This window comes from Lactuca serriola, chromosome 1, assembly GCF_051521515.1.
Source record: "Lactuca serriola cultivar US96UC23 chromosome 1, Lser_US96UC23_V15, whole genome shotgun sequence".
In the NCBI taxonomy this organism is placed as follows: domain Eukaryota; kingdom Viridiplantae; phylum Streptophyta; class Magnoliopsida; order Asterales; family Asteraceae; genus Lactuca; species Lactuca serriola.
The window spans coordinates 76,359,320-76,430,971 of record NC_136408.1 but is presented as its reverse complement, the minus strand read 5'-3'; the positions used below and the strand labels follow the sequence as shown (position 1 = coordinate 76,430,971).

The window sequence follows — 71,652 nt, the reverse complement described above, 5'->3', positions numbered from 1 at the left end:
AGCACACGACCTGAGGTTAATAAGCTATCGTGTTGACACATTCTTGTTTCTGTGCACCTTCCAGCTAAGTTGACTTTGCATTTGAGTTCTGTAGTTCGCATTTGACTGCAAAGGGCAAAACATGTTGGTCAGTGATGGTACATTGGTCAATGGAAGTGATCTGATTAAACAACATGGAAGCACCGGTAGGCCCTTGTGCTACCAGAGGGCAAAAAATTAAGAATAAAGAAAGTTCAGTCCATGAAAGGAAAAACTAAATTTGATTTTGTTTTGTCCTCAACCTTATCTTATGATTGTAGGTTGGAATTGATAAATTCACATTGATAGGAACACATACACCATAAAATCTAGGAGGAAAAAGTTTTCGCTCTAATTCATGAAAATGATTATGAGGAAACACTTTCGTTAGTAGATTTTAAATCCGATTGATATCATTATGATTAGCAGTTGTGATAATTGCATTCTCAAATTCGTATATGATTACGACATCCCTTTTCATAGTTCAAATTGTGAGAAATGGCAAAGGACTATTTTTAACATTCAAGACTTATTGTTGTAAGTTCTCAAAGGGGTTAAACACACACATATGCTATCTAATGAAGGTGTATGAGCTTGAGAAGTCTAGATGAAGACTTATCAAAGCATCACGTATCAGAAATCGAAACTTTAGTCAGAAGTCACGAGCATTGATTTCTATAAGTCCAGTTGATTTTTGGTACATGTCAAAGCTAGTGGGAGCATAATTGTTATTCATATAGGAGTATAATTGTTATGCGAGTGGGAGCATGATTGTTATGCTAAGTGTTGCATGTTAGCAATACTATTTGTAGGAAACAAAGGTTACAAATAAGCAAGTTGCAAAGTTTGAAAATTGTTTCTCTATGGAAAGTTATAGGGGAGAAGGCTATTATACTTCATTTCAAATCTAAAATTTTAGATTGAAATTTTAATGGAACTTAGTCTTGGACATATATGAATATCGTGTTGAAATGCTTCAACATAGGAAATTCGATATATATATATATATATATATATATATATATATATATATATATATATATATATTATAGCAAGAGACTGATCAAGTATCACGTCTTTATGTAAGACATTATGTATCGAATCCCATATGCTTCAGATATAGGATTGATTACATATGTTATATGTAATGCCTGGTTCCTGGTACGCATTTAATTATAATTTATTCACTTTTGTGGAGCTACTCGACAAGTTAGGAACACCAAACTCGTCGAGTAGAAAGCAGAATGGACGCAAGATTTTAAGTCACCTACTTGACGAGTTGAGAGCCTCGACTCGACGAGTAGGGCTGCCAAGATGAAAACCTAATTTCGGGGTTTTGCACCCTATTTAAGCATCCTAATCCCCACTTGTTGGCCTCATGTCTAGCCTCCAAGTCCCAAACCCTAGTTTCAGAAACCCTAATGCATTTTTAAGCTTGTGAGCCATTTTTGAGTGATCTTTGTGTGTCTTTGAAGCTTGTGGAAGAAGAAGAAGCTAGAGGATTCAAAGAGAAGATAGTGGATCTAGAGACTTCCTTCCATCCTCATCATTTTCTAGTAATCAAATATCTAACTTGCCTAATAGTTTCCTAGATCTCCTTATTTGATCTTTATTGGGTTTTTGGTCCAAGAAGCTTGATCCTTGGATATGGATGTCCCAAGTGAGGATACCATCAGATCCGGAATCATTAAGGGTTGTTAGGGCATAAAGGTGCAAACTTTATGCCATTGGAGCCCCCATGCAAGCTCTAAGATGTCATCTTGGCTTTTTAAGCCCCAAAAGGCCATGCATGGAGGAAAAAGTCAGAAGCGTTACGTGTTCAAATGATGTCTAAGGCATAGATCTCTGTTTATATGCTTTAGTTTGGAGCTGGGATGACTTGTGGACCAAGATCTAAGTCCCAATTAGATTTAGGGTTTGAGCTTAACTCGTCAAATGGGGGTATTAGTGGGTAAAGTTGGAAACTTTACCCTTAAAAGGACATTTTCAAGGTATATGAGGAGTATGAAGGTTAGATCTGAGGAACTCAGTGAGTCCAGAGAGGGACTCGACAAGTTGAGTCGATTTGTCCCGATTTTGTATAAGGTAAAACTCGACGAGTTTGTGAAGGGACTCGACGATTTGGCTCGTGTTATCATGACTATGAGTAGCAAGAGAACTCGGTGAGTCAGGGGGATGACTCTACAAGTTGAGTTAACTCAGATTGTTGGCTTTGACTTTGACTAAGCATTGACTTTGACTTGGACATTGACTTTGACCAAGGTTGACCCATGAAGGGGTCTTGAAGTAAGGAATGGTATCTAAGGGGTTGTTTTGTATAGGGCATGAGTAGATTCGGTTGCGGGAGCAGAGATGTTAAACTACTTCACTCGACATTTGAGGTGAGTTTTCCTCTAGTGGGAATGGGTCGAAGGCACCAAGGCCGGCCCGTTTATGTATGACAGTATGTTCTGGACTAAGGTCTGATGCTGGGCGTGGCCCGATGTAGGTTTATATGTTTTTCGGGTATCGATCCGATGCCGGGGCAGTACCCAAAGAATGTTAGTATGCTTGATGTCCTTGTGATTCTTGCATGCGTTTGTATCTGTATGTTCCTGGACTACAGTCAGATACCGGGGCGGTTCCCAAGGAATGTTTGTATGCTTTCCGGATTTTGGTCTGATGCCTGAAGAGGCCCAAGGAACATTTATATGTTTATGATTAGGAGGTTATGCTCATGTGATGTGTATTAGTAGATATACTAGTATGTATGCTGAGTTTTGCTCGATGTCGGGCGGGGCTTTATGCCAGGTGGGGCCCAATATCGGACAAGGCCGATGTCGGATAGTGCTCGATGTAGTCGGGCGGGGCCCAATGTATGTTATATGTATTTATGTGTATGGTATGTGGTAGTTTAGGGAGACTCACTAAGCTTCGTGCTTACAGTTTTCAGTTTTGGTTTCAGGTACTTCCGCTAGTAAGGGGAAGAACTCGGGATGACTGCATGACACACACACCATAGATTTTAGCCTGGGAGGATTTACTCTGATGTTTTGACATATGATTTTGATATATTGACAGATGTTATTGTAACACCCAAAATCAGAAAGACTAAGAAAGGAAAGGAAAACCTAAGTCAAAGGGTCAACTCGTCGAGTCCAGGGAGGAACTTGACGAGTCGGAGCGGGATCCGGGGGATTGATTAAGTAACCGACTCGACGAGTCGGCAAAGAGGACTCGGTGAGTCAGTCTGAAGAGGGAAACCCTAAATACGGGACTTTGTGCGCTATTTAAGCATCTCATTCTCTCCCTTAGGGTTCCTTATAGCCTCTCTTATCCAGAATACGAAACCCTAAGCCTCCATTGTTGCACATTCAAGCTTTCTTGCCATTTTGGGTGATTTGAAGGAAGAATGGAACCATTGGGGATTCAAGGATTGGCAGTAGATCCAGAGTTTGTGGGATTTTCCAGAGCATTTGAAGGTAATGAGTCGCTACCTTCACTCCTTTGCATATAGATAAACCTTTAACATGAGATTTGGGGCTTTTAAGGCAAGTTTAAGATCCATTTCGAGTTAGAAGCCCAGATCTGAAGTTGCTACTTCAGATCTAAGTGTATATTGGCCTAGAGAATCATAAAGCATCAGTCTATGGGTTGATTGTAAAGCGTCTTTGTCTTAAACCCTAGTTTATAGTGTTTTGAGCTTAGATCTCCTTAGCTACACGTAAAGTTTGCCACATTACGTGAGGAATAGGCTTTAGAAGAGTAGATCTACAGTTTGGAGTCCATGCAATCCATGCATGACTCAAAAGCCTCTGAATATATGAAGGACTGAATAGACTCGGTGAGTCCTTCGAGTGGACTCGACGAGTAGTATGAAGATGGGGATGAACTGGATGAGTTGGATGAACAACTCAGCGAGTCTGTGGAAGATTTCCTTGGACTTGGCGAGTCGATTCTTGGACTCGGCGAGTCAAGTCGCGAAACCCCAAACCCTTCGAGTTAAGACTCGGATCAGTGAGTTGAGTGGGGACTCAGTGAGTTGGACAGGACAAGACTCGGAAATCGGTAGACTCGGCAAGTCAGGGGTTGACTCGGCGAGTCGAGTCGCGAATGAAAGGATTCTGAGCGTATGAACTCGACGAGTTGGTAGACAGACTCGGCGAATAGGGTTTGACCTGGAAGGTTGACTTTGACCAGGACTTTGGCTTTGACCAGAGTGGACTTAGTTGACTTTCGGAGGACAGTTAGACTAAGTGTTATACTGATATTGGTAGCTTGGGGAGCTAGTGGAGCAGCAGTTTAGAGAAAGTTGTCTGACAGCGACCAGAGGGATTACCAGCAAGTTCAATAGTACCAGGTGAGTTTTCCTTTGTGTGGATGGGTCTAAGGTCACAATGCCAACCCATGTAGTTACGAGTAGGAAGACCCGGGGTTAGCCCTAGGCACTATATGCTAGTACGATATTTGGGACCAAGGTACATTGATAGCAGGTGGGTGCCCAGGAATGGTTTGTATGATAGAGTATACTTGTTGTCTGTGTGATACTTGTATGAGCCTGGTAGGGAGGTGAGTACGGGCGAGGAACCGTATCTCACCAACAGCAGAGTGTGGATGGGATTCCATATCTCATTAGTAGGAGAGGAGGGGCGAGGCCCAAGTTAGGAAAAGAGTGAGTGTGGGCCGGGCCCGTATCTCACTATCAGTAGGAGCGTGGACGGGGTTCCATGACTCAACAGTAGCAGGACAGGGGTGAGGCCCAAGATAGGCGAGGCCTTAGAACAGGATTCAGTAGTATTGTTTAGCTTATGTGTTGTGATATGTTTATGTGTTAGTAAATGTTAGCGGGCGAGGCCCAGTGACAGGCGAGGCCTAAGTGAAACAGATTTGTATCCGAGCGAGGCTCAAATCCAGGCGGGGCCTGGAGTAGGTGGGGCCTGTTGTAGCGGGCGAGGCCCGAGGTAGAGGGTGTGGCCCGAGGTAGCGGCGAGGCCCGAGGTAGAGGGCGTGGCCCAGTACTTGCGGATTGCGATTATGTGTTTGGTATGTGGTAGGTTGGGGAACTCACTAAGCTTCGTGCTTACAGTTTTCAGTTTTGGTTTCAGGTACTTCCGGTAGCGGAGGGAAGAGCTCGGGGTGATCGCATGGCACACACCATAGATTAGACAGCCTGGGAATGTTTTACTCTGGTAATGAAAATATGTTTTGGAATTAATACTCTGATTATGTTATGGATTGATAAATGTGTTCTAAGTAATGTTTTATAAAAGAAATTTCTAGTCTTGAAAATTGGGTCGTTACAGTTATGATATTTTTGAGATACATGATTTTTGCCTTTTATATGATAAATGATATTTATGGGTTTTGTTAATGATTTAAAATGATTTTTTTGGACCGTATTTTTGGGATGTTTCACTATAATATTCACCTGTTCTAATTTTCTCAAATGCCTAGGGCATTAAGAGGGAAAATGGACAAGAACAATATGTGACTAAGAGTTGTTAAACAACTGTTAAAGGATAATCTGAGGTTCGCTAAATATTGGTTGATTATGGAGCATTGAAAGTATAGTATTTGGACGAACCATATTGACATGTTTCTAATTGGGATAATTCTTGATCAGAATTGATAGTTATATGGGAAAATGGAAATGTTTCCATAATGGGAGTTGATTATTTAAGTATACATGTGAATTAGAAACCTTAATGCAAGGAAGGTGTTCAAGGAGTTACCTTGAATTTGATACTTCATCACTATGAAATTGTTTTAAGTAACAAAGCTTCAATGGATCATTTTGTGACTTAGTTGGTGAAAGTCTAGGTGACTTTCAGGCCTCTTCATCACAAAAGGATATTGCATGCAAGGTTCGGCTCTTACACATATTTAGTAGTAACAAGAATTTGGAATTCTTATACTTGTAATAAGGATTTGGAATTGTGAAATGAGCATCATTGGAATTATATTCAATTGATTTGTTCACAAAGGAAGGACCATAGAGAAACATAATATGCATGTTTAAGAACATTGCAGGACTAATGTTTAAATTCAAATGTTTAGTTGATTAATTGAAACAATATATAATTAATAAAGTCTAATTAATATGATGATTAAATAAAAGGAGTTTTATTTATATTCAATAGTTTTGAGACCATATTTAATTAGGTTATTATTGTGTTTCACTTCGCATGTTTTACTTCCCGAATAATTTGATTATTCAAAACATCCACAATCGATCATACTTTGGAAGTAAGTAGTGAATTAAGATTGTCGTGAATTGGATTGTAGATTTTCTAAGGGTTTAGACATAGCAATGGTTTGCTGCAACATTCACGAGTACTTTTGAAATGGGGATTTAAGTATTGGATTAACCCACACTCAAAGAATTACTTCATGGATTTTATCACGAGTAATTTTAAGACTATAATATCTTATATTCTTGAAATAAAGACATATGAGTTGTCGTTTACAAGTCAGATGTTCATTGATAATACGTAAACACATCAATAACTTGATGTTATAAAGCGTATTGTTGTATGCGATTTGATGAGTGAATAGTGAAAGCATATGAGTCGAAGTTTATCTGTTCCTTTTACCATAACGACAAAAGAGATATATGTGGGCCCCTCGATGATTTGATGATGACATCTAAAGTGCTTGGCAAACCTGGACTAAATTGATGTGTAGTCTGATTTCAGTCATCATAAATCGGAAATCAGGAAACAAACCTTGGACAGAGAGAATGATTATAATCCATGTCTCATGTTAATATGATATCTTGTAGAACGGAGGAATATTTGATCACTTATCTAAGGACATGTAACTGACTAGGTCAGAGTACGACAATGGCTTTTGAAAGCTATATTGTGATGGTCAATTTTTTGAAGTTGTACATGCAATTCTAGTTATTAGACTTATCCAAGTGGGATACTGTTGAATTAGGTGTCTAAGCCCATAACTATAAATGGTATATACTTGAATTGATAGAAGCACAAGTCCTTTTGGGTTGCCTTCACTCTTGCAACTTGATAGGAAGACTTTTGGAGAGAAGTTGAATTTATTGTTTGGAATAATAAATTCATATAAATGATTTATTAATATGTTATGAAAATAATATGTTAATTGGAAATCATGTTGCATGATTAATATCTAATCATCAATTACTTTTGGGAGTAAATGAATTAATTAAAAGTACAATGGCTGTTTTGCAAATCATTACTAGTTATGAAACTGGGCTCTTGGACTCCTTGGATAGGAGTGGATGAAAATTATAGGGTGGCCATATACGTTTTCATCCAAATGCCTTCTAATTAGTAGTCCATGGGCTGCTTAGGCCTTAAGCAGGGAATTAGGGTTTCCACCTGCAAACCCTAGCTTTGGGACTAAGCAACCACAAGTATATAAGGAGCCTAACCCTTATGATTTTCACCCTCCCCCCCCCCCCCCCAAATGCTTCTAACCCTAGAAGAGCCGAATTTATAAGAGTATTCCCTCCTCTCTCATTCTCGTCCTCTTGCAAAGAGTGTTTGTAAGCCATTAGAGGTGTCACATTTGAGGCACTTGCTTTCAAGAGCTAAAGATCTACAAGGTTTTCTTGTTATTACTATATAACAAGTAAGGTACACATCTAAACCCTTTTATTTGCAAAATTTCAATTATATAGATGCCATTAGGGTTTTCTATTTGATATTCAAGTTTGCATGTTCAACTAGTGAAAACTTAGATCCTTAATCGTAGGGTTGCATGAACACATAGGATTTGTAGTTATGCTCATAACCCATCATAGACATGTATATGTATGTGTAATCCAAGGCTACTCTGCTCTATTACATAAAAATTTAATAAAATTTAAATTGATTAAAAGTACAATTAAATTGGTAAATTACATGATACATATTGAATTGATCCAAATTAGATACCATTGCAAGGTATTTGTCCTTCACTAACTGTCTATTGAATCTACCACAAAACATTTATTCTAACATATACTACATGGACATTTGTATTTCTTTTTTATCAGATAACTCATAAAGTGAGTTATTGAAGACTAATGGTGAGTCAATAATTTTCATTGTATCTGTATCTAACGCCAAGGCAAATGGAAACACCCAATATTGGAATTATCCATCAAACGAGTAGTGAAATACCCACTGAACCATAAACCCTTTATTAGGCAAAATGATATATTATTAAAACAAAGTTGGTAGTCTCCCAATAAGAATAATAATTTGTCCACATTGAACCATGGATTGGTCACGACCTCCTTGTAGAACAACTAATGACATGGTAAGGGTGGCTTTCTACGCTCATCGGTATCTCATCCTACCCAGGCCGTTCCAAACATATTTTGGGCCCAGCACGAGAGAGGAAAAAAGGCCCTTAAAAAACACAAATTTCATTAACTTTTTTTTTATAATAACTCAATAATTGAAATAAAATTATTTATAGTAGCTTCTAAATATAAAATTTCCCCCTAAAGAAAAATATTTCTTCTATATTTTTGAGATGCAAAATTACTAATGATATCTTCAAGATCGATCTTGTCTAAAATATCTTTAATAAAATCCATAAAAATTTTGGGCCCCTTTAAAAGATGGGCACTGGACAGTCGTCCCTTTTGCCCACCCTCTGGGACGGGCCTAATCCTACCTACCAAAACAAGACACCCTAAAAGGTGTTGCTCGTTTCGAGATAGGATATAGCCTATACATAATCAACTGATCCAAATTCTGATTTCCAAGTTGTAGTTAATAGTTAATATCACATCATATACACGATCATACTGGAAAAGAAATTATCATTCAGGTTTGGACATGATCGTCATGTTCCTAACACGTTAGATTTGTTCCGGACTAGGTTTAAATGTTCCTAATACAAATTTAACCGGTAAGAATGCCTGAATATTGACAACTACTTCAAGGAAATATTTTCATAAAAAATTACTATATTTTATACATACATTACATGTTTCGGAAAAGATCTTCGTATTTCAGACTATTTTAAATTACAAATATGTTCAAAGAAACTTATTATGAAGAAAACTTATCCACAACAGTAACAACACTATCATTTATTCATCGTTTCATCGTCAAAACCCATCGTCTTCAAAAAAAATGAGTCCAAAATGTCACTATTAGTTGCCACGTTTCAGAAATAGGACATAGATATGGGATACCATATAACTTGATCGTGTATTCGGTCACGATCGGCTCCGAAATACTCCATTCCGGACTAGTGTAATACCCATAAAAATCATGAAAATTTTAAAAATTTTATATACAACCCAAAGCCATAAAGTGTTTACAAAAATAGTTTTAAAACATTTCCGACGTCAGAGTTTTCCCAAAATCATAAATCATAACAAGAGGATGTGTACGGTCACGCCTTCGTCTTCCCGTGGTCATCTGAAGTACCTGAAACATGACCCAAAACTGTAATTCAATGCTTAGTGAGTTCCCCCAAAGTACCAACACATAACCAAATAACATATACAATAACAACATGTAATGGGTCCACAACAAAAAGATTGGATTACCCCTGAGATCACAACATAAGTCTGGCATGACCTCAGGCCCACAACTTATCTCTGGCTTGCTCCGTGACCAGATCAGTCATCAGACTGAAATACTATCAAGCCCTCAATATGAGTCTGGCATATTGCCGGATCCTCAACTCGTAACTAGAATGCTCATGAGTCCTCAGTATGAGTCTGGCATGCCCTGTCCGACCCTCAGCTCATATTTGGAATACTCCATGGTTTGTTGGCTACAGCACGGAGCAGTTCAATCTCAACCCAACACAACATATCGAAATGTAATAGATAATAACATATACAGATAATCATGCAATCTGAATCACAGGTAGTCCTATAGATCTACCCGAATATCATATCAAGAACTAGTATAAACACGCATAGTTATTCCAAATTCAACATATCAGTGAATATCAGGATATCAAACCAATGGGCCGGCCTTGGTGCCTTTAACCCGCAAGTATAGTAAGGAAAACTCACCCCACAGGCTAAACAGTACTTGATGAGGTCTCGACTCTAAATCTCAGCTCAAATTGTCACCTATCCACCCAAATGACCATTTATAATCAAAATCCCAAAATACCCTTAAGGTCAAACATGGTCAAAGTCAAACTCAACTGGTCAAACCAACTAAGTCAACTGAGTCAACCCAGCCGAGCCAATTCAACCAAATTGACCCAATGCAAGTATGTGAGGCGTACTTCTTCCTTGTAACATCCCAAAAATCAAGGATAAAAATTTGTAATGCCCCGACTCTCAGGTATTAATTTTACAACTTTAATTTTCATATTGAAAGTCTACTCGATGAGTTGGATGCCATGACTCATCGAGTAGGAACGTTTTTGGTCACGTGTTTAAGTGACCAACTCGGCGAGTTTAAGGGCACGACTCGATAAATTGGAGTTGAAGGATGAAACCCTAAATTCCGGGATTTTGCACCCTATTTAAAGGATCATTAGCCTCCCTTACAGCCCCTTGTGAGTCTAGAAACCCTAAATCGCCATTTTTCCCCTCTCTTTGTGTGATATTAAGCTTTGTGGTCGATTGTGGAAGGAAGATCTTGAAGCACTCAAGCTTGGAACAAGAGGAAGGTTGTAGATTCGTGTTCTTCTTCATCTTAGCATCATTTTTGAGGTAACAAGTTGTTACCTTGACCTTCTTCTAATAAGATCTATACATGTATGAGATTAGGGCCACTTTTTATCTTGGCCATTATCACCTTGCATGTACGTAAAGTTTGCAACTTTACGTAAGAAGTATGCCTTAGGAGCTTAGATCTGCATTATGGAGCTTTAAAGTGGCTTAAAAATCATTTGGATGGAGAAAGGAATGAAGGGACTCGACGAGTTGCATGGCCAACTCGGTGAGTCCAATGAAGATTGTCGTGCAAGACTTCTGCATGGACTCGGCTGACGGGGAAGGGGGTGGATTTCCGGTGGAGCCCGAGCAGCAAAGGGCGTTTGAGACCCTCCGACAGCGACTGTGCGAGGCTCCAGTCTTGACTCTCCCGGAGGGAGTTGAGGATTTTGTAGTGTTCCATGATGCATCCATCACGAGACTGGGGGCAGTCCTTATGCAGAGAGGATGGGTGATAGCCTATGTATCATGGCAGCTGAAGCCACATGAGATGAGATACCCTACTCATGATCTGGAGTTGGGAGCAGTGGTATTTGCTCTCAAGATTTGGAGACATTACCTCTATGGGGTCCACTGTACCATATACGCAGAGCCTGAGACACATCATGGATTAGTCGAACTTGAACATGAGACAGTGCAGGTGGCTAGATGTATACGACTATGAGATCCTTTACCACCTAGGTAAAGTGAACGTGGTGGCGGACGCTCTGAGCCGCAAGTCAGCTGGATATTCCATACCAGCGACATGTATGAGGATATCGGTGGATTCTCCACTCATGAGTTTGATTAGAGATGCTCAAGTTGAGGGTATGCGACCAGAGAACTGGAAACTGGAGAGGATTAGGGGTGAGAACACCCGATTTGTGCAGTATAGTCGGGGATTGTTGACCCGATGTGGTCGAGTATGGGTTCTGATGTCTGGTGGAGTCAGGTAGACGATTATGGAGGAGGCTCACAAGTCTCACTTCTCTATTCACACGGGAGCCACCAAGATGTATCAAGATCTGATTTTGAGCTACTGGTGGTTGTGCATGAAGCGATAAATCGCTTGGTAGGTCGAGAGGTGCTTGACATGTAGGATGGTAAAGGTTGAGCATCAGAGGCCGCATGGCATGCTGCAGCTTCTAGAGATTCCCATGTGGAAATGGGAACAAATTACGATGGACTTCATTACCAAGCCGCCGAGGACGGCGAATGGATATGACGCTATATGGGTCATCGTGGATCGATTGAACAAGATTGCCCATTTCCTGGCCATACGGGAGAGTTCGTCGGCTGAGAAGAAGGCCGACGTGTATGTCTGCGAGATCGTTGCTCGCAACGGAGTTCCGATCTCTATTGTTTCCGACCAAGATGTTAGATTCAACTCCCGCTTCTGGCAGAATTTCCATGAGGAGCTGGGCGCGTGGCTGCATTTTAGCACAACATATCATCCACAGACCAACGGCAAGAGCGAGCAGACTATACAGACCCTCGAGGACATGTTGAGGGCTTGTGTCATTGATTTCGGTAGGAGCTGGGATTCCCACCTACCCCTTGCAGAGTTCTCCTACAACAACAGCTATCATTCCAGTATTGGTGCCCGGCCATTTGAGCTGTTGTACGGGTGGAGATGTCACACCCCGGTCTGATGGGGTGAGCTTGGTCACAGAGTGATGTGGCGGCAGAGTTAGTTTTACAAACTATTGAGAAGATTTAGCAGATTAGACAACAATTGCAGACTGCACATAGTAGACAAAAGAGCTACACTGACCGATGATGGTCAGAGTTAGAGTTCAGGTCGGTGACATGGTACTCTTGAAGGTCTCGTCCGCTTCAGGAAGAAGATGAAATTAGGTGCCTGATACATCGGGTCGTTCAGGGTCATTGCTAGGGTTGGCAAGTTAGCTTACAGATTAGATCTTACTGAGGAGCTCAGTCATATCCACAACACTTTTCACATTTCGCAATTGCGAAAGTGCATACTAGACGAAGAGATCGTAGTATCATTGGATGACATTCAGGTCGATCAGCGTCTGAATTATGTGGAGAGACCTGTCGCCATTTTGGAAAGGAAGGTGAAGTTTTTGTGGAACAACGAGATACCTTTGGTAAAGGTATAGTGGGAGCACCGAAGAGGGTCCGAGTTGGCGTGGGAGCCAGAGGATGAGATGCGGGAGCACTATCCGGAGATGTTTACCACAGCGGACTTCGAGGATGAAGTCTAGTTCAAGCAGGGGAGAATTGTAACTCCCCGACTCTCAGTTAATAATTTTACAGATTTAATTTTCATATTGAAAGTCTACTTGACGAGTTGCATGCCATGACTTGTCGAGTAGGAACATTTTTAGCCATGTGTTTAAGTGACCAACTCAGCGAGTCGAAGGACACGACTCGACGAGTTAGAGCTGAAGGATGAAACCCTAATTTCCAGGATTTTGCACCCTATTTAAAGGGTCATTAGCCTCCCTTACAGCCCCTTGTGAGTCCAGAAACCCTAAATCGCTATTTTTTCCCTCTCTTTGTGTGATATTAAGCTTTGTAGTGGATTGTGGAAGGAAGATCTTGAAGCACTCAAGCTTGGAACAAGAGGAAGGTTGTAGATCCGAGTTCTTCTTCATCTTAGCATCGTTTTTTAGGTAACAAGTTGTTACCTTGACCTTATTCTATCAAGATCTATGCATGTATGAGATTAGGGCCACTTTGGCCATGTTAACATGTTATTGTGGGTATTAGCCACGATCTGAAGTTGCAACTTCAGATCTAGGCTTATCTTGGCCTGTAAGATCATAAAGTTTCAGCCTTTAGTGAAGTAATACCCTTTTCATCCCTTAGAACCTTTCTTTAGCTTGATTTGGGCCATTATCACCTTGCATGTACATATAGTTTGCAACTTTACGTAAGAAGTATGCCTTAGGAGCTTAGATCTGCATTATGGAGCTTTAAAGTGGCTTAAAAATCGTCTGGGTGGAGAAAGGACTTAAGGGACTCGACGAGTTGCATGGCCAACTCAGCGAGTCCAATGAAGATTGTCGTGCAAGGAATTTTGTATGGACTCGGCAAGTCAGTAGGGTGACTTGGAAAGTCCGCTAGGGTTTTCCCACCATTTGGACATGCATGGACTCGGCGAGTTTCAGGGAAACTTGACGAGTCAACTGGGGATTTCACGAATTCTCGAGTTCGGGAAGGACTCGACGAGTCGGTGAACTGCACTCGGCAAGTCGGGTCAACATGGACTGTTGACCTTGACCATTGACTTGGACTTTGACCAAGGGTTGACTAGTTGACTTCTAGGGTATTTTGGTAAATTGGAAATTTATGGAAATGGTCTTATGGTAAATATAGGTGGTGGAGTTTGTGGTCGTGGTTTGATAGTTTGAGTTATCACTTCGATTCGACAGTTGAGAGGTGAGTTGTCCTCACTATACTAATAGGGTCGAAGGCACCAATGCTGGCCCTTTCGGATTTGTATCCGGGTTATTTACATGATATTTTATTGATTTACATCCTAGAAATTAGGATGGTAATATGCTTAGTGTCCTGGTTAGGTCGGTATCCTGGTATATAGGATGATGTTATGTTAGTGAGCGGTTAGGTTTGTATCCTGGTTATAGGATGTTGCTATGATTAGTGATATGTTGGATCAGTTTAACTATTATATGATATGAGCTAGCGGGTGATATTTATGTGCACATTTTTGTTTGATTGGGGGTTGGGTTGAGGCGGTCCTGCTTTGTGCTAAACACCAACATACCCAGGGCGGTCTGGATAAACTGAAGGTCCTGCAAGGGGATTCAGTCAGGCCGAAGGCCCAGCAAGCGGTCCGGATAGGAAGAAGGACCTGAGAGGCGGTCCAGACGTTCTGAAGGCTCGGAGAGCAGTCCAAATAAACTGAAGGCCTACGAGGCAGTCCAGTCAGGCTGAAGGCTCATTGTGCATGTTGTTCTGTATTTGTTATATGATATGGTTATGTGGGTATGGCGTTGGTATTTTAGGGGAACTCACTAAGCTTTGGGCTTACAGTTTCAGTTTTGTTCCAGGTACATTAGATGATCACGGGAAGGAAAAGGCGTGATCGTCCAGCTCCTCATGTTTATGACTTTTTTCTGGGATACTATGATACTATACTATTTTGCAAACAAGTTTTGTAATAATTAATGGTTTTGAAATGTTTTGAAAAGTTTAAATTTGGCATGATTTTTTATGGATGTTACAAAATTTCATTTTTATTATAATCAAAACATAGATGTAACTTGATCCAAACATTTAAAACCATTTCTAAGTAAAACAATTATCAGAGTTAAATCCCAAAATCACATATTGCAGAAAACACGGGTGTATGCGTTGCAATCAAGTCGGGCCCTTGCTTTCGAACCAGAAGTGCCTGAAACCAAAACCACAAACTGTAAGCACAAAGCTTAGAGAGTTCCCCAAATACCACATACCATACCTATCAAACGAACCATACATGTCATACATAATCATGAGCCATACATATCATACATATACCACAATCAATAGGAGTGCTATGTGCCAACCATAGTCTTGCCATTATGCGATGAGCCGCCTCGTAGTCTTCCTTTCTAGGCCGGGGGCCAAAACTCTGGGTCTTACAGACAAGTGCCAGGAGCCACCTCCTGATCTTCCATGCAAGCATCGCAAAGGTAACTAACATACAATCTACCATTACTAACTAATTAACTTCCAGAGTTGAAACTATGGTCTTGCATACAAATTGCCAGGAGCCGCCTCTTGCAAAGGGTCACCCCATGTCTTCCTACAATACATAAACCAAATGGTTCGGCATTGGTGCTTTCGACCAGTGAGGAGACTCGCCTCGAATGTAGAAGCTCACCGAAAGAAATCCTTAGTTGTTGCCCTAAAGACTTCCCGAGCTATCAATTCCAAAATAACACCCAATTAGCAATTGGGTTCCAAACTATGCTTCATAATCCATACTTTGTGTAACATGACCATTTTACCCCTTGTCCAACTAGACTCGCAACTAAGGCCCAAGCCCAAAACTACAAGATTCACAAAAGCCCACTAATGGCCCAATTTTCCAAATTAGGCCCAACCCCCATATAGGCCTTATCCTAAATCCCAATAATTCCTTGTCAATTAATAAATCTCAGATGGCCCAAAGGCCTAAACAACATGTCCAATAAAGTAGCCCAAAGGAAAGCAAAGTGTCACACCCCAAAACCGAGAACGGCGGAATACGTTCTGGGGTGGAGGACGTCATGTACAGTATCATCACAATTGCATAATAGTAAAAACAAGCGACAACAACCATTGCATTAATATAGTAATTACGATACAAGCATGTTCTGAACAGTTTGTTAGACACCAAAATATATAATAAAAAATAAAGAGGAGTCTTGTATTCGCTCCGTCTTCTCAAAACTGCATCTGTACCTATCTAATTCCGACCAGAGAATACAAGTTATTTTGAAAACGAGTATCAGCATAAAGCTGGTAAGTTCATAAGAATTTAGTGTTGTTGCTTGTATAAAATTGTTTACAATCATGTAATGTAAAGTTGTGATTAATGTTTGAAAATAGTAAAATCCCTTGAAAATCCTATATTTTCCAGATGTGCATATTTGTAAGTTTGATCCTTTGAGTGTGTAAAAGTTTTCCCATTGAGACTGTTAATCATGAAAATAAGATTATAGACTTCATTCATGTAAAGTAAATGAGCAAAGATAATATCTTATTTCAGCAGTTTTACAGTCGGCTGGATATAGTAGTGTTACAAACTTCAATTTAGTAATATATGTATATATATTCACTTCGGGAAGTTAGTTTATCCTTTAATTCTTAGTGTGTTAATTTGGGTACGAATGTAATTTCTCATGTAACCAATCTTAGTGATAGTAGAGTATCTGATGACCTTCCCGGTCATACGTAGTGTAGTGATGTTTCGTCACCCCTGGGCCTAGTCGGCTCAGACTGTAGTTAGCAGTCGGGATGTAATAGTGTCTGTCATGTATAGATTTATACATGTAGTGGTTGCTTTCCCTTCGGGAAGCTCTGGTTACACGGTGTTTGCACTGTAGAGTGTCGTATAGAGGGATAGTGTGTCACATTCTGGATTATTGTATTCTCTTGTATCATAGTATAATGAACTTTTTAGTATAGTATATAGAGTGTTCTCTTTAAAATGCATTACCCGTAATAGTAGTAATTATAGTGAGTATCATAGTGATAGAGGAAATGAGCAGTAGTCTTAATTATACCTATTATAGTTAAATAGAGTGTGGGATTGCATGCCTTTGATTTACAAAGGTAATGAATAAGATGAAGACTTTCATATCTAACACAAATATATATGATATATAACTAAAAATTCAACGACAGTCGGACGGATAACAATATACCCTAAGACCCCAATTAAACAAGAACAGGAAGTAAGGCGAGCTATCGGTCCTAAGTCCTTCAAGTCTTACTTATATAAATATATTGGTGTAGATATAGTTAAAAAGAAAAGTAGTTTAAAAACAGTTTGAAAATAGTTTAACATCAATTTAACATAGAAAATGCGTTGATAATTATTTAAAACAATTTTGTTGACAAGTAGCTAAAAGTATAGAAAATCCTTTTTGATTTCAAGTTATAAATCACATATGATTTGATACTATAACTTGTTGTATTTAACTTGTATTCCCCCCCCCCCCCTAAAACATTAAAAAGAAACATTAGAAAGGTTAATTAAGGGGTATGAACTCACCTGCAGCGAGTGGAGTGGATGGAATGTCGGGTAGGATGCTAGGTGTCAAGGGAAGACTTGAACACACACTAGGACCCTAGAAACATATGAAGAAATATGTTTACATATAATTAGTGACTAAACACTAATTAAACAAGTATATACATCCTAATGCGAAGAAAAACGCTTTGGTCAAGTGTTAGGAGGCCATTAGGTTGCAAGGAAGGAGTGTAAGGCCTCACTATGGAGTTTACTCCTCAAATACTCACCCTAGGTGAGTTTACGGTTGAGGGACCAATTCCCCCATGAGTTTATGGCCGTAAACTCATGGGAGGAGTGTATTTGAGTGCTTAAGGGTTTCTTACATCACAAGGAAGAGTTCTAGGGTTTAATCCATGGCTTGAGGGGTGTTTAGGGTTAAAAGGGGGCACTCCCTTGGAGTTTGCGGTACTAGGACCACTCCTTGGGAGTTTACGGTCATGAACCCCATGGTTTACGGCCATAAACTCTTGGACACCCCTTGTACTTCGATTTTGAGGTCCTTAGCTCACTCCTACTAGTTTCTAAGTGAAGGTCCAAGGCTAAATAGGAGGTTTAAGGCTCAATTTGCATAATTAGAGGGAGTTTACGGCCTAAGAGTGTTCATGGGCCGTAAACCCTCTTTCAAGCCTCTAAACATAATGTTTAATGTCTAAAACACTTCAAGGGCAAGTTCTAAGTTAGCCTCTAAGCCTAAGGAAGGAATTTGGGGCATTTTGGCACCCTTTTAGGGGTTTACGGCCTAAGAGGGTTCTTGGGTCGTAAACTCCTTGTTCTTGGCCTCCATGGATGATTTTCAAGCTATATTGACATGTAATGAGTTTTAGAACAATCTAGGGTAAGAGAACTTATAGTTTGGGAGCGGAAACTTGCGGATTTTTGGAAGAATCGGGCTTTGAAGAGAGAGAGTAGAGAGAGAGAGAGTGACTAGAGTGGTAAAAAGTCTAAGTTGGTGACCACTCAACCCTTATATAGAGCTTGAGTTGGTGGCCAGGTGGGGATCCACCCCATACCGACGTTAAATGGAATTTAAATTTTTGCCCGATTAAATGGTCGTAACCCGGCTTAGTTGTAAACTATAATTTTTTCCCAAATAACTTTGAGGATATTACTCGTGTTTTTATTTATTTCATTTCAACACTAAAATAAAATAAATCATTAGTTGATTTGTCTAACCCAAATGTTAACGGAAATCTTAATAATAATAATAATAAAAATAAAGTATTCTATTAACGGAAATGGGATACCGCAACGGAATAAATTTCGAGTTGTCACACAAAGCCCAAAACGCAACAACCCAAAATCCATCAGATCGACGAATGGGGGGCGTACGCTCAGCTACGATGGGCGTACTCGAGGAGTTCTAGATCACGATCGAAAGGAAATACGTCGGGAGTACCTTTAATTACACGGGGCGTAACCGTAGTTTCTCTAAAACTTGATTTATGACTTAATCCTTTAAGTCCTTTGCACTCAAACCTCAGAAAACCTTCCAACTAAGCTCTTAATGCATAAAGTTGGCACCTTTATGCATTTGCATGACTCAATGGGACCCAACAACCAACTTAATCCATTAAGACCCAACATAACATCTAGAACATGCATGGATGATTTTTAACCTAAAAGGTGGCAACTTCATAAACTTATAACCTCGGAAATGCTAATAGTAGCAACTCAAAGCTCCTAGAGTGGTGTCCAACCACTAGATCTCACCCATGAGGTCAAAATGGGACCAAAACCCACATAATCTTAGATCTCAAATTCTAATGAGCAATGTTAGAACTTTTTACCTTTTATGAGCTGGAAATGGAGCAAAGAGTCAAGATCCACAAGCCTTCCCCTTGATTCACCACCTTGCACAAAGCTTCCACTCTTGAATATACACTAAAACCCACCAAAGATGTACATAAAAAGCTCATAACACTCTTGGATGAGGTTACAGCTCGAGATTAGGGTTTATGACAATGGAGGATGATAGAGAGGATAACACATGGGAGTTAAGGTGTTTAAATAGTGAGCCAACCCTAAAATTTAGGGCTTTGGGGTCCAGCTTATTACGTTGGGCATAATGTCAGTACGTTGGGCGTACAACTTCAAACACTCGCGTCCACTTTCCAATCTTATGGTGGGGGTACTCAGCCAAACACGTGCATACCCTCCTTGCATGCATGAGACCGATTTGCCAACTATTTCCATTAGGGGCCAAATCTGCCAATATCTTCAAAATGTCATAACTTCCCCATCTTTTATCTGTTTCCAATGAACCTTATATCCATGAGAAAGTGGTGAGAAGACCTACGCTCCTAGCAACACACCCAAACCTTAAAACTTCTCGAACAAAAGCCAAAATCCATAAGAGACTGAGTTTTCAAATTACCATCATACCCTTGGCCTCCAAAGACACCGTCGAACACTTGGATCACTCAAACCACGACGCCCACATCCGAAAAGGGCCAAAATGCTTTCTTTCCCAATGCCCTAAGCCTCGTGACCACTGAAGATTAGGTTGCATCCCCGATTAAAGAAGCAAATCTGAAACTGAGTGTTACAATCCTCGCATGTTGACCACCATTGGGGTGGTTGACCTTGTACGCAGGGCATACTCCCCGAAGCTTCAAAACTCATTAAGTGCTTAATATCTTAAGCACTTACGTCCATATTTCAGATCCATGGCTAAAATACACTCAAGAGCCATAAAGTTTCCAAGTTTATGACTTTGCATGCCCATTAAGTGCTTAACTCAACTTCTTAATCCATTAAGACATTCTACAAGATGCATGGAGCAAAACCAACCATTTGAAACCCATTTTTATGACTCAAGACCCTCCCAAGGGCTGAAAGGATAGCTTAATGGGTCAAGAACATGCTTTGTTCATGAAACACCACATTTGGGACAAAAAGAACCTAAAACTAACCCAAAACAGGATCTACAAGAAACTACACCAAGTTCAGAACTTGATACCTCAAAATGGTGCCAAAAGGTGGTGTGATCCTGGATCTAGAGAGCTTCACTCCTTCAAGATGGTCACCTCTTCCTTCCTTCTTCTTCAAGAGCACCAAAACACTCACACAATCTCAAAAATGGCTCTTCAAGATGAAACTAGGGTTGCAAACATGTATGAGAGGGTTGGAGGCAGTTGAGGTGAAGGAAATGATGTCATAAGAGTGCTTAAATACGAGCCAAACCCTAAAGATTAAGGTTTCATCATCTGGCAAGTACGCCTCGCGTACACTGGTGTACGCCCAACGCACTAGGGCGCGCTCTACTACGCTCAGCGTACACACGTACACACGACGTACTCCCCCAATGCCAATATTACGAAAATGCCACTAAGACCCTTTTGCATACATTTTTTGAACTTTGGAACCAAAATACCATATGAATGAATTAAAGGGGTTTAAATTAGAAGTACTGTTACAACTAGTCCCCTATTTTTCAGAAGACAAGGAGCTGGAGTAGAAATTGATTATTTTAATCAATAACCTTTAATATTCAAATACAAATATATTGTGTGTTTGTTTAAAATATATGAGAAATTGGTTCGTTATAGTTATAAATGATATTACTATGCATTAATATTTAGCAATTATTAATATTATTATCATATATCTTTTACACTTGAAAATGATATTTTTATAACGGTTCTTTTTATTAGTGTATAAAAGAATATTTGAGTTTGACAATAATATTGATACCGTGAGACAGCTAACATGGAAGATTGGAAGGGGTTCTTTAAATTTTTTCTTTTTTTTTTTTCCTTTACGTGTTGCAGGTCCCATAATGATAGTATTGCAAGTTTACAACTTTAACAGCAAATAAAGAATTGGATATAATATGATTATGATTTTAGCAAAATATGTTATTATTTTAGTTGTTTTGCCAAATAAATATTAATAACGTTTTAATTGAAATTTAATTATTTATATATGTGATATTTTTGTATTTAAATGTCATTGAGACCAACTTATTTTTACAATATTAATTTTTTTATATTTATAATTAATTTAAGCTGTGAGATATTATTTTCAATTATAACTTTTGTTACGTAATATTCGATACAATTCCAAATATATCATTGACACAGTCTTATTTTCATCTACACAATAATATAAATTTGTCTCAATCAAACATATTATAGACGATGCAATGTCGATGTTAAATTTCATCTTTTATATCATTATAAACTACACCGGTACTTTTTTCATATACATATCGCTGAGTGTTATACACAGATTTTCAGTATGTTTTATAAGCATTCTTGAGACTTTTAGCTAGAGTTACTAGAAAGGAGCATTTCATGATGTGCAAAGCTAAAGATTTTGGAAAGAAGCGATTCACAATGTACAAAAGCAACACTTTTTTAGGCCTAATTCAACCTTTCTAGAATGTTGCACGTTGCCCAAATTTCCTCTTTAACTCGTGTTTGGATTTTAATCTTACAAAACACAATGAAATTGTTAGATAAATATGCACTTTGAGTTTTGGTTTGATCACTATTTGATAATTTATAAGAGTGGTGAATTTTGTTGTGTATACAGTTAGTTATTAAAGTTTTCCTTTATACGTGTTACTGTTTCACTTGTTAATATTGTTTATAAAATACTATTATGACTGACTATTATAAGTTTCTATGTATACTTTAATTTATAATATTTTTTTGTACACATTTAGCCATTAATTTTATTTTTTGTAAACACTTAATCACTCGTTTTTTTATGCATTACTATTGTTAGTATGTAATACAACTTGGATGGACCGATGCAGTCACTAATGTCAATGTAACTCAACGATTTCCTCTTGGAAATAGGGTTAAACAGGAAGAAATAGACCTCTCTAATCCCAGCTCTCACCTAAATTAAATTTTTATCCACAAAAGGTTGATGAGCTTAAGTGTCCTTGTTTTATTGCTGCAAAGCATGTCCATTTCCCCCTTTTCTTCAATCACAATCATTCTTTTGGTAATCACACCTTTTTATGAAAGCATATAAGATCTGATTGTCATGATGACAAAAAGAACAGTCGACATAGCAATTGGTATTCCACCGATTAAGAGAACCAGAAGATTGTCGAATTCGCTTCTATATGGCATCTAATGGATTGGATAAATCATAATTACCTTAACTGCTACCCCCACTTCGATAATAACATATTCAATTTCATTTTGCTTGCAGGTTGAACCAAAGAAACCTCATTGTAAGGTGTAACATCTCGGGTTTTCATGTATTTCAAATCCTTCCTTTGGTTTTAAATTATGTCATTTTGGTCCTTGGATTGTAAAGATGTAGCCCTAAGAAGCCCTAGTGGAAAAATGGTAATTTTAGGAGAAGGAGTTGTACGTTGGGTGTACATGTGAGTACGCTAAGCGTACTAGGGCGCTCCCTAGTACGTGGGTGTACTTATGTCTGAGTGAAACCCTAATTTTTAGGATTTGAGGGATATTTAAACACCTTTATGGATCATTTAGCCTCATCCTTTCAGCCTCTAAGCCCTTGAGTCGTTTTTGGAAACCCTAACCCTATAAGAGAGTATTTTGAGCTTAAATTGTGTTCTTTGTGTGCTTAAGGAAGAAGGAGTTGCATCAAGGAGATTAGAAGTTGAAGCAAGCTTGTGGATCTTGGATCATCACCTTCTTGGGAAGCTCCAGAATGTAAAAAGTTGCAACAGTTATGCTTTGTTTGCTTGGATCTCAATTTGGTAGCTTTATGATGTTCTTCTTGTCCTAAAAGTCCCATTGTTATGCATGTTTGGTTTTGTACATTTTGGGTTGTCCTTTCAGACCCTAAGAAGGGTTTTAAGTCAGAAAAATGAGGTCTCTTTATCTAGTTTGGCTTCATGCTTCTTGTAGAAGGTCTTAATGGATTAATACCATGTATTAAGGACTTTTTTGATGTCCAAAGTCATAAAGTTGGAGACTTTATGACTTTGAGGTGCATTTGGACCATGGATTTGAAGTTTGGGCTTAAGTTCTTAAGCCATTAAGCACTTGTTGGAGTTTTGGGCTCTGGGAGGGTACGCCTGTGTACTCGGTCAGAGTCCCCATAATGCAGTTAATGTGAGGTTACGTATGGTGAGTGTACCTCAGAGTACGCCTCCCATACTCCCATGGTTCAACCATTTTCGAGTTAACACGGTTGGGTCGGCTCGGCTGGGTTGACTCAGTGGGTTTATGGATTTTGACTAGTTGACTTTAAGTTGACCATGTTTGACTTTTAAGGGCATTTTGGGTATTATTGGGTTTTGATGGAATTGGTCACTTGGTGGTTGTAGGTATTTTAGTTGAGAGCTGAGATTCGAAGTCGGGCCTTATCAATTATGTGCTACTTGTGAGGTGAGTTTTCCTCACTATACTTTCGGGTCGAAGGCACCAAGGTCGGCTCATTGGTTTGATAACCTGGTATTGTTGATATGTTAAGTATGGGATAGATATGCATGCTAGTTTTGATATGCTAGTTTGGTAGATCTGTAGGAATACATGTGATACTGTCTGTTTATCTGTATATGATATTATATGTTATATGTTGACATATTGTGTGGGTTGGGTTGAGGTTGTACTGCTCCGTGTTGTAGCCAACAAACCCTGGACCATACCAGTTATGAGCTGAGGGCCAGGGAGGGCATGTCAGACTCATAATGAGGGGTCATGAGCATTCCGGATACGAGATGAGGGCCTGGAAGGGCATGCCAGACTCGTACTGAGGGCTTAGTGGTAGTTAGTCCGAGGATTGATCAGACCGGGGAGCAAGCCAGACATAAGTTGTGGGCCCAGGGGGCAAGCCAGACTTATGTTGTGGGCTCAGGGGTAATGTAGTCTGTTAGTTATGGACCAATTGCATGTTGTTATTATGTTATGTGCTATTTGCTTGTGTATTGGTATTTTGGGGGAACTCACTAAGCTTTAGGCTTATAGTTTTGGATTATGTTCCAGGTACCTCAGAGGATCGTGGGAAGGCAAATGCGTGATCGTGCACCTCCTCACGTTTTGTTTCACGATTTTGGGATTTCTCTGATGTTGAACTTGTTTTGAAAACAATTTGTAAACAATGATGGTTTTTGGGTTTAATTAAAGTTTAAAAATTTTCATGAATTTTATGAATGTTACATAAGGGTTTTTGTTTATCAGAAGAGATTCACTAGTAAGCGTATCTTGATCAAATTTTAAAGGATTTCCTTTGGGAAGACGAACATCTACAGGAACAATGTCTCCCAATTTGATACATATGATATCTCCTGGCACATTCTTTGGCGCGCGCGCGCGCGCGCGAGAGAGAGAGAGAGAGAGAGAGAGAGAGAGAGAGAGAGAGAGAAAGAGAGAGAGAGAGAGAGAGAGAGAGACCATTTTATGTTAAAAATTTATATTTTCTTTTTTCCTTTTTTAAGGGAAAGCTACAATAAAGTCCCTATATTTTTATCTCATATTCGATTGAGTCCCTATATTTTTTTTATGATTAAGTCCTGAATACCGGGAATTATATTTAATTAAGTCCCGAATATTGGGAATTTTATTCACTTTTACCCTTTTAACCCGGTCAACAGGTCACCCATTTTCAAAATTTAAACTTTTGGCCCAAGTTTTAAAATTTATTACAAATTTAATCTAAAATTTACACTTTTTGTCCAGATTTCAAAGTTTTCTTATGAATTCATCATAAATTTAGTATTTTTATATTTTTTTTTCAAAATTTAGTTTAGAATATGTTTTTTTTTTCTGTATAAAATAATATTTATATAAAAAAATATTTTCACATAAAAAACCTTTTTTTCTCTATATAAAACCCTTTTTTTAAATATTTTTTTATTAAAAAAAATTGTTATATGTTAAAATATTAAGAAAAAACATAAGAAATAAACAATGGTCACATACTGTTTGATTAACATCATTATATTTGTTATTATCTTTGTCAAAACCTATAAAAATCATAACAACTTCATACAAACTCCATTTTCGACGTTCTTTATATCGACGTGTTCGTTTTGACGACTTCTACAATTTTTTGCAGATGATGGCCTGCGAAAAATTGTGAAGAAAAAAAACTTCATAGCTTTTGTATACGAACTCCATAACCATCATCATACCATTTGGGTTCTCCCAATAACAAATGTGACCTAAAAATTCTCAAAAAAAACTAAAAAATTATTTTCGCAGGCTACCTAGATTTTTGCAGATGATGGCCTACGAAAAGTTGTGGCTATTTTATGAAAAAAAATATATTAGAAAAAAAGGATGTTATATTTATTTTCTATAAAATTAATTGTTTTGTAATTACTGAACTTTTATAAAACGTAAAAAATATTTTACATAAAATACCAAATCTAGTAACAATAAAATTATTGGTCGCACGTGTGGAGCGTATTAATGCAATAATTTGGAATGGGCTCACGTCGGAGTACTAAATTATTATGTTTCCCACCAACAAAAGTAAAACATCTTTGGCACAAATAAACAGTAAGGAGTTGAGGACTATGTTACCCTTTCATAATATTCTTATCTATAATGCATACAAAACAACACATCAAGATAAAACCCATGTAAACATTATGTTCACAAATGGCAGAGCATGTTTTAAAATGTAAAAATAAATTACCATATTAAAAGTGGTTATATTAGTCTGTATGGTATACTTTGTTAGCTTTATGTATGTCCGGAAATGATTTGACTTTTGTGAGATGATTGACTTGTCAAAATGTCAATGTTATACTTTAGGAGTCTCCTGTTGAGCTTCAATATTTGTGGTCTCCCGCATGGAAATGAGAGAATCCTATCATGAGTTTGATTACCATCCTTAGATTATTGGTTATGGAGATTTCGAACTGGCGTACTCGTTGTAGTACCCCTGAATGATTGTTAGGTGGTTGAGCACCCGTATTAAATAGAGATATCGGTTGCGGTGTGAAGCTGTGAGTCGTTAGGAGGTATGCTCGCCCATTCTATGAGAAAGTGTTGCCCTTTTAAGGGAATGGTTGTTGGTGTTAAAGTGTTGGTTTCAGAGGTTCAACCAATGACTTCCCGATTTTGCAGGATTATCACGAAATGATGGGTTATGTTATTTGGACATGGAGACCTTGTAATTCTGAGTCGTTAAGCAAAGGTGTTTAGGATAGAAAGATGTAGTGACATCTCAAATGAATGGGGGATTGGATTTGGAAAATCCATCGAGGAATTGCAAGAAACATATCTAAAGTGGTTTGCCAAGACTGATTTCAACAACGAAATCCAGATAAGTGAGGGATAATTATAACATCTGTGTTTTTAGATTTATTTTTATGAGTTTTTCAGGGAAATCGAGAAGATGGTTTTGAGGAAAAAAAAAACTCTAGATAACGACTCATAAAATGGAGTGTTACAGTGCATGCTACGTCACAAGTTGCGACGCGACCATGTATAGTTCGTGACGTAAAGTCGCAATAAGCCCAAGCCCTAATCTTGAGCCTTGAGGCTTATTCAATGACACTAACTTCTAAGGTTCCCCTTATTTCTCAACCTCGAACCCATAAACCCTCACTTCTAAAGCCCTAGTGTCCTTTTCCTTCTTTCCTTGTGTTTGATACCTTAAAGAAAGAGAGATTGAAGAGTTGGTTGCTAGTTTGTGTCAGGAGAAGCAAACTCCATAGACTTTCTACCTTCTTGTGGCCTCATCAAGCTATGTAAGTATTCAAGACTCAAGTATTTTAAATGATTGATCTTAGATCTAGCATTTTGTTGGTTTTTGGCCATTTATGTTGTGATTTATATAGATTTTGGAGAACTTCAGGTCCAAAAATGATTTTGATTGATGTTTTGGGACCATTATGTTGTTTTGAAGGCATTTTGGACTTCCTTTTTGATCCATGCATGAGATTGTTAGCTTTTGGACTATGTTAAACCTAGGGTTTGAATTATAGCTTCTTTTGGGACTTGTGACTGGATAAAGTTGAAAACTTTATCCATTAAGAACCTTGTTTAGATCAGATCTGAAAATGTTAGCCTTTGACTTGTTGGATTAATCATTTAATGGAATAAGTACTCTTCCTTGGAAAGCATGGGACGACCATGGAATGGTCATGACATGAGCCTTGATCCAAATTCACGACTATTTTGTCGCCTAGTAATTGCGACGCGACCAGGCTAGGTCGCAACACATTGATCGTTGACTGTTCACTTTCGACCATTTTGACTTTTGGTCAAACTTTATTGGATGTTAGTATTAGACTAAGGTTTAGTCTCAATTTGGTGTTAGTTGGTTTTGCTAGTTGTTTTGTTCCAAAGGCTATTGTTGGGACTCTGCTACTAGACTCAGACGAGTTTTCTCACTGTACTATGTGTAACATTATATGTGTAGTGGAATAAGTTGTATGGATTATGTTAGGGTATGATTGTGTAACATCCAAAATTTCGAAACAATTAAAACTTTTCAAAAACCACTCATTTTAATAACATTGTTACAAAAAGGTTTTCAATACATTATTTAACAAAGTATTTTCCCAGGTTCATATCATAAAACACCAACGCGAGGAACGGTACGATCACGCCTTTGCCTTGCCACAGACTCTTGAGAACCTGAAACATAAAACCACAACTGTAAGCCCGAAAGCTTAGTGAGATACCCCCAGAATACCAACCACATATACGCCTTTCCAGGCCCTAACCTTCCGGTCCATGTGTCTCAGGGGACTTCCGTCCCTGCTGGGTAAACCTTCCGGTCCTACCCACGCCGACCTTCCGGTCCATCACACAACATAATCGCCTTCCGGCCCATAACATATTGCCTTCCGGCCCATAATATAATCGCCTTCCGGCCCATAACATATCGCCTTCCGGCCCATAAGCATAACATGCATATATAACATAACAAATAATCATATAGCAGTTCATAGACAACAATCGATCAACAGATCACATATCATAGCATTACTCGAAACAAGACACCGGTCTGGCCGGTCACTAGCATAACATTACCCTATGAATCAGTCAACATACTAAATGCATACATACGCCTTTCCAGGCCATGACCTTCCGGTCCACATAGTAATGCCTTCCGGCCTGTAACATATAATGACAACTACCCGGATTTCCATCCGGTAAAAAGGGTTGGCATTGGTGCCATAAACCCTAGCGATATAGTGAGGATAACTCACCTCGAAACTGCCGACTGAACAGATAGCTCAAGCTGCTCCGATCACCGATACGATCTCCACCTCTGGATAGCCACCAATGCACTGAACTCAAACGATAAACAACAATTACCAAAATACCCCTGGAACCACTGGTCAACCCTTGGTCGAAGACAAGGTCAAGGTCAACCCCTGACTGACCCTACTCGCCGAGTCAACCCTAAGACTCGCCGAGTCCCCGTGCTCAGAACTTCACTCAACCCGCGACCTAACTCGCCGAGTCACCCCAAGACTCGTCGAGTTCGACCACTCTGAGTCCACTCGCCCTTAACTCACCGATCCCTTAAGATTCCCTTCCTACATGTCGAGTATCCCCTTTTTACTCGACGAGTTTCTCCTGGAAGAATCGCGGGGCCACCCCGACTCAACTCGCCGAGTCTGAAGAACAACTCGACGAGTCCCAGTTATTCTTCAAGCTACTCGCCGAGTCTGTTCATCGGACTCGGCGAGTCCATGCCATGCAACCGCTCAAACCGCCTTCTAAGGTCAGAACTGCTCCGACCATTCATAAGTCTGGCCTTCCTAGACTGATCCACCACGTAAGGTCCTCATTTCAGTGCTCATGATACACCCCATGATTCATAATTCACATTTTGACCTAAGGCATAAGGATTCCAATCCAAAGCCTTCATCAATTCCCGAAATGCACAGGCATGGGACATTCTGGACCTACAAAGGTCCCAATACAGGGTTACAATCATTTGGGGGACTAGGGTAACATTCAATCTAGTCACAAAAGGGGTTCCATAAACCCTATTTCCATGACACATCAACATAGCAGAGCATAACTCGAATTCTTACCTGAATAATGTGCCCTCTGTGTCCCCAAATCCTCAGAACGTGACTCCCTTGCTGTTCCTTTAGCCAAGCCATTCTCTTCCTTGCACAACAACTCTTCCAAGATCAACAATGGCCCTTAAACTTTGCTCCAGATGCACCCAATCGATTTAGGGTTCTTCTCAGAAGGCTAAAATGAACAATGACGGCCAATAAGTGCCTCTTATACGTCCTAAACCTGAACGGTTAGGGTTTTCGCTAAACAGCGCAGACTCGCCGAGTCCATATCTGGACTCATCGAGTCCAGTCGCGAACCCGCGACCCGGTCTGCGATCCTACTCGGCGAGTCTAGGCTCCAACTCGCCGAGTCCCCTCTTAAAACACCCCCAAAATCATAATTATATCAATATTTGGAATTCCGGGCTGTTACAACTCTCCCCCACTAGAACTAGACTTCGCCCTCGAAGTCTCACTCTGAAAATAGCCCCGGATGCTGCTCCCACATATCACGTTCCAGATCACAGTTCATTTCCGATCCCCTCCGGTGCTGCCACTAAACTAACACCAGAGGTATCTCCTTATTCCTCAGAACCTCGATCTTCCGTTCTCTGATACCACTGGCTTCTCGGCATAATTCAGGCTTGCATCCACCTGAATGTCTTCTAATGGAACCATTGCCGACTCATCGGCTATATACTTCCTCAATTGCGACACATGAAAAATATCGTGGATTTGTCTCCAATCCGTGGGCAACTCCAACCGGTAGACCCTCAGGCCTACCCCCGCAATCACATGAAAAGGCCCAATATACCGGGGCCCCAACTTGCCCCTCTTCTTGAATCGAATCACTCCTCTCCAAGGAGAGGCCTTCAGGAGTACGAAGTCACCGACCTGAAACTCAAGCTCGGACCGGCGTCTGTCTGCATAGCTTTCCTGTCGGTTCTGGGCGGTCAATAACCTCTGTCTCATCTGCTGAATCTGCTATGTCGACTGAAGCCCGATCTCTGTACTGTCCATCGCTCTCTGTAAACGAGAATTACCCAAGATGCAACTCTGCTCTAAATCTCAACAATCACTCGACCCATAAGGGTTAGGAAACCATGAACCACCGGATCCCCGATCCAAAGCCCACTTTGTCCATTCCGGACCGACTGAGGGACCCATTCTCACTCTCAGAGCAACTCTCACGAGTTCTCCTCTTGCAATCACATACACCTGCTGAACTAGCCCCAACGCTCGCAGGTTGGAAGACCCGATACACTGCTGATATCCTCGAACATCTCCCAGGATGAACCACTAATATCCACCCTATACCCTGATCGGAATCACACTGAGAATTCAAGATTCTCTCTCCCCCTGCATCTCTTCTGCCTCGACAGACATCCCCAACCAGATGGTTTCCTACTTCGCTGCCGCGAACACGATGCTCAAAGCCATACTCGAAATACTCTAACCATAACTTCTGCTCCGCAGCTTTCACTTTCGTGAACTTGCACTCCCTTTCGGAGTTACACACCTTTCTCTTTTCCTTTTTCCAAGGAACCCTCTTGGCCATAATGCCACTCCAACCAGTGTCACGGTGCTCGCCCCAAGCGACACCACCCTTTTGCGCAACCGCTATTCACATACTCTGGCTCTCATTGCAGGGGCTCTCAATCTCATGCACTCTCTCCACTCATCAAAATCACTGCCTCAGCTAAACAAGATCACCAATCCCGAGGCCAGACCTTCCAATGTAATCACACTGCAACATACACCATCCACAATCTCAAACTGATCCAGCAATACCAACAGAGTCTCCAGCATGACTGGACCGACTCTCATACACATACTAGCCACTCGAGGCTATATCCTTGTGGGTCCGTACACCCAAACTCTGCGAACCCTTAGGTTCTAACTCTGGGAACCTTCCGGTTCCAACTCTAGAAACATGCACAACATAAATCCCGTGGGATTAATGCAGTACAACCCATCACGTACATCAAGAATACAAATACTCTGATCGCATAACCCCGGTTACTTACTCAAACTTGATCCCGGCCTGCTCCCAGGCCTCCACAATCAAATGCCCTAGGTCTGTATCCCGCCCCGCGTACTCGACAATCGCTCTTGTCAGCCTATACTCTGAGCTGATAGAACACTGCTGAATCCCAACAGCTAAGCACCCTCACATACTCAACGATCTCCCGGAGAATTCTCCAATTCTCCCCCACTTAAAACACTGACTCACAGCCACCGATCGCCATTAACGACCTTCCAGAACAACCCCGCACAGAGAGAACACTTACACACTGACTGCTTCCCTCAAGCATAAGCAACCCTCAGCAAAGCACATCTCCTCCCTAATCAATCCGCTCAAAAGAATCTGGTCTTTCAATTATCCACTCCACGACTGCAGATGCTACCCGACATTCAACCCAGTGCCGCATTACCACTATCAACTCTCACGAACGATAACCAACGGAATTCCCAAACAATAACCCGTAACCAAAACCCACAACCTGCAAGGGATGAATACCGCATCGAAAACCGCACAAGGCTACCGGCACCAAAACACCAAACTATAACCATACCAAACCATCAGGGAACAATGAATGCCAAAGCGAAAACCTGAAACACCAACCCATAACCATGCCAAACCCGCGAAACAACGAATATCGCATCGAAATCCACACTACCAGCACAAACAATACGCCACAATCAACGCAAGCTAATCAAGAAATCAAGAAAGCATCATACCCGCAGCTGCCTCCGGCACTGCTCCGTCTCCCTCTGCCGCAAGCTAATAAGCACGACCCTGAGCCCTTGGGGCTCCGCTCCATCCTGTCCTCCTCCTGAACTCCTCAAGGTGGCCGGTGCTAGAGCCTGCACCGGTCCTGCAGGAAGCTGTGGACAGTTGACCCTCAAATGTCCAACCTACTGTCAATGATAACAAATCCTCGAATCCTGAATCGGCACTGACTGCCGACAGTCCCGCGCATAGTGCCCCTCTTTTCCGCACTTGCGGCATGCACCACCGGACCAGCAACTCTGGTGTGACCCCCCCCACACTTCCCACAAGTGTGGCGGCTCCGATCCCCCACTCTAACATCAACGGTACTGGACCGTTTCGGCGCTGGCTGCGACTGCATCGGAGCCTGCCTCAGCTCACGCAACTGTAACTCAACCTCTAACTCACGCCGCATGGCGGCCTCCTGCAACACCAACAAGGTCTCGCACCTCTGCGCAGACACGAACTGTCTGATATCCCCCTTGAGCATACTCAGATATCGGGACATCTGAGCCTGCTCCGAAGCGAACTCAGGGCAAAACATCGCCCTCTCAATAATCATCCTGGTGATCTCAGTCACCGACTCCAAATCCTGCTTCAGCTCAAGGAACTTCCGAGCCTATCTCTCCTTTTCATCCCGCGGAACATAGCGAGTACTGAACATCTCTCTGAATTGATCCCATGAAACCGCAGCCCTCTGCGCATCGGAAAATGACCTCGTAGTCAATCTCCATCAATCCTTCGCTCCTAGCCTCAACAGGTTCAGAGCACACCTCACCCTCTGATCAGCAGGGCATAAACTCGTGGAGAAATACCCCTCCACGTCTGATAACCATCTCATAGAAACAATCGGGTCCTGAACCCTATCGAATGTGGGAGGCTTCGTATAATAGAAGTCCCGATACTGAAAACCCCGACTAGCTCCTCCCCTTGCCGCTGCTACAGCCGTTGTAGCCGCCGCGGCAACCGTCTCTGCGAGAGCCGCATATCGCTCATCGAAATACTCAATCATGGCGGTCTTGATCGACCCAAACAACTCCGGCAACTCAGCCCGGAACAATGCAGCAACCCCATCACGCAGGATCTCACGAATCCTCGCATCCCGCTCGCTCGTGCTCGTCCGATCGATAACCTTCGACGGCACTGATCCACCCGGAACTCGCTCTCCAGCTCCCGATCCTGATCCGGATCCACTATCATCATGCCTCGAGATCTCCATAATGAAGACACCCTACCAATTTCAGACACTTCCCAAAATCCTGGGATCCAACTCTCGCAACCCTACCCTAGAGACCATGGTTTCCCTGATACGCGTATGGGTCCTGTGCTTTCAGTAGTACGGGCCCATACTACCTTCCACACCTACCCATATTTGTATGAAGTACTACCACAATACCCTAGGGAACATGCATAACAACTATCAACCCTCACCACTAGAGGAACACTGAGAACATCCCATAAGGGACCCTAGGCTACAGGCATCACATATCAGGCAACATTATCATGAATTCCTGAAGATCCCTAGCCTAACTCTAGCATGCTGTTCTATCAAACTCAAATAAACAAATATCATGTATGGTATCTTGGGGTTACTTACTGGCTCCGGCTGATCGTACCTCCACGTCCTCCTTTTACCAAATTTGAAAACCATTTTAATTTCTCATTTTAAAATCCTCCTCGATTTGAGACTGGAGTCACACGAATGTTTCCCCAATTCACTCAAACCAAGGCTCTGATACCAACTTGTAACATCCAAAATTTCGAAACAATTAAAACTTTTCAAAAACCACTCATTTTAATAACATTGTTACAAAAAGGTTTTCAATACATTATTTAACAAAGTATTTTCCCAGGTTCATATCATAAAACACCAACGCGAGGAACGGTACGATCACGCCTTTGCCTTGCCACAGACTCTTGAGAACCTGAAACATAAAACCACAACTGTAAGCCCGAAAGCTTAGTGAGATACCCCCAGAATACCAACCACATATACGCCTTTCCAGGCCCTGACCTTCCGGTCCATGTGTCTCAGGGGACTTCCGTCCCTGCTGGGTAAACCTTCCGGTCCTACCCACGCCGACCTTCCGGTCCATCACACAACATAATCGCCTTCCGGCCCATAACATATTGCCTTCCAGCCCATAATATAATCGCCTTCCGGCCCATAACATATCGCCTTCCGGCCCATAAGCATAACATGCATATATAACATAACAAATAATCATATAGCAGTTCATAGACAACAATCGATCAACAGATCACATATCATAGCATTACTCGAAACAAGACACCGGTCTGGCCGGTCACTAGCATAACATTACCCTATGAATCAGTCAACATACTAAATGCATACATACGCCTTTCCAGGCCATGACCTTCCGGTCCACATAGTAATGCCTTCCGGCCTGTAACATATAATGACAACTACCCGGATTTCCATCCGGTAAAAAGGGTTGGCATTGGTGCCATAAACCCTAGCGATATAGTGAGGATAACTCACCTCGAAACTGCCGACTGAACAGATAGCTCAAGCTGCTCCGATCACCGATACGATCTCCACCTCTGGATAGCCACCAATGCACTGAACTCAAACGATAAACAACAATTACCAAAATACCCCTGGAACCACTGGTCAACCCTTGGTCGAAGACAAGGTCAAGGTCAACCCCTGACTGACCCTACTCGCCGAGTCAACCCTAAGACTCGCCGAGTCCCCGTGCTCAGAACTTCACTCAACCCGCGACCTAACTCGCCGAGTCACCCCAAGACTCGTCGAGTTCGACCACTCTGAGTCCACTCGCCCTTAACTCACCGATCCCTTAAGATTCCCTTCCTACATGTCGAGTATCCCCTTTTTACTCGACGAGTTTCTCCTGGAAGAATCGCGGGGCCACCCTGACTCAACTCGCCGAGTCTGAAGAACAACTCGACGAGTCCCAGTTATTCTTCAAGCTACTCGCCGAGTCTGTTCATCGGACTCGGTGAGTCCATGCCATGCAACCGCTCAAACCGCCTTCTAAGGTCAGAACTGCTCCGACCATTCATAAGTCTGGCCTTCCTAGACTGATCCACCACGTAAGGTCCTCATTTCAGTGCTCATGATACACCCCATGATTCATAATTCACATTTTGACCTAAGGCATAAGGATTCCAATCCAAAGCCTTCATCAATTCCCGAAATGCACAGGCATGGGACATTCTGGACCTACAAAGGTCCCAATACAGGGTTACAATCATTTGGGGGACTAGGGTAACATTCAATCTAGTCACAAAAGGGGTTCCATAAACCCTAATTCCATGACACATCAACATAGCAGAGCATAACTCGAATTCTTACCTGAATAATGTGCCCTCTGTGTCCCCAAATCCTCAGAACGTGACTCCCTTGCTGTTCCTTTAGCCAAGCCATTCTCTTCCTTGCACAACAACTCTTCCAAGATCAACAATGGCCCTTAAACTTTGCTCCAGATGCACCCAATCGATTTAGGGTTCTTCTCAGAAGGCTAAAATGAACAATGACGGCCAATAAGTGCCTCTTATACGTCCCAAACCTGAACGGTTAGGGTTTTCGCTAAACAGCGCAGACTCGCCGAGTCCATATCTGGACTCGTCGAGTCCAGTCGCGAACCCGCGACCCGGTCTGCGATCCTACTCGGCGAGTCTAGGCTCCAACTCGCCGAGTCCCCTCTTAAAACACCCCCAAAATCATAATTATATCAATATTTGGAATTCCGGGCTGTTACAGATTGTATGTTTAGGTTGGTTAATTTATTGTTTATTATGTGTAGGATCCTAGGGGAAGTTGGTCGTAAGCCTTCAATTCCACTAGGATATGTAGTTGGAAGTTCAACAGGTCTTTGGGATGATGGTCATGTGCCTATAGGCCTACTAAGGTTTTGAGTTTTGAGTATAAGCTAATGATTGTAGAAATTTTAACAGGTCTTTAGGATGATGGCCTTATGCCTATAGTCCTATTGAGGTGTTGGTTATAAGTCAAATGGAAGTTTAAGTCAGATGGAAGTATAACAGGTCTTTAGGATGATGGATATAAGCCTATAAGCCTACGGAGGTGTTGACTATGAGCCTTTATATGTATGTATTGTATATGTGATGTTATATGTGGTATTTTGAGGAACTCAATAAGTTTTATTCTTATAGCTATGGAATAAATGTTTTTCACGTTTTTTTGTCGTAACATCCCAATTTTAGGTATGTTTATTGTTGTTTTTATCTTTATCAAAAGTTGCATAATTGGTCCCTTAAGGAAAAGGTTTACATTTTTGGTCGTATGCAGGGCGTACTTAAGAGTACGCGCAACGTACTTGTGCAACATGGAATCGCGGATGACCGCTAGTATGTTGGGCGTATGTGTGGTATGCCCGACGTACTAGCCCAGACTCCAAACCCTAATCTTAAGGATTGCTCTCTATTTAAACAACATTATATCCCCATTTGATCATCCTTATCAACCACCATTCCCTCCCCAAACCCTAATTCCAAGTCTTAGTTGCTTGTGTGAATTTTGTGAGTTTATTGAGTGTTTTGGTGCATTTTGTTAAATAATGAATCTAGAGAAGAAGAAGTGTTTGCTTGCAAGCTTGTAAATCCAGGAACCTTTCCACCTTGCGCATCTTTTTTAGGTATAAAGTTTATACCTTGATGTGTTTTCTATTTGATCTACATGGTTGAAGTTTTATGAGCTTTTGTCCCTACGATTGGACCTTTATGATCTTGGAGCACTCCACATAATAGTAGCCATCCTTTCATGCATTTTAGGACCTATAGATTCATAAAAATGGGTGTTTGATCATTCCCTATGGCTTATGCATGAGTAAAGTAGCTTAGATTATGTTAGAAGTTAAGGTTTGTTGCATTGAGTCCTTCCTAGCCATGCAAAGGCTTAAAGTCGACGACTTTATGGATTAAGACATCTTAGATGGGTCAGATCTAAGGTTTGGTTAGTTGTCTTAAAGGATTAAGACACAAAGTTGGTGAAAAAGGAAGCAGATTGAGTACATTAGGTGTACTCCTAGCTACACCTCGTGTAGCCGATTCGGCCCCCGATGACTTCTGATTGAGTTGTACACCCAGCGTATGCGCTGGGCAGTTGACTTTCATTAACTTTTTTACTTTTGGTCAAGATATAGGGTTTTGGACCATGTGAAGGGCAAAATGGTATTTTTTCCCTTGGAGGACTTAGTTGTGGGATATGGACTCGCGAATTGAGTTTTAGACCTTAATTATTAATTAGGGTGAATTATTTCGTTGACTAGGCGGAGTCTAGTTCCGGCAGTTCGGGTGTGAGATTTACTTGTCGTCAGTGTCAGGTGAGTCTCCTTACTTATTCTTACATGTGTGGTAGGATAGTTGTATCTGTGAAGACCAATTGGTTCTAGTTATTATTATTATTATGTTATGATGTTTGTATGTGACTGAGACTGCTGATAATCTCCAGGGTTGCTGATAACCCATCGGGCGTACTGTTAGCCCATTGGAACTGCTGATAGTACCTAGGGTTGCTGATAACCCATAGTTGTTTATTTATGTTGTGATGTGTGTGGTGTTTTGGGGAGCTCACTAAGCTTTGTGCTTATGGTTGTTGATTTATGTGTTTCAGGTACTTCTGAGTACCGTGGGAAGGCAAATGTCTGATTGTACACACTCGTCGGGGGATTTGTTGTTGAGACAGTTTATGAACTCTGATATTATGTGACAATTTTGTTTTGGATAATTATGTAGAACTTGATTTGTGAAACCCTAATCTTTGTTAAATTAAAAATGAAAAAACTATGGTTAAAAATTAAGGTGTTACATCTGTTATTAGGAGGAAAGCCCGGCTTGATTGTACCGCGTGTGCATTGATGTTGATTTATGAATTAAATTTCTACTAATTTTATTATGTTACTTGGTTTTGGAAATTATATTCTACAATTATTGGACAAAAATGCTTTTATATAACATTTGGGAGCACAATATGACATTATATTCTATTTTTAAGATGAAAATTTTGATTTGAAATTTGGGACGCTACATTAATAAATGAACTTTGTTTTCCTTTTCTATTATAACACCGAATTTTAATAAAAGTAGAAGTTAGAATAAGTCAATAAATAAATAAATAAATAAACGTAAGGTTAAATCTCATGTGATTCGATTAACAATATACAATTATACTTAGTATGAGCCATATTAGTTACAATATTAATAAAATATTTGATATTAGTGTAGTCAATAATTTGCATAATTAAGTGATAAATCTGATTAGTATGTCATATGGACTTTGAAACCACCAACTTAAGCAACATATAGAAGTTAATAATGTTGGTTAAATCTACACCAAAACATGTATAATCTAAAGTAATTTAATTTATAAGGTAGCCTTTTAATTTAATTTATAATCTATAATCTAAAGTAATTTAATTTACAATCTAAAGTAATTTAATTTATAAGGTAGTCTTTTCGCACCATTACCCTCCACTACAAATAGATACTCTAAAAAACTAATTACAACTCAATTTAAATAATAGAAATCTAGATATTAAAGTCCTCTAAACAATGTGTAAACCAATCACTACAAAATAGAACAAGAAATTACATACAAAAGCTTTTTTTGTTATTCCTAAATATCACTCTAGAATAATGTAGATTTTAAACTGTATATGAGTCCGAAATGCACGATCATAGTCTGAAATATACGATGTCAGATTACGAAATACCTTTACGTCTAATCTCACTAACCACCCACCCATTCCAAAACACTCATAACTAATCCGAAATTGGGGATTCCGAAAGCAAGTTATCATTGTTTCAAATTCTAAAACAAATAAAGTATACTTGTTAAGTTACTCGTTTATAAAGGTTCAATATCTCTAAAATTAACTGTCTTATAATTAATTTACATAAAATACCAACTATAGTAACAATAGAATTAATGAATTATTATTGGTCTCACGTGTGTGGCGTATTCGTGCAACAATTTGAAATGGGCTCACGTCCAGTACTCAATTATTATGTTTCCCACCAACAAAGGTGAAACATCTTTCGCACAACATAATGCTAACTTTCATAATATTCCTTTCTAGAATACATGTCAACACTGTTTTCACAAATGGCAGCATTTAAAAAAAAAAAAAATGTTAAAATAGATAACAACCATGGTAAAATTAGTTATATAATTAGTTAATTACAATAATTATAAGTTTATAACTTTATAGATATATTTTGATACTTCACATAGAACCATGTGTTAACTAGTTGACTTCACTTAAAGTCTTTAAACATAACCATAGTTTCACATTTCCGTTACTCATCCAAGGAAGTGATTCCGGACTTCCTAAGCCGGCATACTCTTTTCCGATGATTCCGGCCTTGTTTATGTTGTTCCCACTCATATCCCCCTCTAAGCACCTTATTCCCACATGCCTACAAGTAATATATATTTTCAACAATTGAACAAATTTCATTTTTTTTTAACAATAATAGCAAAATATAACCTGAAACACATAAAATCTAACCTCGCATATGTGTTGTGTCCATAAATCTCTTTCTTTCAATTTTAATCCTTTAACACCATTTGTTGCATCAAAATCAGGGACCAAATTTGTATCTTTTTCAAAATAAGATTTTATTATCTGGATTGAAGGCTCAACCACATTTGTAGTCCATGACTCTTCTGTAAAACCTGAAAATAAAAACAAACCTAATATCATTAAGAAGTTAAGATGAATAGATCTTCACTTTCCTTTTCAAGAACTGAAAATTACATATTTGCCCTTTATCATACATGAAAGACATTCCGTTGCATCAACATAATGTATGTTCCACCCAAACAATGTCTGGAGCCGAATAAGCCTTCTTTTCTGGAAAAATAATAGAATTACATCTTTTAAAATTATTAACAATTATATATGTATGATTATTAAAAAAATATTATTTTAATTTTTACCTGACGTCGAACAAGTCTTCTGGTATTTAATTTGACTTTATCAATTGCATCTTGAAGAAGCTCTTTCTCACCAGGGATACTCAAGATTTCATTCATGTTTAATTTTGACTTGTCAATGGGACTCTCAAAATTACCATTTTGCCCTTTGGAAAGATAAGTTTTTAAAAAGACCTCAAACTCCCTGACACCGATTGCTTGGCATAAGCCTCGAGTGTAATCAGCATCAGGGTTAAAAATGTCATAAACTTCTAGAAGTAAACCTGAATCGATCATCTGATCTACCCTTTTGTCCACATATTTGTCTATAACATGGAGAGAAGCATCCACACATATAAAACAACAATTGAATCTCAAATTATCTGCATTTCCCCAGTTCTGTTCTGACATATACAAGATTATAATTCAGTCAAGTAAATAATTGCAAAAAATAGCATTCTACTTTCAGTTTGTATTTGAATGATAATGCTATAATAAACAAATCAATCAAAGTATGTTGCTATTTCTTGTATTTAACTTGTTTGGATTATTCAATTATTGTTTTGGAAGAATATGAGATACTAACCTCCATAGTCTTTTCCTGAAGATATTTGCTAGGAAGAACACCAGAGGAAGCATATAGATGAAGGTATTGATTAATCTGCAATATGGAAATATTAATTATTATTGAATGTTTATGAAAGATTTGCAAAATTAAGGACTTTTGAAAGGATGCCACTTACCTTTCTTTGGTCATTTGGATGGATTCTATTTGCTGCAACTGGATCAAGATCTTTAAGATTATCATAACTGTAACTAAAATTCTCTTGTTCTTGCATAAGTTCATTAGGTTGTTGTTTATCTCCTGTTCATCAGTAATTGACTAATTTCATGTCTAATTGTTAAAAGAATGGATAAGAGTTTGAAGTAAAAAAGTGTTGTTTACCATATGTTTCATCTAAGCTGAGTTCATCAGTATCCACAGGTGAATCATCTAAAAGAAATCGACTCACAAGTGCCTGAAAATAGCAAGGAGAACAAGGAACAAAACTACATGTTACACTAAATTTGGAGATTGAAATTCTATAAGCTTTAGATCGTTATGAAGATACTAAGTAATGCTTTACCTGAATATAGTAATTTGTGCCTCCAACAATGACTGGCAAATGATTCCTGGATGTTATGTCATTAATAAGCTGAAAGTAGCAAACTTATTATGATCAGAAGGACATTCAAATGGAAAATATGGAACCAATACCAGAAAAACAATCATAAGATATCAATGGAAGCAGTAAATTGACAATCCTTGTTTATTATATAGAGAGGACAAGTACTCACGGAAATTGCAGAATCCCTAAAATCTTTTGCAGTGAACTCGACCATAGGGCTGATTGTACCCAAGAGATGGTGTGGCACTCCTACATAGACAGAGAATCACAGATGATTAATGATGATACATTGAGGAAGAAAGAACGAAGACATTGAATGGTGAAATGATATGGATGTTTAATCAATTTGTTTTCAAGCGAGAAAAAAAAATCGAACCTTTCTGATCGTCAAGTGGAACTTTATTAGTGAGAACATCCAATCCTTCGTACACCTAATCAAAAAGTTCACAAGACAAGAACAAATTAGGTAATACCAATACATATATGTTCGTACTAGTGTGCTTGTATGCTTGTGTTCAAACCTGCATGGAATCGGCGTTAATGATTTCGATAGGGAATTGTGAAGCTAGGTCAATGGCGAGACGAGATTTTCCAGAACCTGTTGCTCCCATTATAACTACTACTTTTGGCTTGGAATTCGAAATTTTTGGGTTTTCTTCTTCTTTCGGGTTCGGAATGCCATTAGGATCTCTGCAACTGTCATTCTCCATCTCGCGCTCGCCCTCTCTCCTCCGAGGCGGCCGCCGGAGATGAGTGGAAAGATATCAAGAGGATCGAACGCCCCCTCAAAGTTTCTCTTTATTACTCTGGCAACCCTATATTTGTAAAGCATTTCTGATTATACCCATCAGTTTGTGGAAAGAACATATAACAAACGGATTTTTTTTTATTCACATTTGTTAAGGTGCTAAATGATAATAACACACACACACATATATATATATATATAAAAGTTCAGGTTCATTTGAGATCATTTTAATTTTGTGAGACCAAATCTAAAAATAATTTTAAAATGCAAAATAAATGGAAAAATCCAAAAATTCTTTTTTTAAATATTATTTTCGGAACTTGAATTAACTAAAAAAATAAAAATATAAAAATAAATAATAAATAAATAAATAAAATCTCGTTTTTTTTTTTGAAAAATACGTGAAATATTCTAATAGAATATTACACTGTACATATTCTAAAAAATAATTTTAAAATGCAAAATAAATGAAAAATTCAAAAAAAAAAATTTAATATTATTTTCAGAACTTGAATTAACTATAAAAATAATAAAAAAAATACGTCTCACGGTCTCACAAAATATAGATGGTCTCAAATGAACCTAACCCTAATATATATATATATATATATATATATATATATATATATATATATATATATATATATATAAACAAAAACAAACGAACGTAATCGACATAAACATCCAAATTAATAAAATCATAATAGTTGATTGTCAACGTTTATATATACGGATCCTAATTAACAGTGTCACTTATGATATTTTTATGAAATTTAATAGTTGTAAGACGTAAATCATTATTATAAGCTCCACATTTAGTCTTAGTGGTTTATAATATTATATACTATAATGTAATATAATACACGAACATAAACAAATGGATATAAATGAACAAACATAAATGAATGCAAATGAACGGAGATATACAAAACGTAAATAAGTGAATCAGACTATTTTTCGTGTCCATTCGTTCAACTAAATGAACGAATTGTTTTGCTCATGTTTGTTCCTTATGAATAAACGAATATAAATAAATTTCTCGTCGGATGGTTCGGCGAAGACCAAATTGTTTTTTTTTCTTAGTTGGTATTTGTTATTGAATATATAATATGTCTGCAGTATTTTTCATGTTTACAAAATAAGATGTTAACCATAAATATGTAGTGTACATAAAGAAAATTATATGTTTTTTTACTGCATGCTAAAATTTAGTTGTTATCACGTAACCGACATAAACATCCAAATTAAGAAAATCATAATAGTTGATTGTCAACGTTTATATATATTGATCCTAATTAACAATGTCACTTATGATATTTTTATGAAATTTAAAAGTTGTAAGATGTAAATCATTATTATAAGCTCCACATTTAGTCTTAGTGGTTTATAATATTATATACTATAATGTAATATAATACACGAACATAAACAAATGGATATAAATGAACAAACATAAATGAATGCAAATAAACGGAGATATACAAACGTAAATAAGCGAATCAGACTATTTTGCGTGTTCATTCGTTCAATTTGTTCAACTAAATGAACGAATTGTTTTGCTCATGTTTGTTCCTTATGAATAAACGAATATAAATAAATTTCTCGTCGGATGGTTCGGCGAAGACCATGTTGTTTTTTTTTCTTGGTTGGTATTTGTTATTGAATATATAATATGTGTGCAGTATTTTTCATGTTTACAAAATAAGATGTTAACCATAAATATGTAGTATACATAAAGAAAATTATATGTTTTTTTTACTGCATGCTAAAATTTAGTTGTTATCATCTAAATGAAATAAAATCAAATAAAATCATTATCTGCTAGCAATAATATCATAGTCATTATCATAACTACCTGTACCATATTAAAATACCATCATGTCCTAAAAATCAATAAGAATCATGTTCAAACACAAAGACAAAATCCACCGGGAGCAAGAGGTGTTCGTCCATGTATTAATGGTAACAATATTATTTTTAATAATATGAAGAGTAAATTAAAGTTTTGGCACCTGTGGTTTATACTTATATGTACATGACTCGTCTTTGTTGTTTCTAAAAGTTGCATGCATGGTCCTTAAAACTAACTTTGTTAATTGTCATTCGTTATGTACATACAAAATAACAAAAGTTTTGTCTATTTTTCTTTTTTTATTTTGTGAGTTGTGAAATTCGAGGGATCATTTTGCTCATTTTCATAAAAATATAATAAAGAACACGCTATACCGTTACTACCACCACAGCCACCATATACCATCACTTTAACACAAACACCCTACTCCACCAACCACCACTTCCACCACCAGCATCCTAGTGGCGGAGCCACCTTGTTAGAGGTAGGGTCCAAACACCCCACTTAAAAGAGGATTACCGTCATTATATTACCAAATATATCCTTAAACAATTTTTTTACTAAGAAACCCTCTCCATTGCACCCATTATTATAAGAAAAGTCTTTCATTGACATTTGTTTGTTGAAAAAAAGTAAAAATATCCAAAAAATTCAAAATGTTGTAAATTTATTTGTTTTTTTATATAATGGACACCGGTTAACTTTTGTCATGGATCCGTGACGGCCAGCATCAACATTAAAAATCTAGAAAAAAGTAACCTCATCATTCACTAGAGATGAGCGTGAGACGGAACCGGTACCGAACCATACCGTTCCCGATTCCCCAAAAACCAAATTTTATCAAAAGTCAATCTTGAGTACCGAACCGGATTAACATCACCGGTACCGGTACCGGGAATGGTACCGATTTTCGATAATAGTACCTGTACCGATGGTACCGAATCTCAAATTTCATGTATTTGGAGTACCAAGTACCGTCTCATATTTCCAAATTTTATACGGTTCGGTACCGGTTCCGGTTCGGTACCGGTTCCTGTATGGTACCGATACGGGATCATGATTTGGGACAAACTGTTCATCCCTATCATTCACCACTCATAAACAAACCCAAAAACCATATACTGATTACCAAAATCTTCACAAAACCAAAATCAAATATTAAAAACCCAATAAACAAACTATACAACATCTCCATTATCTTTTATCATTTGATTCCGACCCTAAATTAGAACAAAAAAATCAATTACATTTGTCTTTGTCCCTAAATCGCAACCCAACATCGAAGGGGAGTTGAAGGAATCATAAGGTAGTGGAGGATGGAATGAAGTGAGGAGAAAAGGAGGTGGTAGGGGTAGGGATGGTGGTGGCGTTGTAATGCATGGGAGGAGGTGAGGCAATGAGGGTTGGAGGTGCCGTCGGAAAACCGATATTGTATAGAAGGCTAATACGGAAGAAGCATGTTTAGTATTGTAACTTTTGGGATAATTAATAGTTTGGTCCTGATATGTATATGTTTTTATATTTATAGTCAAAGGGTAAAATGATAGAAAGTAAAATAAGAAAGGACAAAATGATGATAGATTTATCACTAGTGCAAGGTTCATGTATTACATGAGTTAATTAAGAAAAATTAAATACAAAAGTCTAAATATTTAAAAACTTTGGATTCATAAGAAAATAAGAAAAATAATGAATTATTAAAATTAATTTTTTTTTAAATTTAAATAAATAAACAAAATGAACAAATAAGCTTTAATTTAAGAATTTTGAAATAAAATGGTAAGTCTATTAATAAAATTGATATTTATTTATTACTACATTTATTGTAAATTTGTAATTATTAAAATAGAAAAATTCATAAAATAATATGTGAAAAATTAATTGATTCAAAATAACCATAAAAATATATTTAACAAATTAAATGACAATATGATATATGAAAAAAAAAATCTTTATTTATTAGAACAGATTTTAACATATTTAATTAAAGGTTAGAAGATGTAGCTTTTGAAAACCACAAAGACCAGAAGAACCAAAACCGTAACTTACTATAAAACAAATACCGCCTGTGTACAACACTACAACTTCTTCAACCAGATTGGGCCGAGTGTAGAGGTCCACTAACCAAAGCCCAATACATCACCCCCAATTCTGACTCCGCAAGAAGTTATTTCAATACATCGATCCGCCATCGCTCTGAATCCTTTCTCTCTTCTGTGGTGACTAGGTTATCGATTCTCCTCCATTTCTGTTCTCGCGAATACCTTGACTTTATCAACGTCCAAGTAAGTCCATCCATTCGTCTCAATTCGATGCCTTTGTCAATTGCATCGTATTAAATTGATCTGATTTCTAGGTTTCTAGGTTTTCTTGATTCGTAGAGTTAGATGTAAATTACGCAACGAGTCTATGCCACGTCTTAACTCATATTTCCTTTATCAGAGGATATATCACCTGACGCTTCATCTGATTAATGCTTCGAATCGATTATTTTCTGTACAATTGGCATATCAACATGTATTGCGTGTTTCTCGATCTGTATACACTATACAGTATTTTGATTTTCGAAATTTTGTTTTTCGGATTTGATTTAGAGTCTGGTATTGAATCTGGTAATAGAATTGAAGTTTGTGAACATGATGAATGCTTAGGTAGATTCTATTGTCCTAAAGTTAAAAATATTTGTTTGCAGGATGGTGGCAGAGGCACCTTTTAGACCAAGAGAACAACTCCTTGAGAAGCAAAGATTGTTTCAAAGCATCCACAAACACACTCATTTGAAAAGTCCAATGGACAAACTTACCTCAGTTGCCATTCCTGTTGCTCTTGCTGGTTCTTGCCTTTTTCTCATTGTAAGTTCATTTCTCAAAACATTTTCTTTTTTGTATATAAATTTGCAGTTCTTTTTATTTTAAGTGGCTTGCATTTGTTTATAGGGTCGAGGTATCTATAACATGTCTCATGGGATTGGAAAGAATGAATGAAAACTGAAGACACACATGAAATGTTTACAGTTTTTGAAGTTATTCTTCTTTGAATTTAGACCTTTGTGTTGTTCAAGTTTTTATGCTTTTATGAAGTTTAAATAATTTGTTTGCACTTTGCAGTAGGTTGAACCACTGCATTTTGACATTCTACTTTCTGTTATGGAGAAAAATTCTTGATTGTTGGATATTTTTAGCATGATTTTTATCAAATTTAATTGGTATCTATGTAAAATTTTGAAGTTTGGGATTTAATAGAGGTAGCAGTGATCAATTTAAAAGGTTTACAAGATTGGATAGATTTAGGAGTTTTAGGATAAAGTTTTTGAATAAGAAAAAGATTTATACAATATCATTCACCAATGGTTGATTTGTTTGTTATTTACATTTGGGTAATTTACATAAAAGCCACTGTAATTTGGCTATTTGTATGGTTGAACCACCATATTTTTATTTGGTCAATAAAAGTGACTCAAGTTTTATAATTTTTTTTTGTCGACTGCTATGACTTGTAGTGGTCACAATAATTTTTTTTTTGCCAAAGTTTAGTAGGTTTAGTGAAACTTTTTACACTTAATATTTCACTTAAGTCATTAAATATTTCATTGTAAGTCGTTAAATGTTTCCATTAAAGCTACTAAAATTTGACAAAAATTTATATGGCGACATTTTTAACATTTTATAACATGTTATAGTAGGTCAATTCTAAAAATATCAAACTTGGGTTATTTTCATTGATTAAATTAAAATATGATGATTAAACCACACAAATAACAAAAAAATTTAGGGACTTCATTAATTTGTATGTTACATTTCCTATGATGTGAACTTTGTTACTATTATGATAGAAGTATACAATCAACAAAGTAACATATATAACAAATGGAATTCAAATCAAATATAAATACAAGAAGTAAGTCATAAGAAAAACATATTTGAATGTGTTATACATAACACAATATAAACTCGAAATTGTAGATTGAGGTCTGTAAATTGCAGTGTCCTAAGACTGAAATTGTTCTGGTATGGGTTTGTCTTGAGAATACAACAATCAATTTAAGAACAAGTCTTGAATATGTTGAAATTCTCCATGCTTCCTTGATTTCCTAGAAAAACGAGAGAGAAAGAACGTTTTTGTGTATTGTGATCAACTCTCGATCTGTATATTTATAGGCTGTCAAATTAAAGTTAAAACCGTCAACCATCATACATGTTCAAAAATTGAAATTAACTATCAATCAGTTAATGAACAATTAATAGATTTTCGGAATTTATTAATAAAAATTAATTAATTAGTTATCACGAGACCAATCCAAGATTAATTTAATAGCCAAATACCACAATTCTAATCCAAATGCATTTTTGTCTTATTTTATTTTATCCATTGAAAAATATTTAGAGACAAAAATTTATAAAGCTAGTCAAGATTCTTTCTTTCTCTTATGTGGGATAAAAAAATTTATACTACAAGCAAAGTTCCAATAGTTATAACTTTTATTCTAAACAACTTCATAATTCATAATGAATGTTACGAGTCTTTACCATTTTCAAATTTAAGATACAATTTTTAAAGTTTTTTTTTTCTTTTTTTTTTCTCTCCATTAATTTATGTGTAATGAAGTTGCTAACTGAATTATAATGTTCCTTAGAGTGATTTATACATAAGTTTTTTTTTTTTTTTTCTAAACTAAATAAATCTTCCTAGTAAGATCAAATGACTATTTTGCTCATTATATTATGAAATCCAAAATTTAAGATATTCAGTCATTTTAACAATGTCTATAAGGAGTTGGAAAAAAATAATAATAAAAGCAAATAGGTAAAAGGTTAATGTTTTTGATACATTAAACCAAGTTTTTTTTTTTTTTGACTAAACGCTTTAAATCATATTGTCCAAACTAAATAAGAATTAATAAACATTTATATATGTTCAAATTAAATGCTTAAGCGATTAAGCTCGTGAAATAATAATTAAAAAATAAGTTGCAAAGATTTGTTAGATTTAAGGCTAAACTCGTTATAACTGAAATAACTAAATACCTGATGTACAAATTTATTTTGTAATTAGTAAAACATATTCATAAAATACCAACTAATATTAGTTTATTAGAAAAAAAAATAGAAAAAATGAGATGGAAATAACTCCTCTTTTGCATTGAAATTTGAGACTATAAATTCTCAATTTCAATATTGTTTTTTGTTCTATAATATTATGGGGCAACGAGTAGATTCTTTAAAGTTAGTAGCTATATTTAACAAACAAGTAAAAATACAGGGACTAAAATGTTGACATGTCCAAAGATGCTCAATTAGCTCGCGCTATAACCAAATAGCAAATACCCATCACCTGATAGAACACACGACAGTGCCCGACTCAACCATTTTTACACAGCAACAAAGCTCTCCATAGAGGTGAAGAAAACCTTATCAATGGTTGTTTTAAGCTTCAACACCGAGATCTCACTGATTTCTCCTTGAAACTTTGATTTATCTCTGAAAACTTGGTTTCAATCCGATAACATGCGGTCAAAAGACAGAATTTCCTACTTCTACGATGGTATGTGTTCTTCTGCTCCGTTGCTTCTATATGTAAATGCTCATGCGATTATTGATGAAATATCATTGCATTATATTTCCAGTTCTCGATCCCTTTTAACTTATTTTTACTTGTTTCTTCCTTACAATCTCAAACCCTAGAAGCTTATGAACTTTCGAGATGACTATCTGCTAATAAATAGAATACTCTTCTTATAACATAATAGATTACCTTTCTAAAATTTGGTTACGAAATTGAGAAATGATTGTGAAAATTGGGGGTGATTGACTTTTGCAGGGGATGTTGGTAATGTTTACTTCGGACCTAATCATCCAATGAAGCCTCATCGGTTATGTATGACTCATCATTTGGTGCTTTCATATGATCTTCACAAGAAGATGGAAATCTATGTTAGCTTTCTCTATCTTTTCCCTCTTTGGTTTCATCTCCAAAAGACTGATAAACTTTCTTAATAATCTATGATTTCTGGTGTTCAACACAGAGGCCTCATAAGGCGTATCCAGTTGAGCTAGCTCAATTTCACTCAGCCGATTATGTGGAGTTCTTGCAGCGTATAAACCCTGACACACAACAGTTGTTTCCAGAAGAAATGGCAAAATGTAAAACATCTCAATTCTCAAATCCCTTTCACCAAATATACAAGACTTTATCTTGTTATTAACTTCTATCTAATCTTCAGTTAAACTTGGAGAAGACTGCCCTGTATTTGATGACTTATTCGAATTTTGCCAAATATATGCTGGTGGAACAATCGGTAAGTTTCTCAAAAGGGTATTTTAGTCATTCTTCATCAACACATCACATTAACACATACAAGCAGATGCTGCACGCAGATTAAACAATCAACTTTGTGACATTGCAATAAACTGGGCTGGAGGATTACACCATGCAAAAAAATGTGAAGCATCTGGATTTTGTTACATCAATGACTTGGTTTTAGGAATCTTGGAGCTTCTTAAATATCATGCAAGAGTTCTTTACATTGACATTGATGTTCATCATGGAGATGGTGTAGAAGAAGCTTTTTATTTCACTGATAGAGTGATGACTGTTAGTTTTCACAAATATGGAAATATGTTCTTTCCTGGATCAGGTGATGTTAAGGTATTTATATATTTATATGTTCTTTCCTTCCTTCCTTCTTCTTCTTCTTTTTTTTTTTTCACACAAAGTGGGACCCGATTATATTATAATTTTTCTTATTCATATAGGAAATTGGGGAAAAAGAAGGAAAATTTTATGCGATTAATGTTCCTTTGAAGGATGGTATAGATGATGGAAGCTTTACTCGATTGTTTAAAACAGTATGTATTAAAAACTAAATGTCTTTTATTTTTTAACTTATATTTAATGTATTATTTTTTTTTGTAGATTATTGCAAAAGTTGTTGAAACATATCAACCAGGTGTAATAGTTCTCCAATGTGGAGCAGATTCACTTGCTGGAGATCGATTGGGATGCTTTAATCTCTCAATAGATGGTAATAATTTTTTATTTTTTAATTTATTATTATATTTATTTTGAAATACTTAGTTTTGAATTTCTTCCAGGACATGCTGAATGTGTTAGATTTGTTAAAAAGTTTAATTTGCCTCTACTGGTGAGTTTATTTTTAAATTAAATAAAAAGTAGCTTACATTTTTTTTTTAAGTTTTAGATTTTATTTTATTTTAAGGTAACTGGAGGTGGAGGATATACAAAAGAGAATGTTGCCAGGTGTTGGACTGTTGAAACAGGAGTTCTTTTAGACACAGAGCTTCCTAATGGTATATATATTATTTTATTAATTATTAATTTATTAATTTAATTTCATTTAGGTTTTTTAATTTAATTATGCATATTGCATAACAACTTATTACAGAGATCCCGGATAATGACTATATCAAGTATTTTGCTCCAGAGTGTTCTTTAAGGATTCCAACGGGTCATATTGTATGTAATTATTTTTTATACTTTTAATTTGGATTACATTGATAATATTTAATTTTATAATGTTATAAAAATAAATATTTGTTTGTGTTTGGACAGGAAAATTTTAATAGCAAGTCTTATTTAGGAACTATAAAGATGCAAGTTTTGGAAAATCTACGTTCCATTCAACATGCCCCAAGTGTACAAATGCAAGAGGTAACAAATATAATATAAGTTTTTACTAAGTGTTTTTTTATTAATTTTTAAACATGGCTTTTTATATATTTTGGTATGTTTTAGGTTCCACCGGATTTTTATATTCCTGATTTTGATGAAGATGAGAAGAACCCTGATGAAAGAAACGATCGTAAGTGTATAAAAAAATAAATAAACAACTTTGTTGTTTTTCTAATGTTTAATTAGGTTAACTTTTATTGTTTTTTTTTCTTCAGAACATACGCAAGACAAGCATATCCAACGTGATGATGAGTACTATGAAGGAGATAATGACAATGATCATAACATGGATGATGTTTAGTTAGATACTACTACTCACAATGGACGACATTTATTCTAGTATTTCGTTTTAGGGTAGATATTAGAAAATTATGCTTCTTTTTAACTAACTGTTTTGGAACACTCACTACAAAGAAAAGAATCAATCCACACAAAATCTTGTTAGTTAATCTCTAATTTAAAAAGATATATATATATATATGGATGTGTTCCTTGTAGGATAGTGGAAAACCAAAATATCCATTTTACCCCATTAATAAATACTAAATATGATACAATGACAATGAAGTGTTACGTTTAAGAGTTTTTGTTCATTATGTCAAACGATTACAAGTAATGTGATGAGATGAATGGAGGAAATCTATGAGCTGTTTTCTGCCAAAATGGTATCCAATAGCGATTCACATGCATCCTCAAGCAAATCCAACACCTATAGAAAGTAGAAACAACCATTAAGAACTTAATGAGATTGACAAAATGGAACAAAAGTTCAAGAGTTTTGGAGCATTTAAGACATGTAATAGCTCAAGTCAACATTATTACATTAAGAATTGCATTTCTAGCGTATGTTTGAGCACAAACACATGAACTCGATAAATAATTTCATTAAGGACTTAATGAGGAAAGCCTAATTTCCCAATTATAATCGTTGTTTGATAAATTATGTTTTTAAGACTTTAAAGCCTCATTTCCCAGACTTTTTAAGTAAAAAAGAATCACCAATGACCCATATATAGTTAACCAAATTAAATCATGTCTCCATTAAACCATTTAAGTAAAAAAGAAACAACACTTAAATTAAATTCAAGAGAGTTTGTGTTTACCTTCTCAAAACCTTGTGCTCCACCATAGTAAGGATCAGGCACTTCAGTTTCATCATGTTTTTTACAGTAAGAACACATTAACTTAACCTAAATTCACACCCAATTAATGAATTAAACAAGATTAGCAAATGCATTAATAATAAAAAAAAAGATTATATAAATCTTTCTACAGACCTTCTTGTATGCATCAGCTGGTAAGGCTTCCTTAAAACTCCATCTTTCCAAAGCTGCAAGTATATCCTCTGCAATCCATACAAAAATTCAACTAAATGATGAAGAAAATTACATACATTTATCTCAAAAATCAATGTCTTACGACTTAATCTAAATAAATCACACCTTTATTTTGCTTGTCCATGGCAAGAATGAGATCAAATTCTTTGAAATCGGATGGCCTTATTGGCCTTGATATCGATGTGATTTCAATTCCTCTTCTTTTAGATGCAGCTCTCATTCGCGAGTCCGCTGGACCTCCCTTCAATAAAAGATAAATCATCACAAAATTCAGAATGAAATCTAAGAAATTGAACATCGAATCATGAATGGGTACTCTTGAAATTCTCCTAAAAGCAATTCAATTAATTGAGGAAAAACCCATGATGGAATAATCTATAAACCTCGTGATAGTTGATTGTGCCAGCAGAATCGATGATAAACTTGGAAGAAAGATCTCGTTTTTTCACCAAATCAGTGAAGACGCCTTCAGCAGCTGGGCTTCGACAGATGTTTCCCAAACAGACGAAGAGAACAGAGAAGGGTTTTTCTGTAGTTTTATCTGTCTGAGTTGTGGAAGCCATTGACGATGATGATGATGTGATTACTGTTATCGGGGTTTGTTTGATTTGTGATATTCGATGAAAAATATTTGAAGTTTGAAAATGTGGTGATGGATTTAGAGGAAGAAGGGTTCGAAGAAAGGGGGATTTGATGTCGCAATGGCAAAATGGCAACTTAGGGAGGCTACTGGTGCATAGTGACCTCATTGCTGCCTGCGATTTTGGTAGAAAAGGAGTGAGGTGAGCCCAAAGAATAAGGTTCGAAAGATGCTTTTGTTAGATTTTTATTTGTATGATTACATTTTCACCACAAAATAGACTTGAATAAACTTTTGATAACTGGAATTTCTTAACTTACAAAAAATTATAAAATATGATATCTATTAACATGTTTTTCATAAAGCACTTTTCAGACTCAATTACCTTTTTTTTTTTTTTTTAAATCAGTTATATGTTTTAGATAAATTATTTTATGTAATTTATATATTTTAAAAGCTTTCAATTATTTTTGTTGATCACTAATGCAAATAAAAACTACAACTTCCAGCTAGTTTTATCGTACACGTCCATAATTTATTAATCCGTTTATAACATAAGAAAGTTAACTGCTATACAACTGCAAAAATGATAATCTTGTGAAAAAAAACAATTTTAGATTTGTTTTATCTTCCTACCTTTTTTTTTTTTGAAATAAAATACAGTGAAACATGTTTATAAATACACCTTGGAAAGGAGAGGTTTTTAATTTTGGGTAAATAATCCTCCAACACATATTTTCTTGGAGACGAAGTATAAGTCAAAATCCAACAATACATATTTATGTATGTATTTTTGTACTATCAAAATTTAAATGAGATAAGGCTAGAAATATTGACAACTCAAACACATAAGTTTTAATGAGATTCATACAAACATGGCTACATCCTTACCATGATTAGCCATTCGGATAAGTCCACTAATAAATAACTCTTTAGAGTGAAACTTGTTATCCATCAACTCAATGTCCTGATCTTTCTCAAATAGTCAAAGGTTGTCATCACAACACACTCATGACCGCAAAGCACGGCTCTTAACAAGCCAACTCATACATAACCAATGATGCGACGTGACCAAAAATGAAAAACCGAATGTTTCATAATACAGCGTAAGGGCATCCACGTTGGAGTTTTTTGGAGTTGAATATAAGATGATTAGGATTGAATAAATGTTGAATGAAGTGTGGATGATGACATGAAAGATAGTTGAATGAAAGAGTTGTATGATGATTGAGTGGTTGAATGAAATTAATCTTTTCTTTTTCAGTTAAATTTCAAACCAAATATATATATAATCATATTCTCTTATATTTTTATATTTGATTCTTATATATTTTTTTTTACTTAAACCATAAATATAATTAACCATATTTTTAGGTATTATATTATTTTATCAATTTTTAGGTCTTATTTTTTCAAATAAATAATACAAATGAAGTATTTAAAAGTAAAAAAGCTCTTAAAAATAAATATATTCGTTACAAATCTAATACAAACTAATTTTGAAAAGAATATTACATTAATTGAACTATTACACATTAATTGCGACTGTCATAGATTCGAGTATCATGTTGGACTTGGGACACAGGGGCGGATTTAGGGGGTTCCGGGGTGGCACCGACAACCCCTGAATTTTCCGGCTGTAATGGAAAAATAATCGAAATTTTTTAAAATTTCTATTTTTTCTACTATCGTGCAACCCCTAATCTTCCCGTGCAACCCCTACTATGAAATCCTGCGTCTGCCCCTGTTGGGACAACAAATTTGGATGAACCGTTGTGAAGAGATCAGGATAAAATAAAATTTGTAGGTATCATTTTTTATTAATGTATTTTTATGTTTCATGTTTTTTAATTAATGTATTTTTAGGTATTAAATGTTTTAGGTATCATAATTTTTAATTAAGGTATTTTTAAGTATTGTACTCTTTTTTAATTATTATATCTTTTATTTTTAATTTTTTATATTTATAATTATGTTTAAAAATATAACGATGATGATGTGAATTTCATTAAAACATGAAGGTTTAATGGAGTGTGAATGTTAAAGAGTAAAGTTGAACAAAAAGTGAAATGTCGATGCGGCAGTGATGTGGTAATCTATTGAAATCCTTAGAGTTCAATGGACTGTAGATGCCCTAAGACCGTTTGCTTGCCACGAACCATTTTGTACTCTATGTAGCCACTAACCACGAATGTGAACACTATCACAGGTGTTTGTGGTGGTTAGTGGTAAAGCATTTCCATGGTCAATTGTGGTGGGGAACACTGACCACCACACCCAATTACTTTGTTTCTCTATTTCTCTCCATATCTCTCTCTCTCTACCTTTCTCCATCTCTCTTTAAAGTTTAATTAATAAAAAAATATTTTTTATTTTAATATAAAAAAATAAGAAGGATATAATAGTGACTGGTCCAACCTTTTAGTGGTTGAATGTAATGATAAGTTGACACCGACCACTATAATGGTTAATAATAAGTATAACGGACGACCTAATAAATCAAAATAGTATAAAAACCATGCATAACAAATTAACAATATATCATATGATAGAAGTTTTCCTTTTTTAAGAGATATGTGCGTTTAAAATACTAAGGGGTTGTTTGGTAACATCTGGAAGATTCATATCTAAATGATGTAGATGTCTGGATGATGTAGAAGCTCTTTATGAATCTGTATCTGACCAATAAATTGATGTTTGGTTAGTCACTGAATGTCTGCCTCTTAACAAGGAAAATGACTATTTTAACCCTCTAAACTATTTTTTTGCATATATAACAAACACATCATCCAACATCCAAATATATCATATATACATCCTGAGATCACATTATTCTCTCTATAACAACATTTATGTAAAGTTTGTATATGTCAATGACACCTGCAATCAATTTAACTATGTCAATGCAGACACCTGCAATCAATTTAGCCACCAGCATTCAATCAATTCGACAATAAATTCGTTAAACAGGAATTGGTGTTATCATTTTAACCACCTGCACTCAATCAATTTGGCAATAAACTCATTAAAGAGGAAATGGTTTGGAATTTGATTATGGATAAAAAAAACATATGCAGGTAACTTCAATCATCAAACTCTCTAACATACATTTGACAAATAACTCTTAAATTTGAAAGATTTATGGATCCAAGCATCGATCCATTTATACCTATTAACTTATTGGACCAGTTCTTTACTATTTGACCAATATTAGACCAATCAAAAAAGTCGTCTTTGTAAATTACACTTGATGCAACACCAATTTCATACAAATCGACTAGAATACATAAAAAATGAGTAGCAAGAACATGATTGCAACACCAACTTCGAGGAAGAAAAACAAATCAAAAAACTTACCGATGAAAGTGGGAGGAGGCGAGGGGGACGCAACGAAAGCGGAGATGGAGCAGCATTGCCGGAGGCTGGCAGGTGGAGGCAACGACGAAGTTGGAGGCTGGCAGGGAAGCCACCAACGCCTGAGGAAGAGGGAGAATGAAGGAGGACTCAGAGAAGCGCTCGATATGTAGAAAGAAGGAGAAGAAAGAAAAGAGGCGGACGCTTGTTGGTAGGCCAAGGACAACCGATGGAATTTTTTTTATTCCGACTCCTTTTCTTGTCTTACCGAATCAGATCATTTTTTGGCACATCTTACCCATTAAGAGGGAAAAAGGGTTCAACCAATCTTAATTGTCTAAAGGCAGTCTCTTGATGGGATTGTTAAGAGGGGAAACAAACAGCCTCTAAGAGGGTGTTTTGATAGAATCCTTAAAAATCAACTTATTATAGTAAGGATAATCTAAATAAATTGATTTTAATAAGCATTTTTCCCTCTTGCTTATTGATTATTGTTTATTCCCACCGCAAATAAACCAATAAACAATAAACTATAATCTAATTTATCCAAACACCCAAGTAACATCATTTATTGTAACAAAATTATCCTCCACACTTGAATGTATTACACATGCAACTTGAATACTAAACCTACATACAAATTTTGTAACACCATCTAAGAAGTTTTCTACGACTTCCAATTTTCGACACAATTAACACCTATTTTCATGTTTTTGATGAAAGTTGGAATGTGGGATGCCAAAAAAACTCTTTCGTTTTATCATATTAAATCTTAAAATTCACAATTTTATCACATAGTTACCAAAATCAAAAGAAACCCAACAAAACTATCGACAAAACTTAACTTATCGATGATTAACTCTTTGAAATCTCTACTCTCTAGATGACTTCAACTATAAACCAAATGAAGCAAATCATTCCATCCTTCAAGCCAATGGAATGTAATGATCTATTCCATTCCATAACAATGTCCATTCAAATCCTTTATGATTTCATTCCACTCAAGACCTAACGCACACCACATAGGTTGTAGGATTTTGAACAAGACAATGTGATGATCATTCAAAACAATAGAACAAAGGAGACAGGATTATAACAAGCGATTCAAGCAGATATGTTGAAACAAAATCAATTGGCTAATAGACTCAGATCTTTAACTAAAAATTAGAACTTCAAAAATTGTGCATGGTCTATAAATTCTGAAAATTTAGGACAAAACTAAGAGATCATTACGAAAAATACATAAACAACGATAGCAAAATGAAAGTATGCTTCTCACAAAGTGACAAAACCATAATTCCTTAATCATCAAAGAGACTGAATCCCATTTCCTGAAAACAAAGAAACGAAAATGTAAGCATATGATCCAATAAAACATCTTGAAATGAAACAAGTTGATTAAACCAAGAGAATGTAAGTAAGACAACTTACATCATCGGATTCCTCTTTCTCTTCAACCTTCTCTTCTTTCTTTGGCTCAGCTGCGGCAGCAGCAGGTGCAGCACCACCACCAGCGGCGGCGGCAACAGCAACACCACCACCTCCTGAAGGAACTGAAGCCAACTTTTCACGTCCAGAGGCAATCAGTTCTGTGATGTCTTTACCCTTGATTTCAGACAAGAGCAATTCAATTCTATCTTCTTCTGCTTCGGCTCCAACTGTAAATCACAGTTCATAACTCATTTGTTACTTCACATTTCACAAAAAATGAAATGTATACAAACTTACTGGAGTAATATAGCTCCCTAATTGATGTTTTAAACATTTAATTATCAAACAGAATAGGTTCATACAATAGCACTATTTATAACCCATACCTGAACCGAGGATTTTCTTCAAATCTTCGGCAGATGGGGAGGTGTTACCTCCCAATAGAGCCAACAAATAAGCAGCAACAACCTTCATTTTGCTGCAACGAAACAAGAAAATTCAACAAACAAATCGAATATCCTCCTTTAAAGTAAAACAAACGCTGATTTTGAGATGGAGAAGGTATCAGAATGAGGAAGACGACGATACCTGTATTGCGCTGAAGCCGATCTGTATCTCTTGCCTCCTTTGTGTGTTTAGGGTTCAGCAGACTTGTTGAAACCCTAACTCGATTTATGAGTATTAATAGCTTCGGCCTTCCCGGTGTTCTTTAGTGGGCTACGATTGATGCATTGGTTATGGGCCGGACTTTTTCTTTATTATATACCCTGAATCCCTGATGATAACAAAAAGTTTCTAGATTGGAAATAAGATGAATATGGATGTTTATTTTTATTTTTACTATTTTATCATGAACAAATATAATAAGTATACTAGTAATAAATATACTACACTCAGAATGAGTTTGGATCAAAACTAACAAATATTAATGTGTGTCAAAAGCAGTCTGACTAGTTAACTTTTTTTAGAACTGTTTTTGAATTTTTTTGTGCTTTGATGTAATAAAAACAATTACAAAATTTTATTACTAAAACATTGATATACATTTATATAATTAAGATAAAGTATGACACAAATCAACTCGGTAGTCAATTAGTTATAAAAAAACCATTGCGAGTTGAAAGTATAGTATGAATTCAAATTAAAAACATAAAACAATAACAACAAAGAGAAATAACTTAGGAAACTAATTACGTTTCAAAATTGTTCAAAAAATATTAGTCGAATTTAGTCAGCACAAAAAATATTAATGAACTAAGGTCTTTATACACAAAATATTATCAAAGTGTATATGTGTTCAAATTACAACTTATGGTAACCTATTATTGGTAGACAAATTAAATGGAAAATTATGAATTATATGGCTTGGACTAATTGGGAAAATGACTTATGATTGTAATTATGTTTCAAATTTGTTCAAAAAAACATCATTCAAGTTTAGTAGGTATAAAAAAATAACAATGAAGTAAGACCTTTTGTACAATAATACCATTTAAGTACACGTTATGTTTAAATCACACCTTAGGCCGAGGGGGTGGTGTTGAGCTCACCGAGCTCAGTGGCGGAGCTATGTGGTTTCCGTGGGGTCCCAGGCTACTACTCCGCTTCAGCCCCGCAATGTAAAAATATATTTTCTATTAAGGTGCAACGATTATACATATAAGTGCAACTAATATTTTATCGGTGCAACTACTACCAATAGATTTTGCATCCGCCACTGACTGAGCTTCACTACAGCTCCATCAAGGAAGAAAGGGGGAAGAAGGGAGAAAGAAGAAGAAATGGTGTAGGGTGCTAAGTGGGGGAGAAGAAAAGGAGGCGAAGGGAGGAGGAAGAAGAGAGACTCGACATGTCATTGCCAAGAACCACTGTTTAGCTTTGCATGTTGGGGTTAGACTCGGTGTTTGTTGAGTCCAAGTTAGGTGTGAACATTTGGACTTAACTGGACCGAACCAGACCGGTTTCGGAGACTATTGTGGACCGTGGACCAAACGAGATGAAACTTACCAGGTCCAAGTCCATGTTCGGGTTTTCCAGTTCTTAGACTCGTTTCGACCAGTACAACTTACATGTATATGGTACAACTTGTTAAAATGCGTTTTTGGGTTTTATACAACTCGTTAAAACAAATATGTTGTTGTGTTTTATACATTACAACTCACTAAAATGAATATTTTTTTTGGGTTTGATGCGGTATAACTCATAAAAATGAATATGTTTCCATTTCTTGTGTCATTTGGACCAATCAAACTTTGATTGCTTATACTTTATACCATTTAATTAAAGGATCGTAACTAATTGAATATAACATCAAAAACAACAAAATTATAGTCTTAACTTCTCTATAAACTCTAAATTACACGTTCGAAAAAACCGCATGTTAATTTGACTTAAAACAAATAAGATATGTTTGTTTAAAGAATTTTACAGAATATAAAAGTTTAAATTTCTTGCTGAAAAGCTGAAATATTTTAGTTTTAATATCTCATCTTTGAAGGGTTATAACTTATTGAATATAACACCAAAAACAACAAAATTATAGTCTAATATCATCTACAAACTCTAAATTACGCATTGAAAAAAATCGCATGTAAATCCGACTTAAAACGAATGAGATATGTTTGTTGAAAGAATTTCACGAAATACAAAGTTTAAATTTCTTGTTGAAAAACTAAAATATTTCAACTTTGATATCTCATATTTAAAGGATTGTAACTCATCAAATATAACACCAAAAACAACAAAAATATAGTCTAAAATCATTTACAAACTTTAAATTACACGTTAGGAAAAAACATATGTCAATCCGACTTAAAACAAACTATGTTTGTTTAAAAAATTTCACAGAATACAAAAGTTAAAATTTCTTGCTGAAAAGCTGAAATATTTAAGCTTTGATATCTCATCTTTGAAAGATTGTAACTCATCGAATATAACACCAAAACAACAAAATTATAGTCTAAAATCATCTACAAACTCTAAATTAAACGTTAGGAAAAAACGCATGTCAATCCGACTTAAAACGAACGAGATATGTTTGTTTAAAGGATTTCACATAATACAAAAATTTAAATTTCTTGCTGAAAAGCTGAAATATTTCAGCTTTGATATCTCATCTTTGAAGGATTGTAGCTAATCGAATATAACACCAAAACAACAAAATTATAGTATAAAATCATATACAAACTCTAAATTACACGGTGGAAGAAATCGCATGTCAATCCGACTTAAAACGAATGAGATTTGTTTATTTAAAAAACTTCACATAATATAATTTTTTTAAAAAAATAAATCTGTCCAAAACTGGTTTTTACCCAGAACCAGTTAGACCGGACCGGTTTTGCTCAAATCCTAGAATCGAGAACCGGCCCGGGGGTCCAAAAACACGGTCCGATTCAGTCCACAGATCCAAATGCTCACCCCTAGTCCAAGTCTCCATTGCCGAGGATGTGCCGCGTCCACATCGTGCAGCCTTATACTAAATGATTGCTTTAAATAGCCGACTTGGCTTATATATTGCTTAGTTGGCATATTTAATGTTTAATTGACATATTCACTGGTATTTTTTATACCATCTAAACTCAAATGATATTTTTTTTAAACAATTTTAAAATTTAAGTACTCTCCTAAATCATTTTTTCTAACAATAAAACCACCCCAACACAAAATGAGGGAAGGGAGGTTATGAGTTATGACTATGTCGACCATCTTAAGTCCTAACAATCTGGACATTTCTAAACCCCCTCAACCTTTCTTCCTCAAACATTTACCCAACAATGTATTCAATTCACATTTATATATATTTAACACCAAATATTCTTTTTATGCATAGTGTTTATTGTGTATTTAACCCACTGATCGGTCTCTTTCTTAAAAAGAAAGGAAAAATATGAATACAAACTATAAACCCATAAGCAACATGCTATAAAAATAACTTTAGAAAATAAGATATGGTGTTCACTTTCACATAAAGTCAACAAAAAGATTACATAATTCAATTCCTACAAAAACCAAGCGATGGCATTGGCAGCCCCTCTGAAACTTACAAATGGCAAAATCAACCCCTACCAATAAATAGTTTTACAACTCCACCAATCATTCTTCTGTTTTCTTCTTCTTCTTCTCTTTCTTCTTACTTGGCGTTTCAGTCTCCTCCACATCATCCTCCACATGTTTCCTCTTCTTCTTCTTCTTCTTCTCCTCCTCTTTCTCCACCTCAGCAACTTCTTCCACCTCTTTCTTCTTTTTCTTTTCCTTTTTCTCTTTCTTTTTCTCCTTCTCTTCACCATCATCCACCACACTCACTTCTTCCTCAACTCCTCCCTTCTTTTTCTTCTTCTTTTTATCTTTCTTTCCTTCAGTCGCCACGTCAGCTTCCGCTTCAATCCGCCCAAGTACAGAATCTGCCGCCACATTGTAAGTCTGCCAAACAAAACAATTTTATTTCTAATTAAGACGATGTTCTTTAAAAAAATTTAAAAATTTAAAAAAAAAAAGTATATTGCTATTTCTTGCTTACCTTCGCAGGAGTAATCATGGCCCCACCTCCCGTTTTCTGATCCTTGTTATAAAATTCAATCTTAGGCTTCCCTTTAGTCGATCCAGCTGTCTTATTAAGCTCTCTCCCTTCAAGATTCCTTAATCTTGCTTCAATCTAAACTCCCCAAAACAAAAAAAACAATAAATAAACATAAAAGCAAAAAGGGCAGTTTTGGAATTTTATAATACACATAAAAAGAATTACCTTGAGACGATTCTCCATGCCCATAGAATTATCTTGGTTTTCTCCAAGAGCATCATAACGAATAGCAAGGGCAGTTTTGGAAGCAAGAGATCTTGAAATTTTCCCTTTATGTTTAGGTGCAGCTTGACCTATTAAACTTGCATGATAAATAAGCCCATATTTAGGAGTTGCATGTTTAGTTTTCAAAGCCCTAAAAAGAGCTTTTTCAGCTCCAAGAATCTGAACAGTGCTTCCAGGCTGTTTTGCAAGGTTTAATAAGCTGCCACCATGGGCAATTAAGCGGGCCCCCACTAGTTCTCCAACAAGAGCTGTTAGATTTGGAGCAATTGTGTTCATTCTGCTTTTTAAGTAATCGTATAGTTGAGCTCTGTATTCTGAAAGAGAAAGAACTTGATCACATAAATCTTTGATGTTTGTTAAATCAAGTTCACTGACTTCTGTTCCCATGGATACTACAGCTGATTCTTTTAGTTCTGTTTCAATCTCTTCTGAAAGTATCTGTTATGAATTATAATAATAGTTTAGTGTCTAAATTGATACAACTTTGAATAAAAAAGATAATATTTAGGTACCTCAGAGAAATCAAGTTTTGCAGCATTTGTTCGATAACCCATGAGCTTAACAGCTTTGGCATAAAGAATGTTGTCTGAAACAATCTTTGCAAGCTCTGGAAAATGCCAACCATACCATTCTCTAACTCTCATTGCATAAGTGTTAAGTTCTTTATCAAGATCATCTAGAAGTCCAATAGCTTGAATGATCATTGTATCCACCTGTATAAGAATCATGTTTTACTAACGTCATTAAATCCAATTTGAATAATGAAGTGATAATGTTTGAGAAGAAAGTTAGAAACTAACCTTATCAGGACTGAATTTTAGTTTGTATCTTGACAAACTATGAGATAGCCCCAAGCTCATTGGAGCTAAATCTTGTGATCCTAAACCGGTTATGAGTTCAGTCAATTGACTTCTGACTCCTCTCATAAGTTCCATAACAGTTTGGTTGTGAACACAATCGATTTGCTGTGAAAATGATCCGGTTTGAGTGTTATTTTAACATGTGAAAGTATTGGAAAGGAGCAACTAGGGTTTAAGTCAGAAATAGAACTTACGAGCTTTTCCTTGATTGCGTTTCCAAGTTTGGAGTCTGCAACAGCTAGTGTTTCGCCATCACAATGAGCACGAAGAAACTTGCGCAAGCCTTTGCTGGGCTTGCTGTCGATTAACAGAGTGGCTGCTGAAAGTGCCTCTGATGTGTTCTCAAATTTGGAGAAAGCTTTTAGCTTTACCACCTGTTGTTCAATGAGTTCATGTAGACAATTTGTAAGATTCATAATAGAGAAGCTTTATGAAGACGATGGGATCATTACTGGATTTAAACCTACCTGTCTGGCTGTGTCGGCTGATGAGAAATCCTTCCATAAATCCTGTAAGCGTAAAACCGATAAATCAATTGCATATAGTCATATACACAGAGTTAGAATAGGTGTGGGATTGTATTAATATATACTCACATCGACTTTGGAGAGCTTTCCTTCATCCAATACTTTGAAAAGGGCGAACCCCGCTGGGGTTTCGAACAGCACTAACATTTTCTCGATCCTCTGAACAGTTAGACCTAAAGAAAACAAGCAGAAGCAAGCTTAGCGATGTTTTATGTCTCTTTTTCATTAAAGAAGAAGATCGATGTTCGGAAAAACTATGGAACTATAGCAGGGAGGAGTGTTACCTTGGGAGGAAGAGGTGAAGAAGAGGGTCTAGGGTTTAAGAAAGGCGGAAGAAAGAGTGTTACGTTTAAATAGTCGAAATCGCAATGAAACCTAAAAATGTAAAAAGAAATAGAAACTTTTGTTAAAAAAAATAAATAAATAAATAAATAAATAAAAATAGTTATATCTTTCTGGTTTCGGTGGTTCTTAAATTTTTGACCAGGCAACTCAATTACGTTTTTTTAGTTTGTAAATAAAATTAGATTATAGCCCGCATTAAATGCGGGAAACGTATAAAAAAACATAAAATTGTTTATAGATATTGTATAATGATTATAAAAAAATATATGGTTATTGGTATTATTGAAATGTGTAGAAAATACATTGAAAACGATAAATATATATAATCATTAAAAGATCTCTTTGTAGACATCATTTTTTGTTTTATTAGTTGAACGACTTTCCCCGTTTCATATAATTATGATATTTATATATTTATAAGCATTTTAATTAGACGTTCATTGCATAATAATGTTACCTAATTTAAACATATATTGACAACCAATATACTGTTTTTTCTATTGCATTAAATATTGACAAGTATTTAATTTATTCAAATAAAGTTATGCAATATAATTTATAAAATGTTAAATGTTATATAGATTTAATTTTAGTATATCATCAATGAAGATTATTTTCTAAATCATGATTGATTTATTTTAAATTGATTATAAATATAAATGTTAGCTTTTATGTTTGTTCTTATTTATTTGGTATTCGCAAAAACTTTGCATTAGTTTTTGCGCAACTTTGAATAATTTTAGTATATCATCAATGTAATTTGATGTATCTTTCAATTATATGAAATATCAAATAATGACATTTCATTACTATTGTGATAACTTAGTTTATATATTGTATTTTCACTAATCTTAACGGTCTTATTTTTTTTAATAACCGTAACGCTTTTACTAAATGTACTTTTTACAAATCTCCTAATATCTTATAATTTTTATCTTACTTTATAATTTTTCATAACTATGTTATTTTCAAGATTGACTGCTTTAATAGTGTTTTTTTTCCAGTCTATTCAATTTTATATTTCATTGTACAACATCATCGTTTGTATTTATTCTGAAATTTCACTTTAAAAATGTTTAATGTTTACACCTTGATATTAATTTTTTTTAATAAACTCATGTAATAATTATGGAATATATATCTTATTTTAATTAACATTCATTTCCTTTATTATATCAAGCTCCTCATTAAACGGATATACTTTTGGAAAATAATAATTATAATAGGGAAGCATTATTTAAGACGTAAATATTTGATATATTTTTGGAGAAAAAAAATCAGGATCATTAAAAAAAATTATATAAAGAAAATACAAATTTAAATTTGTTGAAATTATGGATGAAATTACTGGCGAAAATTTATTTTGGGGGAAGTTGTATTTTGTAAGGTATAATAATATTACAAAATTTGAAATATCTATATTTGTTGTGTAAATTAATAAATTTTATTGTTACTATACAAAGATAAAAAAGTAGGTTGATATGATATACAAAAACATAATAATTTCAATGATATTTTAAAATCATGCCAAAATTAACCGGATTCTTATGACATAAAAATTAAAAAAAAAAAATCATAATCATCTCTAATATATAAAAGTAACATTTTCGTAACTAATGTCAGTTCCCAAGATAGTTAATTTTTGTTTTGTTAAAGGTACCTAATATATTTTCATGTTTATTTGAAATGTTTCAGAAAAGTAGTTAACTGATTTTATGTAATTTGTGACAAAGAAAATCGAAATATATGAATACATACATTTGATATAGGAACAAAAAATAATCGAAAAAAATATAAAAAGCGAAAGAATGTACTGACCTTCTAGCGCACAAGAACGAATGTTTATAGCAGAGAATGATTATGGAAGTTATAAGCAATATTAACGATGTTGTAGGATAATCTTTTAAGAAAAGAAACGATTGAAAATAAATGTGAGTCGCGGATTCAATGATGAATCGTATATGTATGTGATAATTTGAATATGATTTTTCGGTATTAATGATTTCCTAATAAAAAAAGATTTTATATTAATGGTTTACTAATATAAACAAAATTATATTAATGGTTGATATTAAGGCCTTGATTGAAATGATTTGTTAGTAATATATTTTTAAAATTGACCATATTAAAATCTTCATAACTGAAAATTCAAGATGTAAAATATGGAAAACTTTTATTGGAATTAAATACATTTCATTTCATAAAAATGTAAGTTATTGATTCATGATTGGAAAACATTTATTGGAATTAAATATATTCCATATGGGGAAGATGATGTCAGCAATTTGATATAAGGGTGAAAAAATAAGATTAAAATACAATCAATGGTCCAGATTATTTAAGATGATGTAATAAGGTTTCTCTTTTAGTAATATTTAAGATGATTTTTAGCCATTAAAACAAAAAAGTAAATACTATATCTAATTCATTACGATACAAGTTAACAAACGGCAAAAAAATAATCATTTAAAAAAATAATCCAAGTTGTTAAATATAAATCACAAACTAAAATTTATGTTCTTACCGTCAATCTATTAATATTATTTAACATTATATCTTTTTAAAAGATATATTTAAATTGTTTTACTATCGGATATTCACATTCACATTCGACAATTTGTTTTGAAAAAAAAAGTTGCAAATCGCATGTTACTTCTGACATACAATTAGATAGTCCCAACAAATTGTAATCAAAGTTGCTCCACCCAACTCGTTTAAGTATTGAATATTTTAAAATTTTGGAGCTGATTCTGGATGTTACCGATGGATAATTGTCTTAAAAAATGGAAACAATAACTGAAATCGGTCCTTGGCAGTTCTCATTTTTAAGAACCGAAACTAATGACATCGGTTCTGGAACAATTTCGGTTTCAGACGTTTCAGACACGGTTTCGGTCCATGCACACCCTAATCTCTTCAAACATGGTTTGAATATTAAGTTTTAGGTTAAAATTTAGAGGAGTTTTGGTTTAAATGATCATCATTTTTTTTAAGAATATTTATTTATCGTTTAGATTTCAAAGTCTTGATTTTTGTTCGTTTTTGTCATTCAAGCCTACATGCCATCCTACATGGCCTAAGTATCAGTAAAACGATTAGATTTTGCCATTAAATTTTTCATCACGTTAATTTAGACTCTGAACTCTAATTTTTTTTTTTAATTATTTTTAATAGAACTAAACTAACTTTTAAGTTTTTTTTAGCTTTCATTTTTGTTTTTTTAGTCAAAACTAAGCTCCATTTTAAATTATTTTTTCGAAATTTATATTTTTTTCATATTTTTTATATATCTTCGGAATATAAGCTTTGTGACCGATTTCTTTGAGTTAGTTTCTTTTCGTGCATGATAGAACATGAGGTTCACCGAACATAATAAATTAAATAATCATTTATATGAAAATCTATTTATTATAGTTTTATAACAAACAATTATATTATTGTTTAAATCAGTTATTACACAAAATTAATATGTCATTTAATTTGAAATAAAAGGATATTAATGATGTGGTGAGTACATAAATTTTTACGAATTTGAAAACATATATTACTGTTATCTCCTCTAATAAATGAAGATTTTTTTGACACTTGTCCTCTTCTAATGCATTTTGCCACGTGGCTTTTTCTTATAATTTTCATTTTATTTTATTTTTTCATATGTTATTTTGTGGTTTTCTATTTTATTAATTTTCCCATCATATTTAAATGTAATAATAAATAAATGCATATTAATTTCATTAATGGACTTTCCTTTTAAATTCAAATTTACTAATTAATGTCTCATTAGTTTCCTTTGTTTATTTATCTAAATTATTTGTTTAACTTAAAAAAATACTTTAATTTTAATAATTCAATATTTTTTCACTTTTTTTATAAATTCAAATTTTAAATGTTTAGAATTTCATATTTGATTTTTTTTAAATAAACTCATATAATACATGAGTCTTATATCTAGTATTATCATGTATAACAATGTTTAGCATTTCCTTATATTAAGTCTATTAATTAATTAAAATTGAGTAACCTATATATTTGAACGCTTACTATATTTATATTTGTAATTTTTGTTAAACATTATTTTTATTTATAATTTTTCATTTTTTTTTAAGTTATAACTTTTTTATTTTTGGTCTTTTATTGACATATTTTTAGCGGAAAAAATAGAAAAATGAGAGAATTAACCATATTACTTCAATAAAAAAAAACATTAGAAAAACCATAAAAAATTAAATTATAAAAAAATTGAATAATAACTCAAATGACGCAATTATAATATAATCTAAAAATAATCATACACTTTTTGAGAAAATGTCAATTTTTTTTTATTAAATTGATGAAAAATAAAACCAAAAAATATGAATATATATATATATATATATATATATATATATATATATATATATATATATGAAAACATAATAAAAATTACTTCAAATCGAGTTAAATTTTGACTAAAAATATGGTAAGATGTGGTAATAACTCTTAATCTTCATTTGTCGCTCCTAATCATCATAATACGTATGAATTTTAAACGAAAAAACTTTCAATTAATAAAGAATTAAAGTATTTAGTCTTAATCAAGTGTAATACAAGGGCAAAGAGAAGTGGTCCCAAGAGGTCTCCTTACTAAACCCTAATAGTGGTCCAAATACGTGTGTTGCTTAGATACAACCCTGCTGCTTGACCATAATGAAATTTTTACCTTATAATTTTGAGGCGTTACAATTTTAACAAGTTAGATGATATATAATGTATTAAAAAAAAGTATAAATATGAACAAAACCAAAAGCTCTTTTGAGAACCAATATTTGTGTGGGAACTTGAGAATTTTGTTTCAGCTAAATTTTTGTCAAAACCAACATCATCACACCACCCATAAGGCATCGTCTAAGCCAATCGCACTATAATAAAAAAAAACAATAGTATTTTGTAATGTGCATATATATATATATATATATATATATATATATATATATATATATATGAACATGCACAAATATGCATATATGCATAGTTATAGTTTTCATCGTTTTTTCATATATTTTTTGACATACAATTGGCTTAGACGGTGTTTGTTAAGTTATTTTTGGACAAATCAATATTTCTTAATATATTTGAATGTTGATTTTTGTTATTCAAATTTAACCGAGATCCGGACTAAATAACTTGAAAAACCATTTTCCCCAAACTTTAGTTGGTTCGGTTTCAATTAATAGTTTAGAAGCAAAAAACTAATTAAACTGAACTTAATAAACTGATAACCAATTAAACGATGAATAAAAACCACTACATACAATGATAACCTAATATGGTAATAAGAAAATGAACCCCTCTTTCGAACTCGTTACCCTCTTTCATTTATTTTCATATGATAAAATTAAAGAGAGTCATAATTTAAAATTTTGAGTCCTTATATTTTTTTTTTAAAATTAGACGAACCGTTTAATTATAAACTATGAAATAAGAAGAAACGATGAAAACTATAAATATACATATATGTAAATTACCAATAAAAAAAACGTTGTTTTTTATTTTTATGGTGGGACTGTTTATACTAGGGGTGGTGTAGTGAAGTTGGTTTTGAATATTTTGGCCGAAAAACAAATTCTCAAGTTTTTTTTTTTTTTAAAAAAAAAAAAAAACGTTGTTTTTTATTTTTATGGTGCGACTGTGTTAGATGATATACTAAGGATGTTGTAGTGACGTTGGTTTTGAAATATTTTTGCAGGAAAACAAATTCTCAAGTTTTAACTTTTAAGGCAAATGTTGGTTGTCAAAATAATTTTTTATTTTGTTTACAATTAGAGTTTTTTTTTTTTTGTTTAATTATATACTATTTAACTTGTTCGACATATTAATAGTATTTAATTTATTAATCAAATGCTAAAAGAAACAGTTTCCGTTATTCAAAAATCAAAATCTTAAAAACCTTCGTGGTTATATATAAATAACTTCTTAAGCAGTTGGAAATTTATACTGACATCAACTTTGCATTATGCATGGTTTTGTTACTGTACAAATTACTAAATCGTCCTTATAATTTGTAAACATTTTGTGTTTGTTCTTTATCTTTTGTTTGAGGACGGTCGTATAACTTGCTTTTATTTTGTTCTTATATAGACTTTTTTATGTCTAAAAGGGACAAAAAAAAACATAATAAAACAAGTTACAAGGACATCCTAATACAAAGAATAAATTACACGAATGGTCCCTATGGTTTAAGGTAATTTACGCGTTTGGTCCCTAACTTATTTTTTTTACTCGGAAGGTCCCTACTGTTTGTTTTTGTTACATACTTGGTCCCTGTATTACCTAAGAAGACTATTTTGCCATTAGTTTTTTTTTAATTTATTTAAATAAACACACCCTCATCTTACCTTACCTATCCCAACATTTTTCTCTATTTAAATAATAGTCTTTTTAGGTAAGAAAATGATCAAATGTGTAACGAAAACAAACAGTAGGGACCAACCGCGTAACAAAAACAAATAGTAGGGACCTTCCGAGTTAAAAAAATAAGTTAGAGACCAAACGCATAAATTACCACAAACCATAGGGACCATTCGTGTAATTTACTCTAATACAAAACTATATATATATATATATATATATATATATATATATATATATATATATATATATATATATATATATATATAGGTTTATTTGAAACATGTCTAATTTTATGAGACCGCGAGACCACTGTTTTATAGTAAAATATTCTAATATTTTGTTATTTAAAAATATAATATATATATATATATATATATATATATATAATATTCTGATATTTTAAAACAATATTTTTAACACATTTTACATTGAAATATTCTAAAAACATATATTATTAGAATATTATGCATATTATATTTTTACGATGACTAGAATATTAAGATATTTCACTATAAAAAATTGATCTCACGGTCTCATAAAATTATGTCTGTCT

At 35.6% G+C, this 71,652-nt stretch overlaps 6 protein-coding genes across 8 annotated transcripts; 2 read left to right on the top strand and 4 right to left on the bottom strand.

Annotated features, from left to right (window-relative positions):
• Window positions 1-39,234: 39,234 nt before the first annotated feature.
• On the bottom strand, window positions 39,235-41,991 carry IPT2 (tRNAisopentenyltransferase 2). 2 transcript variants are annotated; one of them, XR_013702677.1, is made up of 11 exons: window positions 41,704-41,991; window positions 41,559-41,613; window positions 41,352-41,431; window positions 41,141-41,209; window positions 40,960-41,032; window positions 40,757-40,878; window positions 40,600-40,674; window positions 40,038-40,412; window positions 39,856-39,951; window positions 39,607-39,773; window positions 39,235-39,514 (listed from the first exon to the last, which is right to left on the bottom strand). XR_013702677.1 is itself a non-coding variant. In XM_079030878.1 (11 exons), the coding sequence occupies exons 1-11, from the start codon at window positions 41,890-41,892 to the stop codon at window positions 39,395-39,397; spliced, it is 1,401 nt and encodes a 466-aa protein (XP_078887004.1). In that variant the 5' UTR covers window positions 41,893-41,987; the 3' UTR covers window positions 39,235-39,394. The 2 variants fall into 2 exon arrangements, 1 of the variants encoding a protein (XP_078887004.1); XM_079030878.1 differs by having other exon boundaries at window positions 39,876-39,951; window positions 41,704-41,987.
• A 3,939-nt stretch (window positions 41,992-45,930) lies between these two features.
• LOC145092874 (uncharacterized) lies at window positions 45,931-46,956 on the top strand. Its single transcript, XM_079030867.1, has 3 exons — window positions 45,931-46,067; window positions 46,475-46,634; window positions 46,719-46,956. The coding sequence occupies exons 2-3, from the start codon at window positions 46,476-46,478 to the stop codon at window positions 46,764-46,766; spliced, it is 207 nt and encodes a 68-aa protein (XP_078886993.1). The 5' UTR covers window positions 45,931-46,067; window position 46,475; the 3' UTR covers window positions 46,767-46,956.
• Window positions 46,957-49,105: 2,149 nt separating this feature from the next.
• HDA9 (histone deacetylase 9) lies at window positions 49,106-51,920 on the top strand. Its single transcript, XM_079030848.1, has 13 exons — window positions 49,106-49,323; window positions 49,600-49,712; window positions 49,805-49,922; window positions 50,003-50,077; window positions 50,144-50,427; window positions 50,535-50,627; window positions 50,695-50,803; window positions 50,874-50,923; window positions 50,999-51,089; window positions 51,185-51,255; window positions 51,352-51,450; window positions 51,535-51,601; window positions 51,687-51,920. Exons 1-13 carry the CDS (start codon window positions 49,287-49,289, stop codon window positions 51,770-51,772), a joined length of 1,293 nt encoding a protein of 430 aa, XP_078886974.1. The 5' UTR covers window positions 49,106-49,286; the 3' UTR covers window positions 51,773-51,920.
• Window positions 51,921-51,971: 51 nt separating this feature from the next.
• LOC145092865 (uncharacterized) lies at window positions 51,972-53,625 on the bottom strand. The gene is made up of 5 exons (XM_079030858.1): window positions 53,192-53,625; window positions 52,914-53,049; window positions 52,749-52,816; window positions 52,575-52,661; window positions 51,972-52,180 (listed from the first exon to the last, which is right to left on the bottom strand). Exons 1-5 carry the CDS (start codon window positions 53,555-53,557, stop codon window positions 52,112-52,114), a joined length of 726 nt encoding a protein of 241 aa, XP_078886984.1. The 5' UTR covers window positions 53,558-53,625; the 3' UTR covers window positions 51,972-52,111.
• Window positions 53,626-57,874: 4,249 nt separating this feature from the next.
• On the bottom strand, window positions 57,875-58,915 carry LOC145092842 (large ribosomal subunit protein P2B-like). Of its 2 annotated transcripts, none has more exons than XM_079030829.1 (4): window positions 58,762-58,915; window positions 58,560-58,651; window positions 58,174-58,400; window positions 57,875-58,073 (listed from the first exon to the last, which is right to left on the bottom strand). In XM_079030829.1, the coding sequence occupies exons 2-4, from the start codon at window positions 58,645-58,647 to the stop codon at window positions 58,044-58,046; spliced, it is 345 nt and encodes a 114-aa protein (XP_078886955.1). In that variant the 5' UTR covers window positions 58,648-58,651; window positions 58,762-58,915; the 3' UTR covers window positions 57,875-58,043. The 2 variants fall into 2 exon arrangements, with proteins under 2 accessions (XP_078886955.1, XP_078886961.1); XM_079030835.1 differs by having other exon boundaries at window positions 58,560-58,648; window positions 58,762-58,827.
• Window positions 58,916-62,108: 3,193 nt separating this feature from the next.
• On the bottom strand, window positions 62,109-64,734 carry LOC145092831 (NOP56-like pre RNA processing ribonucleoprotein). The gene is made up of 9 exons (XM_079030818.1): window positions 64,649-64,734; window positions 64,434-64,537; window positions 64,305-64,346; window positions 64,032-64,211; window positions 63,778-63,942; window positions 63,490-63,690; window positions 62,918-63,415; window positions 62,693-62,827; window positions 62,109-62,595 (listed from the first exon to the last, which is right to left on the bottom strand). The coding sequence occupies exons 2-9, from the start codon at window positions 64,509-64,511 to the stop codon at window positions 62,269-62,271; spliced, it is 1,626 nt and encodes a 541-aa protein (XP_078886944.1). The 5' UTR covers window positions 64,512-64,537; window positions 64,649-64,734; the 3' UTR covers window positions 62,109-62,268.
• Between the last annotated feature and the right edge of the window lie 6,918 nt (window positions 64,735-71,652).

Coding starts and splice junctions, on each gene's coding strand:
- LOC145092865 (XM_079030858.1), bottom strand. CDS start 53,557: ATGAGGTCACTATGCACCAGTAGCCTCCCTAAGTTGCCATTTTGCCAT. Junction 53,050..53,191: donor GCACAATCAACTATCACGAG/GTTTATAGATTA, acceptor CTTTTATTGAAG/GGAGGTCCAGCGGACTCGCG. Junction 52,662..52,748: donor CAGCTGATGCATACAAGAAG/GTCTGTAGAAAG, acceptor GTGTGAATTTAG/GTTAAGTTAATGTGTTCTTA.
- LOC145092831 (XM_079030818.1), bottom strand. CDS start 64,511: ATGTTAGTGCTGTTCGAAACCCCAGCGGGGTTCGCCCTTTTCAAAGTA. Junction 63,943..64,031: donor ACGCAATCAAGGAAAAGCTC/GTAAGTTCTATT, acceptor TCATTTTCACAG/CAAATCGATTGTGTTCACAA. Junction 62,828..62,917: donor GCATGGAGAATCGTCTCAAG/GTAATTCTTTTT, acceptor TGGGGAGTTTAG/ATTGAAGCAAGATTAAGGAA.
- HDA9 (XM_079030848.1), top strand. CDS start 49,287: ATGCGGTCAAAAGACAGAATTTCCTACTTCTACGATG. Junction 49,324..49,599: donor AATTTCCTACTTCTACGATG/GTATGTGTTCTT, acceptor TGACTTTTGCAG/GGGATGTTGGTAATGTTTAC. Junction 49,713..49,804: donor ACAAGAAGATGGAAATCTAT/GTTAGCTTTCTC, acceptor TGTTCAACACAG/AGGCCTCATAAGGCGTATCC.
- LOC145092842 (XM_079030829.1), bottom strand. CDS start 58,647: ATGAAGGTTGTTGCTGCTTATTTGTTGGCTCTATTGGGAGGTAACACC. Junction 58,401..58,559: donor GAAGAAAATCCTCGGTTCAG/GTATGGGTTATA, acceptor TGTGATTTACAG/TTGGAGCCGAAGCAGAAGAA. Junction 58,074..58,173: donor AGAAAGAGGAATCCGATGAT/GTAAGTTGTCTT, acceptor CTTTGTTTTCAG/GAAATGGGATTCAGTCTCTT.
- LOC145092874 (XM_079030867.1), top strand. CDS start 46,476: ATGGTGGCAGAGGCACCTTTTAGACCAAGAGAACAACTCCTTGAGAAG. Junction 46,635..46,718: donor GTTCTTGCCTTTTTCTCATT/GTAAGTTCATTT, acceptor ATTTGTTTATAG/GGTCGAGGTATCTATAACAT.
- IPT2 (XM_079030878.1), bottom strand. CDS start 41,892: ATGGAGAATGACAGTTGCAGAGATCCTAATGGCATTCCGAACCCGAAA. Junction 41,614..41,703: donor TTAACGCCGATTCCATGCAG/GTTTGAACACAA, acceptor CTTTTTGATTAG/GTGTACGAAGGATTGGATGT. Junction 41,033..41,140: donor GCACAAATTACTATATTCAG/GTAAAGCATTAC, acceptor TGCTATTTTCAG/GCACTTGTGAGTCGATTTCT.